This window comes from Bombina bombina, chromosome 1 (genome assembly GCF_027579735.1).
Source record: "Bombina bombina isolate aBomBom1 chromosome 1, aBomBom1.pri, whole genome shotgun sequence".
NCBI lineage: Eukaryota > Metazoa > Chordata > Amphibia > Anura > Bombinatoridae > Bombina > Bombina bombina.
In genome coordinates, this window is record NC_069499.1 from 1,055,026,053 (window position 1) to 1,055,098,141 (window position 72,089).

The window sequence follows — 72,089 nt, forward strand, 5'->3', positions numbered from 1 at the left end:
GAAACGTAATCAGTCCTATTAAGCACTACTATGTTCCTCCCTTATCTGATTTCCTTATTATTAGATTCTTATCTTCATGACGATATCTCAAAGCCATCCTCTCATCAGGTGTAAGATTATCTCTATTTTTATGTTTACTCAATATTTTCTCTTAATATCTCTCTTCTTTTTTTTTATCCAGTTGTCTACATTTTGTTTCAACAACTGACTGAAAGATCTTAAGTGATTTTCCCCTAAATTGTACAGGGTAAAAAATATTTTTGGTTTTAATTTTTGAGACATCAATCATTTTTTAGTGGGACCTATTCTTAAAATGTCCCTGCCCTCACTTTCACCTAAAAGAGATTTTAAATCACGAATGGCAGTAAAGTGTTTAAAATCCAAATGTACACTTTGTTCATTTTCAGACACTCTTTCTCTCATGTAAAAAAAAAATGTTTCTTTAAAGTGAGATTCCTCACAAATTTGTTGATATCCAGGACAGTAGAGAATAAATTAAATCCACACATTGGAGAAAAGCACAGACTTTTGCTGAGTACCTGATATTCTGCTTCTGTTAGTTCCCTACTTGACAAATTAACAACATTATTTAAAACTAATTCTGCTTGTTTGGAAATTTCTTCCTCTATGGGTAACAATTTTGTTTTGTTGCCCCCTCTCCTGCCCCTACATACTTTCTTTTGTTGGGACCCTTTATTTTTTTTTTTATTTTTTTTTTCAAACAAGCTTTATTGGGAAAAAAAAAAAAAGATATGATATCTATTTCAGAGATGTATAGAGAGAATCACAGTCTGCACAAAATTAAAAACAACAATAACATGGAGCTCATGAGGTCCGGGAATAGTTCTAGATAGGGACGTTTTTATCGTAGTTTCGTTATTAAAGAGTCCCAAGTTCATGTCCTCTGCAGTTGGATAAGTCTCTCCATCTGGTGAAAGCTTGTAGGAGTTTTCTTTTTTTTTTTTATTTTAAGAACAAAACATTCAACTTTTAAAAACAGTTAAACCATGCTGCTTGCTAGTCAATGCTACATTCGTTATTGTAAAACAAGATCTCTAAACCTTACTTCTACAAATGAGGCTGGGTGCGCGGGTGTTTCCTTTTCGAGTAGTGTCAAAATGTTGAAGTACATTATGTCAGTCTTGGCCAATGCTCTACGTGTTTCCCGGGAGCTGTGGGTTATATTGTTCTGTTTGTGATTGGGTGTCTGAGATACTAGTCATGTCAATATGTCAGTGTCCTGTTAGGGGTGTCAAGTCTAATATGGTGTTTGTAGTGGAGTAAGTATATGTTTCCCAGTATACGGTCAGCGCACAGTAAAAATCCATTCTATCGGTAATAGTATAGTAGTATCTTTCCAGGGACAGGAGGTATGTAACATTCTGGGACCAGTCCTGTTTGGACGGGGTTTTGCTCTGTTTCCATAGTCTTGGGATCAGTTGTTTTGCGCTGCTAAGCATGATGTATAGTAGGGTGGATTTATATTTACACTTGATCTTGGGGGGTTTATTTAATAACAACGTTAGGGGGTCAAAGGGGATCTTTTGTGAGAGGACTTTCTGTATTTCTTCATGTACGTCCCGCCAAAAGGGCTGGAGTATAGGGCATTCCCACCATATATGGTATAACGTGCCCCTCTGTTTGCAGTTTCTCCAGCAGAGGGGATCTGAATGTTGAAACATTCTTGCCAATCTGCTTGGGTATAAGTACCATCTCCCCAACAGTTCCATATTTGTTTCAGTGATCCCCATTGATGAGGGTGCTTTGCCTATTTGTTGAAAGATGGTGTTCCAGGTTTCTGTGGGGATTGTGGTGCCCATCTCTGCTTCCCATGTCTTAGTGTAAGAAGGCAAGTGTTTGGAATGCACTGCTGTTAAAATCTTATATGTCTTAGATAGTGTTCCTTTTATTACTGTTGGGGAGTGGTATAATTGTTCAATGGGGGAAAGACCTCTAGTCAGATTGGGCTTATCTTTGTGATGGGAGAGGAAGTGTGATAATTGGAGGTATTCAAACCATCTATTGAAATACGTTATATTTTTGTCCATTAAGGATGTTTTAGGCAGTATAACCCCCTTATCTATCACTGAGCATACCGGCAAGCCTGCATCGATGGAATAGGATCCTTCTGCCCACATGTGTCCTAGTGGTGGATAGTCGCCATTTTGGCAAAGGGGGGTCAATGGCGAGGGGATTGTAGATATGTGTCTTTGGGACCTGACTGTCCCATGTGCCTAACGTATCTGTCACCAACGAGGAGGCAAATATAGGACACTGTCTGTGTTGTTTATGTGTCCAGCATAAGGCCCCCAGACTCTGTGAGCCTGCTAGTTCGTGTTCTAGTTTCACCCATTCTTTATTTCCTACATTTTTGCACCAGTCTATTATTCTAGTCAACTGGGCTGCTTGGTGGCATAAAAGGAGATTCGGTACTCCAAGACCCCCTTTGTCTCTATCTCTATAGAGTATTGATTTTGCTATTCTGGGATGTTTGTGAGCCCAGATAAATGTATTAACTACCATTTGTGTGACGTTTATATATTGCGGTGGGGGCTGAACAGGCACCGTCTGAAATAGGTATAAGAATCTGGGCAATATACTCATCTTAAAAGCCTGTATCCTGCCCAACCATGAAAGGCATTTTCCCTGCCAAGTTTTTAAATCTGATCCAACAGATTCTAATAGGTGGTAGTAATTCAGTTGATACAGAGATTCTCTTGTGTTGGTTATATGTATCCCTAGGTATTTTATGGAGGTGCTTTTAAACGTAAAGTGGTATTGTGCCGTGATCCGGTTGATTTCTTGGTCTGTGATTCTTATGCCCAGGAATTCTGATTTTGACATATTTATTTTATAATTAGAGTGCATACTGTATGCCTCAATTTCCGGCAATAGCGCCGAAAGGGACTGGAGAGGGGTGGTGAGTGAGAAAAGGATGTCATCTGCGTATAATGTTTGCTTATATTGTGTATTATTTATTTGAATTCCCTGTATGCCTATATTTTCTCTAACTCTAGAGGTTAACACCTCCATGGCTAGGACAAACAACAAGGGGGAAAGAGGACATCCCTGCCTTGTTCCATTGGATATTGCAAAGGGTTCTGACAGAGAGTCATTTAATTTGATACTGGCTGTTGGTGCTTGATAGAGGGCGAAGATTTTCTCTATAAGTTTCTCACCTATCCCAAACCTAGCTAGAGTGAGTTTCAAAAACGTCCAATCCAGTCTGTCGAACGCCTTTTCGGCGTCAACAGCCAGAAAAATTGTAGGAATATTGTAGGTGTTGGAATATTCAAGTAAATTCAGCACTTTAATGGTGTTATCCCTCGCTTCTCTATAGGGTACAAAGCCCATCTGATTTAGGTGAATTAGTTGGGGTAAAAATCTATTGATTCTAGTGGCAATGAGTTTCGCATATAGCTTGATGTCTACGTTCAATAATGAGATGGGGCGAAAATTAGAAGGGGTATCTGCTGATTTTCCCGGTTTGGGTATAACTGTGACGTGGGCCTCTAGCATTGAAGAGAGAAATGAATGATTTTGATCTACGGCATTGAATATGGATGTCAGGTGTGGCAGTAAGATGGGTGCATACTTTTTGTAATACGAGACGGTGAACCCGTCTGGTCCTGGGCTTTTGCCGGTGGGTAGTTGCTTAAGGGCCATGAGGATCTCCGATGTTGAGAAGGGGACCTCAAGTTCAGCAGCTTGCGAGCTAGTTAGTTGGGGTAGTGAGGTGTCTGCTAAGTATGAAGTAATAGAGTTTGCTAAATCTACCGGGCAATTGTTTTTCGGGAGACCATAAAGTCTGGCGTAGTATGTTAGGAAGTGGGAGAGGATTTCTGGTGTAGTGTGTATTTTCTCATTCGTCGGGGTTCTTACTTCGTGAATAAAGGTTTTTAATTTTTTAAGTTTAAGCGAGCGTGCAAGTAGTTTCCCTGCTCTGTTGCTCTCGAAATAAAATTTTTGCTTGACTTTGAGAGCTAAGGTGTTAGCTTCTGTTATCTGTTGGTCGTGTACAACTTTCCTAGCTTGTACTAGCTCTGCTAAGATTTGTGAGGATGTGGGGTGTTTCTTGTGTTCATATTCTAGTTTAGCCAGGAGTTCTGTGGATGATCTATATAGTAACCGTGTTTGCTTTTTAACATATGCTTGGTGTTTTATGTATTCTCCTCTCATAAAGCATTTGTGGGCCTCCCATACTATCAGTGGGTCTGCTTCAGGAAGAGAATTAAGTTGAAAATATTCTGGGAGTAATTTCTCTATTTTACTATTGAGGTCCGCGCAATTTATTAAGTTTTCCTCTAATTTCCACTGAAATGTGCGTTTGGGTGCAGATGGCCAATCAAGTCTTGCGAGCACTGCAGAGTGATCTGACCAGACAGTGTGTGAGAGTTTCGCTGAGAGGACGTTAGTCCTTTTTGGTTAGTGAGTTGGTAATCTATTCTGCTATATATGCGGTGTGGGGAGGAAAAGAAGGTATAGTCCCTCTTCTCGGGATGTTTGAATCTCCATATGTCAAATAATGTCTGCTAATACATTATTTTCCAGATTTGTTTAATTGCGTATTGTGATATTGTGGGTTTAGGGTTTGTGGTGTCTAAGTGCGGCTGGATGGGCATATTGAAGTCCCCTCCCAGGTAAAGCGCTCCTATTGTGTGGTCCAGTATCTGTGAGAAAGCCCTTCTAAGGAACGGAAATTGCTTGGTGTTGGGTGCGTATAGGTTAACTAATGTCACGGGGTGCCAAATAGCAAGCCGGTTACGCACAGGTATCTACCCTCCACGTCCGTATATGTTTGGATAGGAGTGAAAGAGATATCCCTGCCTATCAGGATGCTTACTCCACTGCGCTTACGGTCAGATGAGCTATGAAAGTGTTGTGTATAATATCCCCCATGGTATTTAGGCTCCTTTGACTTTAAATAGTGTGTCTCCTGTAAAAAAAGGATATTACCTCCCTTCCGATGGAGGTCTCTCATAGCTAGTGAGCGTTTCTGCACTGAGTTCAGTCCCCTAGTATTCTGACTAATCAGGGTAATTATTCTATTGTTAGTGGCCATAGTTTGTCCGTGTGAATGAATCGGTCAGGTAATGTGTGAAAGTGTCAGTATAGGCTCGCAAGGAAGTCACTATTTGTGTATAGTATTTTGAATGTCTCACCGCACCCAGTCCTCTATTACATAGCATCAACTTTAAGAACATGAACCAAAACATAATAATGAGAAAAACAACATAAGAAAAAAACAAGTAGCATATATTATTTCTTAATGTACAACATCTTAGAATGTGTAAGGTCATATGACTTTGCTAAAACGAGGGGGGTTGTAGACCAGCTCCTTTTTTATATTACTTAACTTTTAATCTAACATTTGCCCACAACAGCCCAGCCCTAGAAACTATATTTTCGACGGAGCTTTTATCATTTTTAACATTCCCAACTAAGGGCTGGTATGGGAACAGGTGCAGCGCTTTTTTTTTTTTTTTTTATTATCAATGCACCGCTAAGAGCTGTTATGGGGAGGGCTTCGGTAGCGTAGGGTGTCAGTGGTAGCTCTTATACATACTAGTGACTATTTATTAGCATTGTATTGCAAGCAATAATGTTAAAACAATACCTATGTGTGTACAGAGAACTTAATACATTACCAAAGCACAGTTCGTTTGTTTTGGGTATTGTCTTTGTGGCGGCTCCCCAGAATGCTCATTGTTGTAATCTGGGTCAGGAAACAGTCCCTAAGTTACAGATTGGGGCGAAATGCCTCTAGGACGTGCCAGTGCCTGGTGCTTGGATCTAGGAATGATCTTTTGCCATTCTCCAGCAGCCGTTCTTAACGTTTTTTCTTGGGAGGTTCAGCCTGATCTTCAGTTGATAGGCTCTCCGGTGGATCTATTTCTAATGCTGAACAGAAATCGTTAACATCTTCTTGAGACTTGCAGTTCAGCTTCCTGTTGCCATGTAGGACGTAGAGGTGGAAAGGGAATCCCCATCTGTATAGAATTTTCTTTTGGCGGAGGAGTGCTGTCAGGGGGGCAAGATCCCTTCTCCTTTGAAGTGTTCGTTGCGACAGGTCTTGATAAAATTGGAGAACCGTTCCCCTAAACTTCACGGGCTGGTGCTTGCGTGAGAGGTTCAATAGCTCTTCTTTCACCCCAAAGTCTTTAAATTTCATAATTATATCTCTTGGAGGTGCCGTATCTGGGGGTTTTGGCCTGAGGACTCTGTGTGCCCTTACCCAGGGGATATCGGTGGAGGGAGGGATATTTTTGAGGTGGGCAAAGAGTGCTGGAAGATAAGTTGGAAAATCCTTAGGCAACATGGATTCAGGGATGCCTCGGATTCTGAGGTTTTCAAGATCCTCAATTTTATCGTGTAGGTCAGCTATAATTGTTGTGTGATGGTTCGTGGTGTCTTGGACCGCATTGATTTCTTCCTGTAAATGATCAGAGAATTCTTCTAACGCTTCCACTCTATTGCCCATAGAGTGCAGGTCTTGTTTGATTTCAGCTATCTCTTCACGTATGCATGAGCGAATAATGTCCGCTATGTCCTGTTTGGATGCCAACGTAGAGAGAATAGCGTTTGGTACTGAGGTGCTTTCTTCTGATCTATCCATATTTTTTTGCGGGGTGGTCATCTTTTGTGAAGGTGACCCTCTGGTCTCATCGCTTGCTGGGGTCCTGGAGCCTGAAGGGGAGAAAAACTGATCCACCAGATTATCTTTTCGGCTGGGTGTCTTTAGTATTTTATGAGGTTTTGCTGAATGCTTGGTGTTCATGACGCCTCTGTGTCCTGGGGCTGTGATTGTGTGACTGCTGTTTTTTGAGGCCAGTGGCTATAAAATAACTGGCGTAGCTGGTTAGTGAGTGAGACTGCTGGTGCTGTCTGGTACTCCAGTAGGAAAGTTCATTTAATGAATGCTTGGTGTTCCACAATAAAGTCTCTTGTGATGGATATGTTCTGCAAAATTACCCCTTATGAACTAGGAGCCTGCCTATATTAAATAGAGAGTGGATTACAGAGTCATCTGAGGGCTTTTAACAAGTATATCTCTGATCTTGATGTAATGAGACTTTGGGTTTAGGAGCCTCTCTCTGTTATTTACTATTTCAAGTAAAGTAATGCCCCACGTGGTGTCTCTGCTACAGGGTCAGTCACTTGTTACAAGTATTTTTATTATTAATGTTTGGGGCTTTGTAAATTCTGTGCTGATTTCGTTGCATCCAGTCTCTAGTTGTAAAGGTGTGTTAGGTACTGTATCTTGTGGGGCTTTGGGTCTGAAGATAGGGTATGCTTGCGGTCAGTTTCCAGAAACCCAGGCAGTTAACCCCTGAACAGCATGGGTGACAGGCCCGCATGGAAGCATTACAAACATTCAGCTAGATTACAAGTTTTGCGTTATGAGTGAAAAGGCATCATTATGCTTCATAACGATGCTTTTTCACTAACGCCGCTATTACAAGTCTTGTCAGAATAGTTGTACCACACACCTTTTTTGGCCGTCACGCAACGTCAGTACCGCACTTTAAGAAAAGTCCTTTTTCAATGGGTCTTCCATAGCGCCGGTAATTACAAGTTTTGCTGTGAGGCCAAAAAGTGAGCAGTACAGCCTAAAATGACAAGATCCGTACCGCCATCTAAAGTCAGTAGTTATGAGTTTTATGTTACAAAGCTGTACCATAAAACTCATAACTAAACTGTCACAAAGTACACTAACACCCATAAACTACCTATTAACCCCTAAACTGAGGCAATCCCGCATCACAAACACTAAAATAAAATTATTAACCCTAATCTGCTGCTCCGTACATCGCAGCCACTTAGAAAATGTATTAACCCCTATTCCGCCACTTTCCGACAGCGTCTCCACTATAATAAACATATTAACCCCTAAACCGCCACCCTCTCACATCGCAAACACTATTTAAAGGTTATTAACCCCTAAACCTCTGGCCTCCCACATTGCTACATAAATATATTAACCCCTAAACCTAACCCTAACCCTAACGTAACCCTAAGCATAACCTTAACGTAACCCTAAGCATAACCCTAACCCTAACACCCCTAACTTAAATATAATTAAAATAAATCTAAATAAAACTTACAATTATTACCTAAATAATTCCTATGTAAAACGAAATACTTACCTATAAAATAAAACCTAAGCTAGCTACAAAATAACTAATAGTTATAATATTGTAGCTATCTTAGGTTTTATTTCGCAAGTAAGTTTGTATTTATTTTAACTAGGTAGACTAGTTATTAAATAGTTATTAACTATTTACTAGCTACCTAATTAAAATAAATACAAAGTTACCTGTAAAATAAAACCTAACCTGTGTCACACTAAAACCTAACATTACAATAAAATGAAATTAATTAATTTTATCAAATACAATTATCTAAATTACAAAAAAATAAACACTAAATTACACAAAATAAAAAACAAAATTATCAAAAATAAAAATGAATTACTCCTAATCTAATAGCCCTATCAAAATAAAAAGCCCCCCCAAAATAAAAAACCCTAGTCTACACTAAACTGCCAATGACCCTTAAAAGGGCCTGTTGCTGGGCATTGCACCAAATAAATCAGCTCTTTTACCTGTAAAAAAAAAATACAAACACCCCCCAACAGTAAAACCCAACACCCACGCAACCAAACCCCCCAAATAAAAACCATTGCCCTAAAAAGGGCATTTGGATGGGCATTACCATTAAAAGGGCATTTAGCTCTTTTACATTGCCCAAACCCTAATCTAAAAATAAAATCCACCCAATAAACCCTTAAAAAAACCTAACACTAACCTCCGACAATCCGGTTTTCAGAGACCGGACATCCATCCTCATCCAAGCAGCAGAAGTCCTCATCCAAGTTGGCAGAAGTCCTCATTCAAGCCGGCAGAAGTCTTCATCAAAGCGGGCCGAAGTCCACATCAAAGCCCGCAGAAGTCTTCATCCAAGCAGGCAGAAGTCTTCATCTTGACGGCATCTTCTATCTTCATCCATCCGGCGTGGAGCGGGTCCATCTTTAAGACATCCGTGCGGAGCATCCTCTTCTTCCGATGGTCAGTGTAGAATGAAGCTTCCCTTTAAGGTACGTCATCCAAGATGGCGTCCCGTACATTCCGATTGGCTGATAGAATTTTATCAGCCAATAGGAATTAAAGGGGAAAAAATCATATTGACTGTTGCAATCAGCCAATAGGATTGAGCTTTCATCCTATTGGCTGATCCAATCAGCCAATAGGATTGAGCTCACATTCTATTGGCTGATTGGATTAGCCAAAAGGATTAAAGCTCAATCTTGTTGGCTGATTGCAACAGCCAATATGATTTTTCCCCTTTAATTCCTATTGGCTGATAGAATTCTATCAGCCAATTGGAATGTAAGGGATGCCATCTTGGATGACGGTATCTTAGAGGGAACTTTATTCTACGTTGACCGTCAGAAGAAGAGGATGCTCCATACCGAAGGTCTTGAAGATGGACCTGCTCCGCGCCGGATGGATGAAGATAGAAGATGCCGTCTGGATGAAGACTTTTGCCCGCTTGGATGAAGACTTCTGCTGGCTTTGATGAGAAATTTGGCCTGCTTGGATGAAGAATTCTGTCGGCTTCAATGAGGACTTCTGCCTGCTTGGATGAAGATTTTTGCCGCCTGGATGAGGATGGATGTCCGGTCTTCGAAAACTGTAAGTGGATCGTCAGGAGTTAGTGTTAGGTTTGTTTAAGGGTTTATTGGGTGGGTTTTATTTTTAGTTTAGGGTTTGGGCAGTAAAAAAACTAAATGCCCTTTTAAGGGCAATGCTCATCCAAATGCCCTTTTCAGGGCAATGGTTAGCTTAGGTTTATTTAGATAGGTTTTTATTTGAGGGATTTGGTTGTGTGGGTGGTGGGTTTTACTGTTGGGGGGTTGTTTGTATTTTTTTTTACAGGTAAAAGAGCTGATTTCTTTGGGGCAATGCACCGCAAAAGGCCCTTTTAAGGGTCATTGGCAGTTTAGTGTAGGCTAGGGTTTTTTTTATTTTGGGGGGGCTTTTTTATTTTGATAGGGCTATTAGATTAGGAGTAATTCGGGTTTTTTTTTTGATAATTTTGTTTTTTATTTTGTGCAATTTAGTGTTTATTTTTTTGGTAATTTAGATAATTGTATTTGATTACTTTTATTATTTTATTAATTTAATTTAATTTATTTTATTACTTTTAGTGTAAGGCAGGTTAGGTTTTATTTTACATGTAACTTTGTATTTATTTTAGCTAGGTAGTTATTAAATAGTTATTCGCTATTTACTAACTAGTCTACCTAGTTAAAATAAATAGAAACTTACCTGTAAAATAAAAATAAAACCTAAGATAGCTACAATACAACTATTAATTATTTTCTTGCTAGCTTAGGTTTTATTTTACAGGTATGTTTGTATTTGGTTTTAAATAGGTATTATTTAGTTAATAATTGAAAGTTTTATTTAGGTTGATTTTAATTATATTTAAGTTAGGGGGTGTTATGTTAGGGTTAGGGTTATGCTTAGGGTTAGGGTGTCGCTAAGGTTAGGGTTCGGTTTAGGGGTTAATATATTTATTTAGTGTTAGTGATGTTGGAGGCCAGAGATTTAGGGGTTAATAACTTTAGTATAGTGCCGGCGACATTCGAGGTGGAAGATTAGGGGTTAATAACTGTAATGTATGTGGCGGCGATGTTAAGGGCGGCAGATTAGGGGTTAATAACATTATGTAGGTGGCGGCGATGTTGGGGGAGGTAGATTGGGGTTAATAACATTATATAAGGGACTGAGGTTCCGAGTCAGGTTAGGCTTATCTTTGTGGTGGGCCTGGAAGTGTGATAGTTGGAGATATTCGAACCATCTTTTAAAGTATGTTATATTTTTTTCTGCTAAAGATATTTTGGTAGAATAGCCCCCTGGTCTATAACCGTGCATATAGGTAAGCCTGCTGAGATGGAGTATGAGCCCCTCGCCCACAGATGTCTAAGTGGGGGGTAGTTGCTATTGTGGCATAAGGGGGTCAATGGTGAGGGGATTGTAGATATGTTCCTCTGAGATCTGGTCAGGCTGTCCCATGTAGTTAGTGTATCTGTCACCAGTGGGAAAGTAAATGCAAGGCTATCTCTCTGTTGTCTATGTGTCTAACACATAGCCCCTAAGTCATAAGGTCTGTTTTCTTATTAGAATTAATAAATAGGTGGTGTTTTGTTGTTATCACTTTTTAGGGAGTCTCTGTTTATCGTCTATTTTGTTTCTGTGTATCCTCCATATTTTTATGATGTCACTTCCGGTAGCGGATTTTTCTTACGGGCTTGTATAATATATATTATTATATTAGTTTCAGTCAGTTGTCTTTGCTGTCTGTTATGCTGACTCATCCATAATAAATAGCTGCATATTGAATGAGGTTATGTCGGTTATTTCATATATGTTTCTTTTCCGTTTTTACAGTGTTCTGATTGGTCGTGACGTCAGAGCTGTAATCATTAGGCTGAGCGTAAAGTAAATTACTGACGTCTAGTTTCGTGTGTCCTTAGAATGATCTATATAGTAATTCAGTATGTGTCAATCATAGTGTGAGTATGAATATTGTACTTGGTGGATATTATACTGAATATGTCGCTAAAACGTTACAACGTCTTCTATCATCACTGTGTGATCAGTGTGGTATATAACTTGAAAGATTTATTTATGATCAGAGAGCTGGTGTGTAAATAGTGCACAGATTATCTCCAAAGAGAGTTGAAACAGAAGAATAATACAGATTGTTAGTGATCCTGTAGTGCTTTCAGTGTTGTGTACTGTGTGTAATTTCTGGACACTATTAGGGGTTGCTTATTGGTATTATTATCATTACACGTGCGATAATGATACGGTGCAATAATTTGATAGAGGATATAAATAATACGTAGAATATCTCCAGAGAGAGTTGGAGTAAAAGAGGAATACTACAGATTATTAATAATCCTGTAGTAATTACAATATTATGTACTGTGTATAATTTCTAAACACAGTTAAGGATTGTTTTTTATTTATATATATTTTAATATTATTCACTCTTATTGATATTTATGATTATCCTTGCGATAATAGTATGGTGCAATAATTTGATAAGAAATTGTATATGATCTTATAAAAATCATATTTGATAAACGAGAAGGAAATGTTTATTATTTGGATTATTGAAGTGTTCAGGTCGTTATATGTAGTTTGTTAATGTCATATAATGACATACTTAAAGTTAATTGCAAATTGAGACTGTAATAGACAAAAATAAAAGATAAAAAATATATAGTATATATGCTTATAGATCAGTTGCTCAGTTGTATTTTATACGGCTTGGGATCTAGTTTAAAGTGCAGTATTCTAAACATGGTAAATATCAATTGATCACCTTTAAGGGGATGTATTCAAGGGAGGAGTGTCCTATGTGTTTAATCTCAGAGATATGTTGAAATAGATGGATTGTTAGAATATCAGTTATCCTATTACACCGGTACTATACCATCTGCCAAAGATTCATAAATCCTTACAGAGACCACCAGGAAGGCCGATCATTTCAGGTATCGGTTCTTTGAGCAGTAACCTGTCTGAATACATCGACCTAAATCTCCAGAGATATGTAAAAGAGTTACCCTCATACCTCAAAGACTCCACTCAGATATTAAATCTCTTGCAGGGAATTACATGGGAAGAAGGCTATATTTTAGCAACATGTGATGTGATGTCACTATACACATGTATCCCCCATGAGGAAGGACTGGAAGCAGTGAAGTTCTTCCTTGATAAAGATCCAGAAGTCCCTGAGGTTCAGAAAGACTTAATTTTGGATGGAATCCAGTACATCTTGACCCATAATTACTTCCATGATGATGGAAATTACTACCAACAGATTTGCGGTACAGCGATGGGGACCAGGTTCGCGCCTAGTTACGCGAACCTATTTATGGGCAAGTGAGAAAACATCTTCTGGGAGTCATGCCCAGCAAGCACGGACCTGGTACTCTACCGCTGTTATATAGATGACATCATTATCATCTGGAAAGGGACTCAGGAGGATCTGAACTACACCATCGAAGTCATGAACAGAAGCACCAACAGTCTGAAATTTACTCACTCATGGAGCAATACTGAACTCATCTTTCTAGATTTAAAAATAGAGGTCATAGATGGCAAGATTGAAACTTCTTCTCATTTCAAAGCAGTAGACAGTAATACCTATATCCATAGCATGAGCTGCCATCACAAGAACTGGAAGGAGATCATCCCGAAGGGACAACTGGTAAGGATCAAAAAGAACTGTTCAACAGAAGAAAAATGGAATCAACAAGCTAACATCATTAAAGCTAAGTTCCTAGAGAGAGGATACCAGGAGAGCCTGTTGGAACAGAAAAATGAAGAAGTCAATAACATCAACAGAAATGATCTTTTAAAATATAAAGAAAAAACATTGTGAACAGAAGATGACTCTTTCAATATATTAATGATTACTGAATACAGTGAAAATAAGAGCATCATCGAGAAAATATTTCAGAAACACTGGTCAATTCTGAAAGAAGATGACCTGATTGGTGAAAAACTACCAGTAAGACCCAAATTTGTCTACAGGAAAACTAAGAACCTACAGAGTAGACTCGCTCCCAGTATAGAAAGAAAGAAAAACCTGGGTATCAAAGATACATTCGGAAAAGAGGTGAAAGGCTTCTTCCCCTGCGTGTCTTGTAAAGCATGTAAAAGCGGCATCAAATCCACCACATTTAACAGCTTCAATACGAAAGAAAAATATAAAGTAAATGAGTTGATTAGATGCCAAGATAGTGGAGTGATCTACATGTTGCAGTGTTCGTGTGGTCCACAATATGTGGGCCAGACGTCAAGGACCCTGAAAGAAAGGATACGTGAACACATACGACTCATCGAAAAATTAAACATAGATACCGCTTTATATAGACACTTTACAAGTAAACACAAGGGAAATATAAAGGATTTAACATACATGGGCATACAGAAGGTACGAAAGGACTGGAGAGGCGGCAATTATACGAAGAAACTGCTGACCGCCGAATCAAAGTGGATCTTCAACTTGGACTGTCTGCACCCTAAAGGGCTAAATAACAAGGAAGACCTCTCCCACTTATTCAACATGACATAATAATTTTATATCTTCACTAATGATCCTCTCCTCTCTAGGTATTTGTCCTCAATTTGGATCTTCTATTTTAGAAATACCTCTCCTCACACAGAAAGAAACAGATAAGTCCATATGACCAAAAAGTAGAAGAAACTACAAAAAACCTGCCATAATCTTTACATCCATACCTCCTCCTCTAAGGCACCGGTCTCTATCTAGAATCAATTAACAAAAGAGTTACATCACTCTTTTTTATTAAGATCCAGTACTGATATAAGAGACAAACTAACAACAAGTCCTATAGAATCGATATCCAACTCAATCTAACAAAGTTTTCCAACTAATTGAAGGCCAATGGGCCAAGCATTAGAAATTAGGCCTCCTTCCAGTTATCTCATTTTATCCTCAGTCCCTGAAAATAGGCTAGAAATATTTTAAATTTTTTTTAAAAAAAAAATAAAGAGAAAATTTGTATTCTTTATATCTAGCAAATACTTTAACACTTACCTATTATTCCATTACGCCAAGACGCAGGCATCTAACAATCCATCTATTTCAACATATCTCTGAGATTAAACACATAGGACACTCATCCCTTGAATACACCCCCTTAAAGGTGATCAATTGATATTTACCATGTTTAGAATACTGCACTTTAAACTAGATCCCAAGCCGTATAAAATACAACTGAGCAACTGATCTATAAGCATATATACTATATATTTTTTATCTTTTATTTTTGTCTATTACAGTCTCAATTTACAATTAACTTTAAGTATGTCATTATATGACATTAACCAACTACATATAATGACCTGAACACTTCAATAATCCAAATAATAAACATTCCCTTCTCGTTTATCAAATATGATTTTTATAAGATCATATACAATTTCTTATCAAATTATTGCACCATACTATTATCGCAAGGATAATCATAAATATCAATAAGAGTGAATAATATTAAAATATATATAAATAAAAAACAATCCTTAACTGTGTTTAGAAATTATACACAGTACATAATATTGTAATTACTACAGGATTATTAATAATCTGTAGTATTCCTCTTTTACTCCAATTCTCTCTGGAGATATTCTACGTATTATTTATATCCTCTATCAAATTATTGCACCGTATCATTATCGCACGTGTAATGATAATAATACCAATAAGCAACCCCTAATAGTGTCCAGAAATTACACACAGTACACAACACTGAAAGCACTACAGGATCACTAACAATCTGTATTATTCTTCTGTTTCAACTCTCTTTGGAGATAATCTGTGCACTATTTACACACCAGCTCTCTGATCATAAATAAATCTTTCAAGTTATATACCACACTGATCACACAGTGATGATAGAAGATGTTGTAACGTTTTAGCGACATATTCAGTATAATATCCACCAAGTACAATATTCATACTCACACTATGATTGACACATACTGAATTACTTTATAGATCATTCTAAGGACACACGAAACTAGACGTCAGTAATTTACTTTACGCTCAGCCTAATGATTACAGCTCTGACGTCACGACCAATCAGAACACTGTAAAAACGGAAAAGAAACATATATGAAATAACCGACATAACCTCATTCAATATGCAGCTATTTATTATGGATGAGTCAGCATAACAGACAGCAAAGACAAATGACTGAAACTAATATAATAATATATATTATACAAGCCCGTAAGAAAATGCGGCTACCGGAAGTGACATCATAAAAATATGGAGGAGACACAGAAACAAAATAGACGATAAACAGAGACTCCCTAAAAAGTGATAACAACAAAACACCACCTATTTATTAATTCTAATAAGAAAACAGACCTTATGACTCATTTTTTTAACAATTCAGACTATATAAAAATTTGCCAAACCGGAAATGGCTAAATCAAATCACTTCCGGTTGTAATCAAACAACCCCTATAAAAGGCCTTCAGTATGTAGCAAACACCAGTCTTGATAAAGGCCCAGAGAAGGCCGAAACGCGTAGACAACACTGGTAAGCCTTATTTTAATTGGAGGAACATATTGTGATTTTTCTACACATTGCATTTTTTCTTTCTCTTCACAGGTTTTGGTCCCTTATTTTTATTTTTATTTTTATTTTTATTTTTGGATCTATTTTTATTTTTATTTTTGGATTTGTCTCTACCATTGGAATTGTCTTTACTTTATTTTTTTGGAATTGTTTTTATTGTGCCTCTTCTTATTGTGCACCTTTCTTCACCGTACCAGCCTACCCAGGCTGGTAGCACCACCACCAATAACCATTGTTTTATTTTTTATTGGACATTATTGAACAAACACTTGCTTATTCACCAATACCTTTGGATAAATACCTATAGGAGCACCCCAGCGGATTCATTGTGGACTTCTGTTGTGATTCTTTCAACACTGACTTTTATTCAACATTGACTGTTTTTTCTTGACACACATTTCTTTCATGTAATTAGCAAGAGTCCATGAGCTAGTGACGTATGGGATATACATTCCTACCAGGAGGGGCAAAGTTTCCCAAACCTCAAAATGCCTATAAATACACCCCTCACCACACCCACAATTCAGTTTTACAAACTTTGCCTCCGATGGAGGTGGTGAAGTAAGTTTGTGCTAGATTCTACGTTGATATGCGCTCCGCAGCAAGTTGGAGCCCGGTTTTCCTCTCAGCGTGCAGTGAATGTCAGAGGGATGTGAGGAGAGTATTGCCTATTTGAATGCAGTGATCTCCTTCTAAGGGGTCTATTTCATAGGTTCTCTGTTATCGGTCGTAGAGATTCATCTCTTACCTCCCTTTTCAGATCGACGATATACTCTTATATATACCATTACCTCTGCTGATTCTCGTTTCAGTACTGGTTTGGCTATCTACTATATGTAGATGAGTGTCCTGGGGTAAGTAAGTCTTATTTTCTGTGACACTCCTAGCTATGGTTGGGCACTTTGTTTATAAAGTTCTAAATATATGTATTCAAACATTTATTTGCCTTGACTCAGAATGTTCAACTTTCCTTATTTTCAGACAGTCAGTTTCATATTTGGGATAATGCATTTTAACATTTTTCTTACCTTAAAATTTGACTTTTTCCCTGTGGGCTGTTAGGCTCGCGGGGGCTGAAAATGCTTAATTTTATTGCGTCATTCTTGGCGCGGACTTTTTTTGGCGCAAAAATTCTATTTCCGTTTCCGGCGTCATACGTGTCGCCGGAAGTTGCGTCATTTTTTGACGTTATTTTGCGCCAAAAATGTCGGCGTTCCGGATGTGGCGTCATTTTTGGCGCCAAAAAGCATTTAGGCGCCAAATAATGTGGGCGTCTTATTTGGCGCAAAAAAATATGGGCGTCACTTTTGTCTCCACATTATTTAAGTCTCATTTTTTATTGCTTCTGGTTGCTAGAAGCTTGTTCTTTGGCATTTTTTCCCATTCCTGAAACTGTCATTTAAGGAATTTGATCAATTTTGCTTTATATATATATGTTGTTTTTTCTCTTACATATTGCAAGATGTCTCACGTTGCATCTGAGTCAGAAGATACTACAGGAAAATCGCTGTCAAGTGCTGAATCTACCAAAGCTAAGTGTATCTGCTGTAAACTTTTGGTAGCTATTTCTCCAGCTGTTGTTTGTATTGATTGTCATGACAAACTTGTTAAAGCAGATAATATTTCCTTTAGTAAAGTACCATTGCCTGTTGCAGTTCCTTCAACATCTAAGGTGCAGAATGTTCCTGATAATATAAGAGATTTTGTTTCTGAATCCATAAAGAAGGCTATGTCTGTTATTTCTCCTTCTAGTAAACGTAAAAAATCTTTTAAAACTTCTCTCCCTACAGATGAATTTTTAACTGAACATCATCATTCTGATTCTGATGATTCCTCTGGTTCAGAGGATTCTGTCTCAGAGGTTGATGCTGATAAATCTTCATATTTATTTAAAATGGAATTTATTCGTTCTTTACTTAAAGAAGTCCAAATTGCTTTAGAAATAGAGGATTCTGGTCCTCTTGATACTAAATCTAAACGTTTAAATAAGGTTTTTAAATCTCCTGTAGTTATTCCAGAAGTTTTTCCTGTCCCTGATGCTATTTCTGCAGTAATTTCCAAAGAATGGGATAATTTGGGTAATTCATTTACTCCTTCTAAACGTTTTAAGCAATTATATCCTGTGCCGTCTGACAGATTAGAATTTTGGGACAAGATCCCTAAAGTTGATGGGGCTATTTCTACCCTTGCTAAACGTACTACTATTCCTACGTCAGATGGTACTTCGTTTAAGGATCCTCTAGATAGGAAAATTGAGTCCTTTCTAAGAAAAGCTTATCTGTGTTCAGGTAATCTTCTTAGACCTGCTATATCTTTGGCTGATGTTGCTGCAGCTTCAACTTTTTGGTTGGAAACTTTAGCGCAACAAGTAACACATCGTGATTCTCATGATATTATTATTCTTCTTCAACATGCTAATAATTTTATCTGTGATGCCATTTTTGATATTATCAGAGTTGATGTCAGGTTTATGTCTCTAGCTATTTTAGCTAGAAGAGCTTTATGGCTTAAAACTTGGAATGCTGATATGGCTTCTAAATCAACTTTACTTTCCATTTCTTTCCAGGGTAACAAATTATTTGGTTCTCAGTTGGATTCCATTATTTCAACTGTTACTGGTGGGAAAGGAACTTTTTTACCACAGGATAAAAAATCTAAAGGTAAAAACAGGGCTAATAATCGTTTTCGTTCCTTTCGTTTCAACAAAGAACAAAAGCCTGATCCTTCATCCTCAGGAGCAGTTTCAGTTTGGAGACCATCTCCAGTTTGGAATAAATCCAAGCCAGCTAGAAAGGCAAAGCCTGCTTCTAAGTCCACATGAAGGTGCGGCCCTCATTCCAGCTCAGCTGGTAGGGGGCAGGTTACGTTTTTTCAAGGAAATTTGGATCAATTCTGTTCACAATCTTTGGATTCAGAGCATTGTTTCAGAAGGGTACAGAATTGGTTTCAAGTTGAGACCTCCTGCAAAGAGATTTTTTCTTTCCCGTATCCCAGTAAATCCAGTAAAAGCTCAAGCATTTCTGAAATGTGTTTCAGATCTAGAGTTGACTGGAGTAATTATGCCAGTTCCAGTTCCGGAACAGGGGATGGGGTTTTATTCAAATCTCTTCATTGTACCAAAGAAAGAGAATTCTTTCAGACCAGTTCTGGATCTAAAAATATTGAATCGTTATGTAAGGATACCAACGTTCAAGATGGTAACTGTAAGGACTATCTTACCTTTTGTTCAGCAAGGGAATTATATGTCCACAATAGATTTACAGGATGCATATCTGCATATTCTGATTCATCCAGATCATTATCAGTTCCTGAGATTCTCGTTTCTGGACAAGCATTACCAGTTTGTGGCTCTGCCGTTTGGCCTAGCTACAGCTCCAAGAATTTTTACAAAGGTTCTCGGTGCCCTGCTGTCTGTAATCAGAGAACAGGGTATTGTGGTATTTCCTTATTTGGACGATATCTTGGTACTTGCTCAGTCTTTACATTTAGCAGAATCTCATACGAATCGACTTGTGTTGTTTCTTCAAGATCATAGTTGGAGGATCAATTTACCAAAAAGTTCTTTGATTCCTCAGACAAGGGTAACCTTTCTGGGTTTCCAGATGGATTCAGTGTCCATGACTCTGTCTTTAACAGACAAGAGACGTCTAAAGTTGATTACAGCTTGTCGAAACCTTCAGTCAAAATCATTCCCTTCGGTAGCCTTATGCATGGAAATTCTAGGTCTTATGACTGCTGCATCGGACGCGATCCCCTTTGCTCGTTTTCACATGCGACCTCTTCAGCTCTGTATGCTGAAGCAATGGTGCAAGGATTACACGAAGATATCTCAATTAATATCTTTAAAACCGATTGTTCGACACTCTCTAACATGGTGGACAGATCACCATCGTTTAATTCAGGGGGCTTCTTTTGTGCTTCCGACCTGGACTGTAATTTTAACAGATGCAAGTCTCACAGGTTGGGGAGCTGTGTGGGGATCTCTGACGGCACAAGGAGTTTGGGAATCTCAGGAGGTGAGATTACCGATCAATATTTTGGAACTCCGTGCAATTTTCAGAGCTCTTCAGTTTTGGCCTCTTCTGAAGAGAGAATCGTTCATTTGTTTTCAGACAGACAATGTCACAACTGTGGCATACATCAATCATCAAGGAGGGACTCACAGTCCTCTGGCTATGAAAGAAGTATCTCGAATTTTGGTTTGGGCGGAATCCAGCTCCTGTCTAATCTCTGCGGTTCATATCCCAGGTGTAGACAATTGGGAAGCGGATTATCTCAGTCGCCAAACGTTGCATCCGGGCGAATGGTCTCTTCACCCAGAGGTATTTCTTCAGATTGTTCAAATGTGGGAACTTCCAGAAATAGATCTGATGGTGTCCCATCTAAACAAGAAACTTCCCAGGTATCTGTCCAGATCCCGGGATCCTCAGGCGGAGGCAGTGGATGCATTATCACTTCCTTGGAAGTATCATCCTGCCTATATCTTTCTGCCTCTAGTTCTTCTTCCAAGAGTAATCTCCAAGATTCTGAAGGAATGCTCGTTTGTTCTGCTGGTAGCTCCAGCATGGCCTCACAGGTTTTGGTATGCGGATCTTGTCCGGATGGCCTCTTGCCAACCGTGGACTCTTCCGTTAAGACCAGACCTTCTGTCACAAGGTCCTTTTTTCCATCAGGATCTGAAATCCTTAAATTTAAAGGTATGGAGATTGAACGCTTGATTCTTGGTCAAAGAGGTTTCTCTGACTCTGTGATTAATACTATGTTACAGGCTCGTAAATCTGTATCTAGAGAGATATATTATAGAGTCTGGAAGACTTATATTTCTTGGTGTCTTTCTCATCATTTTTCCTGGCATTCTTTTAGAATACCGAGAATTTTACTGTTCCTTCAGGATGGTTTAGATAAAGGTTTGTCCGCAAGTTCTTTGAAAGGACAAATCTCTGCTCTTTCTGTTCTTTTTCACAGAAAGATTGCTATTCTTCCTGATATTCATTGTTTTGTACAAGCTTTGGCTCGTATAAAACCTGTCATTAAGTCAATTTCTCCTCCTTGGAGTTTGAATTTGGTTCTGGGAGCTCTTCAAGCTCCTCCGTTTGAACCTATGCATTCATTGGACATTAAATTACTTTCTTGGAAAGTTTTGTTCCTTTTGGCCATCTCTTCTGCCAGAAGAGTTTCTGAATTATCTGCTCTTTCTTGTGAGTCTCCTTTTCTGATTTTTCATCAGGATAAGGCGGTGTTGCGAACTTCTTTTGAATTTTTACCTAAAGTTGTGAATTCCAACAACATTAGTAGAGAAATTGTGGTTCCTTCATTATGTCCTAATCCTAAGAATTCTAAGGAGAAATCGTTGCATTCTTTGGATGTTGTTAGAGCTTTGAAGTATTATGTTGAAGCTACGAAATCTTTTCGTAAGACTTCTAGTCTATTTGTTATCTTTTCCGGTTCTAGAAAAGGCCAGAAAGCTTCTGCCATTTCTTTGGCATCTTGGTTGAAATCTTTAATTCATCTTGCCTATGTTGAGTCGGGTAAAACTCCGCCTCAGAGAATTACAGCTCATTCTACTAGGTCAGTTTCTACTTCCTGGGCGTTTAGGAATGAAGCTTCGGTTGACCAGATCTGCAAAGCAGCGACTTGGTCCTCTTTGCATACTTTTACTAAATTCTACCATTTTGATGTATTTTCTTCTTCTGAAGCAGTTTTTGGTAGAAAAGTACTTCAGGCAGCGGTTTCAGTTTGAATCTTCTGCTTATGTTTTTCGTTAAACTTTATTTTGGGTGTGGATTATTTTCAGCAGGAATTGGCTGTCTTTGTTTTATCCCTCCCTCTCTAGTGACTCTTGTGTGGAAAGATCCACTTCTTGGGTAGTCATTATCCCATACGTCACTAGCTCATGGACTCTTGCTAATTACATGAAAGAAAACATAATTTATGTAAGAACTTACCTGATAAATTCATTTCTTTCATATTAGCAAGAGTCCATGAGGCCCGCCCTTTTTTTGTGGTGGTTATGATTTTGTATAAAGCACAATTATTCCAATTCCTTATTTTATATGCTTTCGCACTTTTTTATCACCCCACTTCTTGGCTATTCGTTAAACTGAATTGTGGGTGTGGTGAGGGGTGTATTTATAGGCATTTTGAGGTTTGGGAAACTTTGCCCCTCCTGGTAGGAATGTATATCCCATACGTCACTAGCTCATGGACTCTTGCTAATATGAAAGAAATGAATTTATCAGGTAAGTTCTTACATAAATTATGTTTTTTTTCTTGAAACATTTTTATACACTGGACACATTTTTTTTAATTTTTTTTTAATTTTACTGATTGTAACCACCCCATTTTTTAGCACATTGGAGTATTGCACCAAGTCACTTTGCAGCACACCTGTGATATTGCTGTTTTTGCACAATTATCTTGTGTATATTGTTATAAGTGCCTATATATTTCACATACTTATCCTCATTGTAATTAGCGTGGATCCATGCCATTTTAAATTGCTTTTAAATTGTATTTACAATATTGTATTTTTAAACCTTGTACCCTGAGTTGTATTAAATATTTTACATACCTTAGCCACTTTTTGGTGTCGAGAAAAACTGTTCTACCAGATTATCTTTATGGCTAGTTGATTTCAACAATTTGTGGGGTTTTGTGGAGCGCTTGGCATACATGGTGCCTCAGTGTCCTTTGTTAGTAACTACTTAATTGCCTCTTTAATAGCCCCACTGTATGTGAGCAGTCAGTGCCCTTGTTTTGGGCTATAGATATATACAGACTGTCTGGCTCTGCTAAATAAAATGTCTTCTAAAAGGTGTACTGCAGGCCCTAGCCTGTCCTTCTGATATGGATAAACTGTAGCCCCCTATTGTCTAGGGTAAGCTTGTTACGCTGTGCCACTGTTTATAAAGTGAGAATCAGTCTTCCCCAGGATTATACAGAGGAGCTAACTGAGTGTGCCTGGCGGGGTTGCTCTTGAGCGCGGTGTGCTTATGCTGTCTGTTGCGGCCTTTTATTTTAATTAGGGAAGCCCTGTGTTTAAATCTACTATCAGCGTGTGTAGGCAGTTTACCTACGGTTACCAGGGCTGCTGTACCTGGACTATGTAGCCTGCTTGGGTTGTTACCGGGTCCGTCTGATCTGCTGGTAAAATGGCGGCTCGTTATCTGAGGCGTGGCTTGTACCGTTCCCACAGGCAGGTGTTGGGGTCAGAGTCTATGTATAAATTTAAGCGCTCAATCTCACCGCTCTCCGGTCTGTCCGGTTTCTGATGATGTGCTGTCTTCCGTTTTCTCCTGCTGTTCTCAGCGCCGGGTATGTGCAGCATGCATCTGAGGCCTCGGTGTTAGACGTAGTTAGTTGCTGTACCGGTCTTTATATGACCGTATCAGATCTGCTTAGGTCCCTCTGTTCCCTGTATTTAGGGCATCTTTTACCGCTATAATCACAGCATTTATCTGCAATTGGTAGGGTCTTTTCAGATAGGTTTTTGGAGCTGATTTGAAGAGCTATGGAGTTACGCAGCCATCTTTGCTGCGGCCAGCTCCGCCCCCCGTGTTAGTTTTTTTAAGGGGGGATCAGGTGGCTTTTAGAGTAGGGGTGTGTGGGTGGTGGGTTGTAATGTTGGGGGGGTATAGTATTTGTTTTTTTACAGGTAAAAGAGCTGATCACTTTGGGGCAATGCCCTGCAAGAAGCCCTTTTAAGGGCTGGTAAAAGAGCTGATTACTTTGTAATTTAGTTTAGGATAGGGAATTTTATTATTTTGGGGGGGCTTTATTATTTTATTAGGGGGCTTAGATTAGGTGTAATTAGATTAAACTTCTTGTAATATTTTTTTATTTTTTGTAATTTAGTGGGTTTTTTGTACTATAGTTTAGTTTATTTAATTGTATTTTAGTTTAGATAATTGTAGTTAATTTATTTAATTAATTTATTGATAGTGTAGTGTTAGGTGTATTTGTAACTTAGATTAGGATTTATTTTACAGGTAATTTTGTAATTATTTTGACTAGGTAGCTATTAAATAGTTATTAACTATTTAATAGCTATTGTACCTAGTTAAAATAAATACAAAGTTGACTGTAAAATAAATATAAATCATAAAATAGCTACAATGTAACTATTAGTCATATTGTAGCTATATTAGGGTTTATTTTATAGGTAAGTATTTAGTTTTATATAGGAATAATTTTTTAATTATAGAAATTTTATTTAGATTTATTAAAAATAGATTTAAGTTAGGGGGTGTTAGGGTTAGACTTAGGTTTAGGGGTTAATACATTTAATATAGTAGCAGCGACATTGGGGACGGCAGATTAGGGGTTAATAAATATATTATAGGTGTCGGCGATGTTAGGGGCAGCAGATTAGGGGTTCATAGGGATAATGTAGGTGCCGGCGGTGTCCGGAGCGGCAGATTAGGGGTTAATAGTATAATGCAGGTGGCGACGATGTTGGGGGTGGAAGATTAGAGGTTAATAAGTGTAAGGTTAGGGGTGTTTAGACTCGGGGTTCATGTTAGGGTGTTAGGTGTAGACTTAGAATGGGTTTTCCCATAGGAAACAATGGGGCTGCGTTAGGAGCTGAACGCTGCTTTTTTGCAGGTGTTAGGTTTCTTTTCAGCCAGCTCAGCCCCATTGTTTCCTATGGGGAAATCGTGCAAGAGCCAGCTTTTTGCCAGCTTACCACTACCGTAAGCAACGCTGGTATTAAAGGTAGAAGTGGCGCTAAATTTGCTTAACGCTCACTTTTCTGAGGCTAACGCAGCCATTCAGAAAACCTGTAATACCAGCGTTGTTTAAAGCTGGAAAAAAAAGGCTTGTTAGCACCGCAGGTTTTTACCAACAAAACTTGTAATCTAGGCGTAAGATAGCAACAATATAACTAATATTTTCATTGTATCTATCTTAGGGTTTATTTTTATTTTACAGGCAACTTTGTATTTATTTTAACTAGGTAGAATAGTTATTAAATAGTTATTAACTATTTAATAACTACCTAGTTAAAATAAAGACAAATTTACCTGTAAAATAAAACCTAACCTATGTTACAATTACACCTAACACTACACTATAATTAAATTAATTACCTAAACTAAATACAATTAATTACAATTTAAATAAATTATTTAAAGTACGACAAAAAACAAACACTAAATTACAGAAAATAATAAAATAATTACAAGAATTTTAAACTAATTACACCTACCCTAATCCCCCTAACAAAATAAAAAAGCTCCCCAAAATATAAAAAAGCCCTACCCTACACTAAATTACAAATAGCCCTTAAAAGGGCCTTTTGCGGGGCATTGCCCCAAAGTAATCAGCTGTTTTACCTGTAAAAAAATGTACAAATACCCCCCAACATTAAAACCCACCACCCACACAACCAAACCTACTCTAAAACCCACCCAATCCCCCCTTAAAAAACCTAACACTAACCTCTTGAAGATCACCCTACCTTGAGAAGTCTTCATCCAACCGGGCCGAAGTCCTCCACGAAGCCGGCAGAAGTGGTCCTCCAGACGGGCAGAAGTGATCCTCCAGATGGGCAGAAGAGGTCCTCCAGACGGGCAGAAGTCTTCATCCAGGCGGCATCTTCTATCTTTATCCATCCGGCAAGGAGCGGCTCCATCTTCAAGACATCCGACGTGGAGCATCCTCTTCAAACGACGGCAGACTGAAGAATGAAGGTTCCTTTAAATAACGTCATTCAAGATGGCGTCCCTTCAATTCTGATTGGCTGATAGAATTCTATCAGCCAATCGGAGTTAAGGTAGAAAAAATCCTATTGGCTGATGCAATCAGCCAATAGGATTGAAGTTCATTCCTATTGGATGATCCAATCAGCCAATCGGATTGAGCTGGCATTCTGTTGGCTGATTGGATCAGCCAATAGAATGCAAGCTCAATCTTATTGGATGACGTCATTTAAAGGAACCTTCATTCTTCAGTCGGCCGTCTTTTGAAGTGGATGCTCCGCGTCGAATGTCTTGAAGATGGAACCGCTCCACGCCAGATGTATGAAGATAGAAGATGCCGCCTGGATGAAGACCTGCCCGTCTGGAGGACCACTTCTGTCTGTCTGGAGGACCACTTCTGCCAGCTTTGTGGTGGACTTCGGCCCGGTTGGGTGAAGACTTCTCAAGGTAGGGTGATCTTCAAGGGGTTAGTTTTTTTTTAAGGGGGGATTGGGTTGGTTTTAGAATAGGGTTGGTTGCGTGGGTGGTGGGTTTTAATGTTGGGGGGGTATTTCTACATTTTTTTACAGGTAAAAGAGCTGATTGCTTTGGTTCAATGTCCCGCAAAAGGCACTTTTAAGAGCTATTTGTAATTTAGTGTATGGTAGAGCGTTTTTATTTTGAGGGGCTTTTTTATTTTGTTAGGGGGATTAGAGTAGGTGTAATTAGTTTAAAATTCTTGTAATTATTTTATTATTTTCTGTAATTTAGTGGGGGTTTTTTGTACTTTAGATAATTTATTTAAATTGTAATTAATTGCATTTAGTTTAGGTAATGAATTTTATTATAGTGTAGTGTTAGGTGTAATTGTAACATAGGTTAGGTTTTATTTTACAGGTAAATGTGTGTTTATTTTAACTAGGTAGTTATTAAATAGTTAATAACTATTTAATAACTATTGTACCTAGTTAAAATAAATACAAAGTTACCTGTAAAACAAAATAAACCCTAAGATAGATACCATGTAACTATTAGTTATATTGTAGCTATCTTAGGGTTTATTTTATAGGTAAGTATTTAGTTTTAAATAGGAATAATTTAGTTAATGATAGAAATTTTATTTAAATGTTTTAAAATTATATTTCAGTTAGGGGGGTTAGGTTTAAGGTTAGACTTAGGTTTAGGGGTTAATACATTTAATATAGTGGTGACGACGTTGTGGACGGCAGATTAGGGGTTAATAAATGTAGTTAGGTTGTGGCAACATTGGGGGCAGCAGATTAGGGGTTAATAAATATAATGTAGGGTTCAGCGATGTTGGGGGCATCAGATTAGGGGTTCATAAGTATAATGTAGGTGGCAGCGGTGTCCGGAGTGGCAGATTAGGGGTTAATAATAAAATGTAGTTGTCGGCGATGTCAGAGGCGGCAGATTAGGGGTTAATAAGTGTAAGATTAGGGGTGCTTAGACTTGGGGTTCATGTTAGGTTTTAGGTGTAGACATAAAGTATTTTCCCCATAGGAATCAATGGGGCTGCGTTAGAAGCTGAACGCTGCTTTTTTGTCAGGTGTTAGGTTTTTTTTCAGTCGGCTTTCTCCCTTTGATTCCTATGGGGAAATCGTGCACGAGCACGTTTTACCTGCTCACCGCTACCGTAAGCAGCGCTGGTATTGAGGTGAGATGTGGAGCTAAATTTTGCTCTTCAATCACTTTTTTGCCGTTAACGCCGGGTTTGTAAAAACCCGTAATACCAGCGCTGTCTGCAAGTGAGCGGTGAGGGAAAACTGCTCGTTAGCACCGCACCCCTGTTAACGCAAAACTCGTAATCTAGGTGAAAATTAAATAAAAGAGCAAAATACATTAAAATAACAAGAATGATGGATACAAGCAACAATCTGTTTTAGGACTTAACATAAAATAATAATTTTTTTAAAGAGGCATCTTCACTGTAAAGCAAAATTAGATACAAAAAAACACCTTTCAACAAAGGTTGTTCCAATACAACAAATATGATGATTATTTTACAACTGGTGGTAACTGTTCACAAGCTGTTTTGTTTAGAAGAATTGTGCAGAGGTTTAAGACATTTGAGGGCAACAGTGCTAAGATATATATTCCAGACTTGTTTTTCTTTGTTGATCAAAGTTCTTTTACAAGTTCTTTATTGATTTAAATTAGAATTATTTGATTCAAATCTATACAGTAAATCCATTACTTAAGACATATATGCTCTACAAAAGTTTATTGTTGTTAAAAATGTTATGTTTCTTGGGTACGGCTCACATTTGCAGAATGTTTTTTCAATATTTTTTCAAAAAGATATGAAACTCTCTCATCTTCTCTTCTCTCATAAAATGAAGCTGATATTTTCCTTTGCAAGCGTTGCGCATAAGCCTCCAAAAAAATCATGGCATACATCAGTGAGTAGATTAATCCAACTGTGATAATTATAGAATTATTTGGAGAACTTGCTTGTGTTTTACAGTTGGATGAAACAATGGTCATGTGCCATGGGTATTCCTTGTTATGTGAAATACTAGATTTCAGTACTCCACAAATCTTTAACGTACCCTGTGTACAAAAAATAAATGACACCAAGAGAATATTAGGTTAGTAGAGGCTCATGAAAATAACAGGCACTTATCTTGATTTAGGACCAAACAAAATCATGTTCAATCCTTGTAGTTATTACTGAGGTATTTTACACCTTAGCACACAATGGTTCTCTGTGGCATAGCATTCTGAAATGGAAATGTTGTTAGTTGCATTGTGGTCTAAACTATTATATTTGTAAAAACTTATGATGATATCTTGAAATACTATGCATAATATTCATTTTGCAAAGGGTCAGTTTAGGTATTAAAGCTATGTTTAGAAAAAAAATCAAAATAAGTTAGTAATTAAATTTGCAGTTGAGTAACAATACAAAGTAACATGGGTTTATTAAAAAAATGCATATGACAACAAACATTATACAAATAAAGGGGTGGAAAATATCATTTTAGTTAATCAGTCATAGAAAAAGTTCTGGTAAAGGGAATCTTAATAGTCCACTCAACCTCAAGTGCTGGATTACAAGTGAAGTGCATTTGAGAGCACATGGTGCGTTATCTCACGATGGGTCTCTCACTAATAATAAAGTACAATTTGCTATTAATAACCAGCATCTTAGCGAAGCTGAAACTTTCTTTGATGCACCTTATAATTTTAAAGGATAGTGCACATTGCGCTTATAATACAAGTGATGAGTTAAGTGTTGTACTTGAACTCAATCCAAAATCCTGACATAAAATGTAGCACTTTTTGAGTCTAGAAGTAAACCATTATAATTAATAGTATAGCACAGAATAATATGAAGAACTCCACTACTTGCTTAGTGCACCCTCAGCCTAGCGTTCAAAGTATATCCAGCATAAATGTTATAGTGCGCCCACAAAGAAGTCTATTATGCAAGGGATTAGCGCACAGACTGATTTTGGTAGACTATGCTGATTAGCAGGCAGGGTATGAAAGTTGTATATTTCAAGAAATATTTTTTTATATTTACTTAAGCAATAAATTAAGTTAAAAGTATGTGTGTCTAGGTTTTTAATTTTTTGGAAATAAGGGCAGTCGATTCCTCTTGTCCTGGAATGTTTAAAGCAGAAAAGAGGTTATTGCCAAAATTTCCTCACAGATAATCTTCCTTTTAATAGATAGTAATACCTTTCAATGGACCAACAAAATCAATACTTTCTATTGTATAAGCTTTAAAGACATCAAAGGTCTCTTAAAATTGCCTGAATAAAACTTAAGTAAATACGTTTCCATGATCTCCTGGCTAGTATTTGGGACTGGGAGGCTGGGGAAAACATCAGTGTACCTCATGGGAGTAGTCTGAGTGGTTTAAGGGTCAGGACAAATGAGTGTGGGTCACGGGTGAGGTTCAGATGTAATATAGGCGGAATCATGTTCTGATGTGGGTGTAGCTGAGCCACTTGCTAGTCAGACAGTCCCTAGTGGGCAAAAAGGACAGCAGGACAGAGCTCCCAAACTGGGACCATCCTGCAAACAGTGAGCTCTGCATTAATTCCTTGCATGAATAAATGGAGATGTTTTTAAATGAATAAATAACAATTATGCTCTGCAAAATAAATAAAACTGTGTTTATCAACAATTATAATCTGTCTTTAAGAAATATTTTTAAAATATTAAGCAAATTAAGTGAATTGCTAGGTTTTTTAAAACACCATCTACATTTACATTTTCTCATCTGTGTCTCCAGTACCATAATATGCCTTGTTATTAAAGCTACATACTTTATTAAGCTTATCTTAAAGGGACAGTAAACACCTTGAGATTTTAAATGAAATAACTTGTCATTCTTTATTTTGCCCCCTTTCATGTAATTTAGCTCTGACAATTGAGCAATTTCTACTTCTCAGAACTTGAAAAGCACTGTGTTGACTTTTCAAGGTTCACCCTACTACATGTCTTTTAACATTATGTCCATGGCTAGCCTTGTTGTCTGCAGACTTAAGCCCTGATTGGTTCCTCCAAGTATGGTAAATAGTGAGTGGGGTTTGGCAATTGAAAAAAAAATTGCAATAAAAATGATTTTAATCAGTTTTAAAACAGCAATATTTGTCTGATATTTTATTCTATAGCATCATAACATAAATGTCTTCTAATTATAAGATGTTTACTGTTCCTTTAATCTGAGTCTAGGTAAAAAAAAAGTCTCATACCACCAGGGAGTGTTTTAGTCAATCTTGACCTTAAAGCGTAAATATTGCATTCTTTGGTAATTATGTGCTGGTGATCAGTTCTGTGTTTATGTAAGTTATGGCAGACTGGAAACTGACGACTCAGATATACCATATGCTTACAGGTAAGTTATTTACTAATGGTTTCAGCTTTAAACCATAAAACACAACTATTTAAAAACCAGTAATCAGATTAAAAGAGAAAATCTAATCTGTCTGGTTTATTATTATAGCTATTGAGAACATATTTTCAACTTCCTAAAATTGTTTCTTCATTTATCTCAAAGCAAGCTGTGTTTTATTTCTACACTCTAAGCTGCATGACTAATCCTAGCAAACCTATGCTGTTTAAATTTAAAGCTTCATGTTTTAATATGCAAAGTAAAATGATCCATAACTTACTAAATCATATAGTTCCACCTAGTGCCAAAATAAGGACATTCTCGGGTCACAGAAATTGATTGTTTGGCAAAAGTTTTTGGCCACTGCTAAGCATTATAAACGTGCTACCTAAATGAATAATTATTTGTAGCAAATGTAGGGTTTGTCTGCTATGTTAGAGAGTTTTAAAGAAATGTTAGAAGGGAAGTTCGGCGTGCGGCTGCACTAATCCGGAACCGGAACTACGAGTAGACCACAGGGTCACAGGATCCTCCAATAATGGATCAGCTAGTCCGGAGTGCCGTAGCCAGGGAGATCAGGCCCAAGGTATGTAATCCAAAGTGAAAAAATGGCAGGCACTACTCGGGGGTGAAATTCAAACAGCAGTTTATTAATTTAAGCCACACATAAACAAGAACAGGCTTAAAATAACTCCAGCAACATACGGACAGAAGGGTAGACACAGAGGGACAGACTGCCTGACGCGTTTCGCGCCCCCTAGTGGCGCTTAATCATAGGCTAAGTTAGTAACAGCAAGACACCCCTTATATACACACAAGGGAATTAACCCTGCCCCCACCAACAATTAGTTTTAAAACATAATGATGTATTCTATAATGTATTTAAAGCTGAGGCAATTGAGTTATAAAAGAGAGACATAATATATCACCCTGCAGTATTGTTATAAATCCATTACTAGTATAAATGTTAAAGTAATAGATAGATACTCCAATCAGGCTCACAATGAGACAGAAAAGCGCAAAAAGGGATACAGAAAAGGCACAAGAAGAGAAGGGGAAAATTAAAAGACTAACTAAATAAGTTAATATCCAAAATGTTATCAACCTAGTCAAAAAAGCCAATACTCCTATATTAAAACACATATACTGAATAAACAAAAAAGTACAAATTCAATAAGTAAATTATTCTAATGGTCTTCCAATTCATAATAAAAATAATAAATGTATATATAATACACAAATTAAATTAGAAAGGAGTCCGTGTATCAATGTATATGTGTAAATAGAGTATATAGAAAAAACCTAAGTATCAATAAAGAAATTGATGTCACATTCCTTATTCATGCCATTAGGTATCCTAGTGTGTAATTTTAGGATCCAGTAAAGTTCTTTTCTATCTAGGATTTTATTTTTGTTACCACCCCTTGGGGGGAGGGTGACTCTATCAATGACTTGTATTGACATGTCTGCAATGTGACTAAAGTGATGATAATTGAAATGGTTAGCTACTGCAGAGTCTACAAAATAATTTTTAGCATCCCTAATATGTTCACCATGTCTTGTTCTTATCTCACGTGACGTTTTCCCTACGTATTGGCTTTTACATAAGTTACAGGTAAGTAGGTAGACCACGTAAGAGGTTCTACAATTAGCATAAAAGTCTATTTGGTAAGTTTTATCGTCATAAGAGGAACTAAAACTATTACCTACTATTATATTCATGCAAGTCGTGCATTGTCTACCACCACATTTAAAATTACCCTTCTTTGAAAGCCAGCAAGTGGGATTTCGGTGGTTTTTGGTTGTAACCATACTGGGAGATAGAAATCTAGATAGAGTTTTAGGCTTTCTTGAAACAAAACGGCAGTTGCCAATCAGGGGTTTTAAGATTGGATCACCCATTAGTAAATGGAGATGTTTTTTAAGTATACCAACTATTCTCATGTATTGTGGTGAATACTCAGTAGAGAATACCACAGAGTCCCCTGACACATGTTTTTCAGAGCCATGTCTCTTATTTAGCCTATAATTATAAGTTTTAACATGCTGTCTGCATATTTCTAGGTCATCGGGGTTGTATCCTCTGTTGATGAGTCTGTTTTTTAACTCCAAAGATTGTTCATCATAAATATTATCAGACTTCGTATTCCTACACAGTCTGATAAATTGACCCTTTGGAATAGCTTTAATTAAATGAGATGGATGTTGAGAAGCGGCATGCAGGATTGTATTTCCAGCAGTGCTCTTCCTATATGTTTTTGTCATGATCATGTCCCCAGCGGTGTACAGTGTAAGATCAAGAAAATGTATCTCTTTAGTATTCATTTCGCCAGTAAATTTCAAACCCAATTCATTAGTGCTGAAATAGAGTAGCATACTATTTAAAAGATCTGGATCCCTATCACTGCGCACCACTAGGAGCAGGTCATCTATATATCTGACGAAGAGCTCTATCTGTCCAGACCAGGGGTTGGTGGGGGAGTAAACGTACATTAGCTCCCACCAGGCAACAAAAATATTGGCAAATGCCGGGGCAAATTTTGCCCCCATGGCCGTCCCCCTTATCTGCAGGTAGAACTCTCCGTCAAAAGAAAAAAAGTTGTGTGTTAATAGAAATCTCAGAACATCACCTATATATAGTCTTACTGTATCATCTAACTTGCCCTGTCGTTCCAAGAAAAAATCAACTGCCTGGTATAAAGAGACATGATGTCTGCAGTTATCCAACAAAAATCCTCCTCCCACCTGATAGTATCCAATGTTGCAAGGAGATGGGAAGTATCCTTCAAATAGCTTGATTGTGTCATAGCAATAGGCTGAAGGATACTATCCATCCATTCTCCAAGTGGCTCAAAAAGAGAACCAATCCCTGCCACAATCGGCCTACCAGGTGGACATGTGGCATTCTTATGTATCTTTGGTACATGATGGAATATAGGAGTAATAGGATGATTAGGTATTAGTGACTCCAGATCTTTAGCAGAGAAAACTCCCAAAATAACACCATCCTCAATCAGTCTAGTTAGTTCCTTTTTGAACATGGAGGTTGGATTGCCAGGAAGCCTGCGATAAACAGTAGGGTCTGACAGTTGCCTGTCAGCTTCTTGAAGGTAAAAAACCTTGTCCATCACAACTATGCTGCCACCCTTATCCGAATTCCTTATAACAATATCTTTATTTTCTCTTAGATGCTTAAGTGCTAAACGCTCTGCTCGATTCAGATTAGGGGTGGCAGCATTAGAAGTGGCAGCATTTCCAAAATTCCCGGTATACACATCCTGTTCAAGTTTAAATATGTCCTCTTGGACTGCCTTTTGGTATGCATTTACTATAGGGCCCCTAAAATTAATAGGGTAGAAGGATGAACTATTCTTCACAGGGTGTTTCAGGGCATTTTTTGGTTCATCACCATTATGATCAACACCAGGATTATAAAGGGATTCAAGTGTAGCAACAGCACAAGCATCTTGAAAAGGTAAGTGTACAGGACATACAACATGAGCACTGCCAGACTCAGTAGTCTCAGCCACTTCACATTCATTACCCACATCTCCATTAGTTAAAGCAAAAAAGCGTTTCAAAGCTAATTTGCGGACAAATTTATTAATATCAAGTAGGGTACTGAAACTAGAAAACTTGTTGGTGGGGGCAAAGCCTAAACCCTTTGATAGAATAGCATGTTCCTCTTTTGATAAACTATATTGTGATATGTTAAAAATGCTTATATCATTAGAGGATACATGCTCCATTTAATTTACTAGTGTCTCTTTTTCTGTTTCTTGTTTCGTTTTCCCCCTTCCTTTTCTCCATCTTCTTCGCCTTCTTTTCCTTTTTCCTTTAAGCTCCTTGTCTTTGGGCGCACTTCCAGGTTCGCAGCCTCCTTCAGGGGTTTCTGTAAAAAAACACAGGAGGGAGGAGAAGAGGAGGGAGAAGAAGAGGGTGAGGAAGAGCAAAGAGATGAAACTGAAGAGAATGAACTGGCAGTAGTGTTTGCTTCAGAATCAGAGGATTCACCCTCTGAAGTACTAAAGGCAACCCTTTTAGTGTCCTTCTTTTTAAGAATTGACTTTGGTTCTATATTGGAGGCACTTTGTTGTATGGGTTGTTGTTTCTTTTTTCCAAACTTGTTTTTATTTCTATTTGAAGGATGTTGTTTGCGAATAATCATCCAGTTATAAACTTTATTCTTATCTCTGTTAAATTTGTTTCCCTTTCTGGTGGCTTGATCCTGGTCACATTTTCTTAATACCTCATCCATTTTCTTTTTATGAGTCAAATATCTAGGACTACCTTGCAATGGTTGGATGTCATCATTAATGGTGTTAACAGATTCTTTGATTTTCATTCTTTTTTTCTCTTTTACGCTTATAAGGATGTTGATAAGTTTAAATGAGCACTCTGTGAGGGCTGTGTTCCAATCATCCTGATCTATTTGTTCATCAAATTCAAAGGATGGATATTTCTTTATCCTTAAACCCCGTGGGATCCTTTGTGCTCCTAGATATCTATTAAAGGCAACTATGTCCCACATTAGTCGCAAATCTGTTGTAAGGTACTGTTGTAGCAGCCTGAAGTTCTTTTTTAACTCATTTTAACTCATTATTGTAAGGTTCAATATCCTCTTTTGTGAAAACTTTATCAAAGAATTCACTTCTTGTGCCCATATCAAACATATATTGTGTATCATGTACGGTGGCATCGATGTTCTCGTTAAACTCATTGTCCTCAGACAAAATACTAACTCCCTCTGTGTCTATATTTTTCTCTGCCATGCTGGATAAAGTAATTTAGTTCTCAACCCCCTAATACGGTATAGCTGATTATAATACTGTCCGGTTTTTATTAAAGTCACGGTAAATCTGCTGAGTTAATTGTATACGCTATGCAAGCTATTTTCAAAACTGTACGTGAGCATAGAAACAGTTCAATGCGTGATATAACAACAGAAAGATCCAGATCTTTTAAATAGTATGCTACTCTATTTCAGCACTAATGAATTGGGTTTGAAATTTACTGGCGAAATGAATACTAAAGAGATACATTTTCTTGATCTTACACTGTACACCGCTGGGGACATGATCATGACAAAAACATATAGGAAGAGCACTGCTGGAAATACAATCCTGCATGCCGCTTCTCAACATCCATCTCATTTAATTAAAGCTATTCCAAAGGTCAATTTATCAGACCGCGTAGGAATACGAAGTCTGATAATATTTATGATGAACAATCTTTGGAGTTAAAAAACAGACTCATCAACAGAGGATACAACACCGATGACCTAGAAATATGCAGACAGCATGTTAAAACTAATAATTATAGGCTAAATAAGAGACATGGCTCTGAAAAACATGTGTCAGGGGACTCTGTGGTATTCTCTACTGAGTATTCACCACAATACATGAGTATAGTTGGTATACTTAAAAAACATCTCCATTTACTAATGGGTGATCCAATCTTAAAACCCCTGATTGGCAACTGCCGTTTTGTTTCAAGAAAGCCTAAAACTCTATCTAGATTTCTATCTCCCAGTATGGTTACAACCAAAAACCACCGAAATCCCACTTGCTGGCTTTCAAAGAAGGGTAATTTTAAATGTGGTGGTAGACAATGCACGACTTGCATGAATATAATAGTAGGTAATAGTTTTAGTTCCTCTTATGACAATAAAACTTACCAAATAGACTTTTATGCTAATTGTAGAACCTCTTACGTGGTCTACCTACTTACCTGTAACTTATGTAAAAGCCAATACGTAGGGAAAACGTCACGTGAGATAAGAACAAGACATGGTGAACATATTAGGGATGCTAAAAATTATTTTGTAGACTCTGCAGTAGCTAACCATTTCAATTATTATCACTTTAGTCATATTGCAGACATGTCAATACAAGTCATTGATAGAGTCACCCTCCCCCCAAGGGGTGGTAACAAAAATAAAATCCTAGATAGAAAAGAACTTTACTGGATCCTAAAATTACACACTAGGATACCTAATGGCATGAATAAGGAATGTGACATCAATTTCTTTATTGATACTTAGGTTTTTTCTATATACTCTATTTACACATATACATTGATACACGGACTCCTTTCTAATTTAATTTGTGTATTATATATACATTTATTATTTTTATTATGAATTGGAAGACCATTAGAATAATTTACTTATTGAATTTGTACTTTTTTGTTTATTCAGTATATGTGTTTTAATATAGGAGTATTGGCTTTTTTGACTAGGTTGATAAAATTTTGGATATTAACTTATTTATTTAGTCTTTTAATTTTCCCCTTCTCTTCTTGTGCCTTTTCTGTATCCCTTTTTGCGCTTTTCTGTCTCATTGTAAGCCTGATTGGAGTATCTATCTATTACTTTAACATTTATACTAGTAATGGATTTATAACAATACTGCAGGGTGGTATATTATGTCTCTCTTTTATAACTCAATTGCCTCAGCTTTAAATACATTATAGAATACATCAGTATGTTTTAAAACTAATTGTTGGTGGGGGCAGGGTTAATTCCCTTGTGTGTATATAAGGGGTGTCTTGCTGTTACTAACTTAGCCTATGATTAAGCGCCACTAGGGGGCGTGAAACGCGTCAGGCAGTCTGTCCCTCTGTGTCTACCCTTCTGTCCGTATGTTGCTGGAGTTATTTTAAGCCTGTTCTTGTTTATGTGTGGCTTAAATTAATAAACTGCTGTATGAATTTCACCCCCGAGTAGTGCCTGCCATTTTTTCACTTTAGTTTTAAAGAAATGTTTAGAATTGATGAGTCTCATTCCACTAATGAGTCGTCAGGTAGCAGTTATTTAAATCTGATGGTAGATGGGAATATTTAAAAACTTTGAATTTTTCAGCCAGAAAACTGATGATCAGTTGTTACCATAATTAAGAATATATAAAGTCTACTTTTATATTATTGTGATTATTTCAGGTTGTTTAATATTTTAAATAGTTATCGGCCTAGACGTAATAAAGTCCGCAATGCCTGCAAGAATGAAGCTACCAGTCCTTATTGGGCTAACACTTACTCCTTTTTTTCAACAGGGAAATCACCTATATTTTAAAAAATATGTTATTTAATTAAGCCAACTTCTTCAGCTTTTTGACGGTGAGGTAAAGACTCCCTGTTTTTTCTCAGACTGCATTCTGATCAAAATCGTAAACATTCTCAAGCTAACAAAAAATCTTGATGAAAAATACATGTTTTAACTATCCTCAGGTAACCTGAAAACTAAAAAAGATTTAGATCATTTAGATGAGGGTTTTTTTCTCCCTTGGTTCAGGTATCATCAAGTTGGCCATTATATAAGCACAAATAAAGAAATATATAAGCTCATTAGACCATTAACTACTTTGGAAAAATTGTGCCAGACGACGACCAACACTCCCAGAAGTCTTATCTTGTCTATAAATACAATGCTGAAGTCTGCTACGTCAACAGACCCACCTAACTATGTGTTGGCTTAGGTAAAGGAACTACAAAGCAGCTTTCCACAACAAACTTGGAAATAAATATTCCAGAAAATGAGCAGCTATACACACTGCGCAAGAAACAAACACAAAGCTACTGGTTAGGTGGTATCGGACATCACGTAGAATTTAATATTTTTTTTCCAGCAGCATCTGATATATATTACAGGGGATAATTAGAAAAAATATTACAGGGATAATTAGAAAAAGGGGCTATGTTACATATATGGGGACAAGTTTTATCTAACATAAATAAGATTCTTTCCTGATACCTACAATTTGTACCTCAGGTCTTCTTCTACAATTTGTTAGTAAGGATATATTGTTGTATAAAGTGTGAACTTTGCCAAATTATTAGCGATGTGGCTAAACAGCGATTAGCATCAAATTGAAAGACTAGTATGATCCACACTATTGACAACTAAGATATATACATCCCTTGTATTGGAGAGATACTACTATTGTATTATAAAACTGGGAAATTAGAGATGTGTCAAGCTATGATGTCTTATTGGAAAACATACATGAGAAATTAAAGGCGATCATACTTAATAGTTATAATGGAAGTTAGAAATGTAATCAGTGATACCATATAGATGTACTGATCCATATAACACACACAGAGTAATAATTTCTATTGCAAAATATGGAGCTCTTATATATTAATGACTCAGCATAGATTTATTCCAGTTTATTTCAGTTGATTGTATTTTACCTTGTTTAGTTATGAGATAATTTACACATTTTGTAAACTAGATAGATAATATAACAAACAGCATCTTGAATTTGTGGACTTTTCAATGAAAATGGGCATTTAAACTTTTTTTATGTATTAATTTATTTTGCATATCAACTCAGATATTTCATAAAAATAATAAAGAAAATAAAAAGAAAATACATGTTTTAAACCATTTTATCTGCAAAAATTCCCTTCTGGACTCATTATTGGAGGACAGCCATTATGGTTTGCATACATAGATGGACTGTGGCTTTTTCATCATTAGTCTCTGAAGATAAGGGACTGTGCTAAAAATGTTAAAAATATTGACAATACAAATAGCATCCCTCATCAGTCATACACACCCAGATATGGGGGAGGAGTAATGTGTGCTCCAACTTTATAACAGAAGATTCCTTTTCTATTTATAATATCGGGTGACGTTTAGTATGGTGAAGCAGCATGACCCTCTACAATATGATTACAATATGATTCTATCATACTCCATTTGTATAATATATAATATGCACATTATGAGAGAATAAGGATGCAAATAATATAGTATGTAAATATTTGAATGTAGGATCAGTATTAGCTTTGTTTTTAAACCACGGTGTTATGATACTGCCTCTAGCCTTTAGAGCCTTGTGTGCCTAATAATATCCTGTTATTTTTTAACATGTCCGTATGATTGAATTTGCATAACTGCATAAACTTAAAAGTCACATTGTATATAGAGGCGATCTTTTGCTTTGATGTAATGATACGATTGCAGATCCCTCTCCTTTGTTTTGACAATAAGCTGTTTTGACTGACACCTCCCACACCAGTGTAATCGGATGAATCGGGACGTGGCGTGTCTTGATGATGTCACAATTGCGTGACAGTGATGTGGAGGTAAGCGGTAGCAAGCAGCTGTATTAGCTATGGATAAGTATTGTTAAGATTAATGTGCTATGGGGTACATAAGGGATAAGGATATGGTGTTGGGATATACTGGGTGTTCTTTCAGTGCCATTTGACAAAGGGACCCGACCTGTAGCCGAAACTTTATAGAATTTTAAAGGCTGAAATAAAAGCTATATTTTATTGGAACAAAGTCCAGTGAGTGCTCTCCTTCTTTTGGATGTATATATATATATATATATATATATATATACATATATATATATATATATATATATAAATATGTAGTTATGAATAAATAGAACATATTCTTCTATGTAAAGAATATTGGAATGAGAAATATTAATAGTTCATGTGGGGTTAGCGCATTTCCTTAAATGCGGCTGGGTTTGTGCAACTTGTTGGGTGTTTCTCCACTGTTCCCACTACATTGAAGTCTATGGGCCATATTTAAAAAGCAGCTGTCTCCGCCTGAAATTTCCATCTCGACAGAAACTTACATTAAGAAGCAGCGGTCGTAAGACATGGCGGATAATTGACACCCCCTGCTAGCGGCCAATTGGCCACAAATGTGCAGGGTGGCATTGTCAGGTTTTTTTTTCCTGCTTTGTTTGCCGTGTGCTGCTGGCAGCCATTTTGCTTACCTTTTCTTGCTGAATCTGGAGCAGAGTGTGTGATGCTACTCATTTCCTGCACGCCCTTTTATGGCCAGACTGTTGTACATCATTCGTGTGAGACAGGTTGCAGTCTCAGAATTGTGATGTCATCTCTTATTATTTAAAGGGCCTCTGTTCAGTATGCTTTGCCCTTGCATTGTCTCAGACCTGTTTGTGAGTTTCTGTGTTTTCCTGGCTGTCTGACGGCCCTCCTGGTTCCTGACTCGTCTCGTCTGACTACTCGCTTTGGCTCCTGACACGGCTCGTCTGACACAGCAGACTACCAGCTCTGGCTTTGACTCCTGGCCTGTTATTTGACTTGTGGACTTTTTATTATTTATTTGTTATTAATAAAGGTGTGATTATTTTTGCACTTCTCGTCTCAGTCTGATTCCTGGCACCCTGACATTATGCAAGTGCCATGAATCCTGATGGTGCTAATAATCCACCTTTATCTACCATCATTTCCAGGATGGATGAACAGGATCACCGCTTGGATCAATTTTCACTAGCCCTACAAACCCTGATGACTCGCACTGCACATTTGGACCAGAGTGTCCCACAAGTTATTACTGCTCCTGTTTTCGCTGCTGCACCTAGTCCTGCCAGGAGCATGTTCGGTTCTGCACCTCTACCTCAGTGATATGGAGGTGATCCTATTCAGTGTAGAGGTTTTTTGAACCAGGTTGGCATTTACTTTGAAATGTTACCTCAGGTGTTTCCCTCTGACAGAGCTAAGGTGGGATTTCTCATTTCGTTACTCTCTGACACAGCTCTTGCCTAGGCTAATCCCTTGTGGGAGACTAATAAACCTGTGATTTCAAATTACCCTGAATTTGTGGCCTCCTTTCGAAGGGTTTTGATGTTCCGGCTCACTCCTCCTCTGCTGCTAAATGACTCATGTCCATTCAGCAAGGTACGAGATCTGTTGCTCAGAATGCCATTGAGTTCCATACGCTTACCGCAGAGGTAGGTTGGAACAATGAAGCCTTTGTTGGGCTCTCTGATGTGATTAAAGACAAAGTTGCTGCCAGAGATTTACCAGAGGATCTCAAGACATTGGTGTCTTTTTTAATCCTAATTGACATCAGACTAAGTGAGAGGCCCTCTTTCAAGGAGCACTTGCGCAGAAGCCTCCTGTTACATTGTCTCCTACGTGTTCATTCCCACCCATGCCTCCTGGTCCCGAGTCAACAGGTACTGCTGAGCCGATGCAGTTGGGATTCATGCATTTCTTGGCAGAGAGGGCCTTTTGGAGGAGGGAGGGGCTCTGCCTCTATTGTGGGTTACAGGGCCACCTTTTAAAGTCTTGTCCTACACGGCTGGGAAACGCTCGCACCTAAGGTCCTGTCTGGGGCAGACCTTGGGTGGTTTATTCTCATCCCTGGAACCGGTTGTCCTTTCCTGTATGGACTCCTCCATAGTAACCCAGGCTCTTGTTGACTCCAGTGCTGCAGGCGTTTTTCATTGACAGTGCTTTTGTATCAAAGCACTCCATTCCTGTATTGCCTCGGTACATTCTGCTTGCTATTGAGGCCATTGATGGCAGGCCCCTTCAGCCAGCACACGTTACTCACAAAACCGCTCCGTTATACATGGCTGTTGGGGCTCTCCATTTTGAAACCCTCCAGTTCCAGGTGATAAACTCTCTGCATTTTCCGGTTGTTCTGGGTTATCCCTGGCTCCAAAAGCAAAATCCCAGTCTCGACTGGCAGAGGTCCGAAATTTTGTCATGGTCCCTGCAACTTGTCTTTGGAAACCAGTCAAAGTCTTGTGTACTTCTTCGGTATTTCAATTGCCAGCGGAGTACTGAGAGTTCCTAGATGTTTTTGACAAGGTGTATGCTGGTACATTGCCTCCTCAACAGTCTTATGATTGTGCCATAGACCTTGAACCCAGAACCATTCCTCCTCGCGGCCGGGTTTACCCTCTGTCTGTGACGGAGAATTGTGCTATGGAGTAGTATGTTGCCGATGCTCCATCGCAGGGGATCATCTACAAATCCTGCTCACCTGCAGGGTCTGGCCTCTTTTTTGTGAAGAAAAAGGGTGGCGAGTTAACACCATGCATCGATTATAGGGGTCTTAATCGTCATACCATTAAGAATGCTTACCCTATTCAGCTCATTACGGAACTCTTTGACCTCCTCAAGGGAGCTACAGTCTTTTCTAAACTTGATTTGAGAGGAGCATATAATCTCATTAGGATTAAGGAGGGCCACGAATGGAAAACAACACTTAACACCAGGAGCGGGGATTATGAGTATCTTGTAATGCCCTTTGGTCTATGTAATGCTCCTGCTGTTTTCCAGGAATTTATTAATGATATTCTACGAGATATGTTGCAACAGTGTGTTGTGGTGCACTTAGATGATATCCTCATACACTCACTCACTCTTGAGGGTCATAATTCTGAGGTTACACAGGTACTTCAGAGATTACATGAGAACGGCATGTTTTGTAAACTCGAGAAATGTGAGTTCCATCAGACTCAAGTAACCTTCCTAAGTTATGTGATCTCCGTTGCAGGGTTCTCTATGGATCCTGACAAGTTGTCTGCAGTTCTGCAGTGGCCTCACCCATTTGGTCTTCACTCTATTCAACGTTTTTTGGGCTTTGCCAATTACTATAGGAAGTTTATTAAAAACTTTTCTTACTTGGTCAAACCTATCACTGACATGACCCGTAAGGAGAATGATCCACTCCATTGGTCACCTACTGCTTAAAAGGCTTTTGAGAGTCTTAAGACTGCCTTTGCTGCCGCTCAACTTCTGGCTTATCCTAACCCTGTCCTGCCTTTCATTCTTGAGGTTGATGCATCTGAGACTGGAGTAGGTGCCCTCTTGTCTCAACATCCTACACCTGATGGTTCCTTGCATACATGCAGTTTCTTCTCTAATAAATTGTCTCCGGCGGTATGCAATTATGAAATTGGTGACAGGGAATTACTAGCCATCATTTTTGGCACTTAAGGAATGGAGGCACCGTCTCGAGGGCACTAGCGTACCAGTGCTCATTCTTACTGACCACAAGAATTTGACTTATCTATCCGAAGCAAAAAGTTTGTCGCCCCGACAGGCCAGATGGGCGCTATTTTTGTCTCTGTTTAATTATGTGGTCTCCTTCCTGTCTGGTAGTAAGAATGTTAGGGCTGATACCTTCTCTCGACAATTTTCACCTCTATTCAAGGAGGAGTCTGTACCTATTCTAGTTATACCTCCTGATCATATTTTGGCTATCATACGTACTAATTTGACTTCTCCCTTGGGGGAGGAGATCCTGCCTGCACAAACCAATGCACCTCCTGAGAAACCTAGTGGTAAGTGCTTTGTTCCTGAGAATCTTCAAACTAAACTCATGCACACTTACCACTATCCTAAAGCCGCAGGTCACCTGGGCAAAAAACAAATGATTTGGTCTGTCACTCAACAATTCTGGTGGCCAGGTCTTTGTTCTGATGTTGCTGCGTATGTTGCCTCCTGCTCAGTTTGTGCATATAATAAGACTTCTCAATGTCTTCCTGTGGGTCTTCAACCTATTGCTAATAGTGAGTGTCCTACAACACACCTTTCCATGGACTTCATTATTGAGCTCCATGTTTCCAATGGCAATACTGTTATCCTAATGGTGGTTGACCGTTTTTCTAAAATGTCACATTGCATTACCTTGAAGAAGCTGCCTACCGCTCAGGAGCTTGCTTCAATTTTTGCCTGGGAGGTTTTCCATTTACATGGGTTACCCAGAGAGATAGTCTCGGACCGGGGTATTGAGTTTGTCTCCAGATTTTGGCGTTTCTTTTGTGCTCAAATGGGGATCCAGCTTTCCTTCTCCTCGGCATATCCCCCTCAAACCAATGGGGCTGTGGAACCGTCTAATCAAGCTCTTGAACAGTTTCTCCATTGCTATGTCTCAGATCACCACAATAATTGGTCTAAACTGTTACCTTGGGCAGAGTTCGCTCATAATAGTGCTATTAATGCTTCCTCCCTGTTATCCCCGTTCATGGCGAATTATGGGTTTCAACCATTCTTGTTGCCCGATTCATTCATGTCTCAGGGTATTCTGGCTTTGGAGGAACATCTCCAGGCAACTCCGTTCCACGTGGGTGCAGATTCAGGATTGTCTTCATCGTTCTATGCAGCGCCAAAAGTTTCAGGCTGATCGTAGGCGTCTGCCTGCACCTTCCTACCAGGTTGGTGAGAGTGTTTGGCTGTCCTCTCGAAACTTGAACCTTAATGTGCCTTCCAATAAACTTGCTCCTCATTATGTTGGTCCTTTTCAAATACTCCAATAGGTCAATCCTGTGGCACTCTTGACCTTCCTCCTGCAATGCGCATCTCCAATGTTTTTCATGTCTCCCTCTTGAAACCATTGGTTTGTAATCGGTTTACCACTGTGTTGCCTCATCCCCATCCTATCTCTGTTGACAACCATGAAGAATATGAGGTCAGCATCATTATTGACTCTCGTATGTCCAGGGGCTCTGTACAGTATTTGGTTCACTGGAGGGGCTACAGTCCTGAGTAGCGTTCATGGGTTCCCACCTCTGATGTTCATGCTCCCGCCTTCCTCCTTGCCTTTCATGACCGTTTCCCCAATAAGCCTTTTGTCCTCCCGTGGGGAGGGGTTGTTGAGGGGAGGGTACTGTCAGGGTTTTTTCCCTGCTTTGTTTGCCATGTGCTGCTGGCAGCCATTTTGCTTACCTTTTCTTGCTGAATCTGGTGCAGAGTGTGTGCCCTCTTATGGCTAGACTGTTGTACATCATCCATGTGAGACAGGTTGCAGTTTCAGAATTGTAAAGTCATCTCTTATGATTTAAAGGGCCTCTGTTATGTATGCTTTGCCTTTGCATTGTATCAGACCTGTTTGTGAGATCCTGTGTTTTCCTGGCTGTCTGACGTCCCTCCTGGTTCCTGATTTGGCTTGTCTGACTACTTGCTTTGGCTCCTGACTCGGCTCGTCTGACTACCAGCTCTGGCTTTGACTCCTGGCTTGTTATTTGACTTGTGGACTTTTTATTATTTATTTGTTATTACTAAAGGTGTGATTACTTTTGCACTTCTTGTTTCAGTCTTATTCCTGGCACCCTGACAGGCATTGCACAAGCATTTCACCAGAAATGCTTGTGCAATGTTAAATGCTGACAGAGTATGCTAGCAGCATTTAGCGAGGTTGAGCAGACATGATTCGCTTCAGCGAATTATGTCTGCTAACCCTTTATTAAGTCTACCCCCATGAGAGAATATTAACATGATCATGATATTGTACCATTCAAATGTACCAGTTTCGGGATGCATTGTGGTCAAAGTTCAAGCATACTGGCTCTATGAACGATCACTGTGTATATAGACAATGGCGAAATATATGCACTAAACAAACAAAATTGGCCAAGACCCAATATTTCTGTGAAAATCTGAACAATAACATATCAAACCCTAGAAAGTTTTGGAAAGTCATAAATAACTTACAAACTCCACCAATCCACTCCCAACCCTCCACTGTGAAAGTGGAAAACCAAGCATTGCAACTTCCCTTAGAAGTAGCAAATGCTTTTAACAATTATTTTGTCAGATGCTCCACCATCCTGATTGACAAACTAATAAATGAAACACATCCTGAAACTACAAATTTGGATCAGGCCTCACTAAATCTGCAAAGACTCAATATAGAGAAGCTCAATTTTAGACCTGTACCCATCAATGTCATTAAGAAACATCTTAATAATCTAAAAATGAAAAACCAGTCTGGACCTGATCAAATCCCAGCAATGCTGTTGAAGGTCAGTGCGCCGGCAATTGCTGAACTTGTCACAACCATAATTAACAAATCCTTGGTGTCTGGATACATACCCAAACTTTGGAAAACTGCAAGAGTAGTGCCTATCCATAAAAGTGGTGAGATAACTTTGGTTTCTAACTATCGCCCAATATCATTGCTCCCAGTATTGTAAAAAATCTTATAAAAATGTGTCCATACGCAATTATGTGAGTATTACCAACAATCTAACTATCTGACCCCTGTTCAATCAGGTTTTCGCCCGAATCACTCCACTACAACTGCCCTCCTAAAAGTGTGCAATGATATCCAAACTGGCATGGAACAACTAGACCTAACTGAAGCTATTTTCCTTGATTTTGCAAAGGCCTTTGACACAGTAGACCACAACATTCTGCTGCTCAAACTAAAAAGCTAAGGTATGGTGATAGTCCACTAACCTGGTTTCGATCATATGTATCGGATCGATCACAATATGTCTCCATTTCTGACAGTGACTCCCTCTTTCTCCCAGTCGCATGTGGTGTTCCCCAAGGTTCCATTCTCGGCCCCCTACTATTCAGATTATTTATAAATGATCTGCCTAATGTCTGCAAATCCTCAACTGTACACATGTACGCAGATGACACAGTAATCTATGCAAGCAAACCCGATCTACCGCAGCTTGAAGCAGTGCTCCAAGACCAGTTCACAGAGGTAGAAAAGTGGATCTCAAAAAACAAACTCTTCCTAAACACTGACAAAACTGTCACAATGATCTTTGGAATAGGACCTAAATTACACAAAATACAAAATTCCCATCTATGCATCAAAACAAAATCAAATTGCACACTGACCCAAATCTATCTTTTGGCCTCCACATAGAAAAACTTGCATCTAAACTTTATCCAAAACTAGGTGCCCTGTACAGAAATAAATCCCGCCTCAGCCCTACAGTAAAGGAAAAGATTGTACAGCAAATGCTGATGCCAATCATTGATTATGGGGATGTAGTATATGCACCTGCACCGCAAACTCACCTTAATAAACTTAATACATTGTATAACTTATTCTGCCACTTTGTGCTACAATGTAATTACAGGACCCACCATTGTGACATGCTAAAATAACTAAACTGACTGTCGCTGGAATCCAGACGCACCCTCCATCTTTCCTGCCTTGTGTTTGTGTTTAAGAGCCTTTCTGGGAAGCTCCCACCCTACCTGAGCAGACTGCTCTCCCCGGCTATTCCTACCTCCTATAACCTCCGATCCAGTACCAGCACATTATTTAGCTTGCCTCATACAAAAAGAAAGCAGCTCAATCCTCCTTTTCCTGCAGAGCACCACAGTTATGGAACGACCTCCCGTACACTTTCAAACCTTCCCCAAGCCTAAAATCCTTTAAGAGATTCCTCTCTACATATCTCAAAACAGAATGCACCTGTCATGGTTGATTATATATTTCCTACCTGATATATGTTAAATTTTGCATACATTGTATATTATTATTATTTTTTTTTTGTATTTTATTGTACCCTATTGTATAAATTCAATGTTTTGTGGACCCAGGACATACTTGAAAATGAGAGAAATCTCAATGTATCCTTCCTTGTAAAATATTTTATAAATAAATAAATATTGTAACTTTGAAATGCAATTAATTGGGTAGCTACAATATGTGTAGTAGTATTATTATGGACTATATTTTGACATTCATCCAAATTACAAATGCCCAATTTCTGTAATGCTTATACTAATATATCTATTACTGGCATCAACTTTAACAGTAAGGGGCATATTTATCAAGCTCTGTATGGAGCTTGATGCCCCGTGTTTCTGGCGAGCCTTCAGGCTCGCTGGAAACAGAAGTTATGAAGCAGCGGTCTAAAGACCGCTGCTCCATAACCTGTCCGCCTGCTTTGAGGCGGCGGACAGAAATCAACCCGATCTAATTTGATTGGGTTGATTGACACCCAGCTAGCAGCCGCTTGGCCACAAATCTGCAGGGACAGTATTGCACCAGCAGTTCACCAGAACTGCTGGTGAAATGATAAATGCAGAGAGCGTATGCTGTAGGCATTTTTCAATGTGCAGTGGACATGATCTGCAATATCGGATCATTTCCGCTCGCACATTAATAAATAGGCCCCTAAATGGCAAATTTCCCCAAAGATCTCAACTACTCTTTTTCTAATCAAATCTTAACTGGAGAAAATGGATTGCACAAAAAAAAAAGATTTCCTGTACTTACTCGATAATTTATTTGCAATGTTAAAGGTATGTCTGGTAGAGTATCAATCCAGTTTCCTACAGCCATTGCAAACTGAAAGGTGATGTGGTCTGATGCTATTATCAATGCCGTAGGTAACAAGAACAAAGAAAGGATCACAATGCGAAACAGGCATATCCAGAGTTCTCTTTTGGAGAGTTTGAGTCCAGTTGATCTTATTAGATATTTGGTAGAAAAAGTTAATATATCAGAAGCTTTTTTTTCTAGAACCACTTTCTCTAGCTTATTTGTGATATATGAGTTGTCAAACTTAATGTCAGTTAAATACTTTTTTAAATACCAGGATCCATTAAAAAGTAGAAATGCAATAAAGAAAATAGCCAAAACCCTATTAGTTGTCAATATTCCATCCTTAAGTAGTAACTCAATGGATAAAAACTCATGTTTGATCTTCTCAGTAGTTTTTAATAATTGTCTCTCTACTAAAGAGGTTTCACTTTGAGCAAAAATATTCACCTTCCCAAAGTTAATTTCCCTCGCTGAATTTATAACTTGTGTGATAAACACTTTGCTTACATCTTCGGTAACCACTTCAAAATAATATGTTGAATTTATAATCCTATTGGCTGAGTGCCTTGAAATGCATCTGATCATTTGAAAAATAGTTCTTGTATTTGTGACAATATTTGGAATAATGTTAAATGCCACAGCCATAAAGCAAGATGATAAAAGTAGTTTTCGGCCTTGTTTGGTCCCTATTGTCGGGATAATTATGGTTAGTATGCAACGAATTGGATGCAATAAGACCAGGGTAATCAATGTAACAATGGCAGAGGCTGTGGATAATATGGCTGATGGATAAAAAGTATACTGTAAAGAGTTGTATAGCCATATGAAAAATAAAAAAGCACCGGATAAGGAGAGTAGGGTACACAAAGAAATTAAAGTTACTAATTGTTTAAGGTTTTTGGGGACAGGACTGGAGTATGCAGACCAGACTTGAAGGAGCAGATTACTTGCCAGAGGGAAGAGGACCTTCTGAAAATAATTCCAAAATGTCAATCTGAAAAAAACCCAAATCATATAAAAGCATTAAAACACTTTCATAAATCATATAACTTCACATTTACATTAACATGTTAGTTCTACATAGATGAATATCTGTATGAACAAAATGGGAAAATGTTCCCGCTTTCATTTTCATTATAATTTTTTTTTTAGTGACATTTTATAATATTGGGTTCTGTTTTGCACTAACTGCTTATTTGATTGTCTAGTAGTATTCTTATTCACACACAGTGCTAATAGGGATCTTTGCCAAACAACTAAAACTTTATTCATAGAAGATGGGTTTTCAGTATATTAACAAATTCTTTTTTTATCCTGACATTTAAAACTCAAGGGGCAATTCAAGGACTTGGCAGCCAAAAAGTTATACTAAAGATGATGGCCTGTGGCACTGCTAGGACTAGCAATCTCCTCCTGTTCTAACTTTTCTGATTGAAATGCCAATTCTACTCATTTCCATCATTCCATATCTTTCCCATATGATCTCTTTGGCTCCATGCATTAATTTAACTTATTGGGGCTGAATTATCAAGCTCCCAATAGAGCTTGATGCCCCTGTTTCCGAGCGAGCCTTCAGGCTCACTGGAAACAGCAGTTATGAAGCAGCGGTCTAACCGCTGCTCCATAACTGATCTGTCTGCTCTGAGGCTGTGGTCTTCAATCCACCCGATCCTATATGATCTGGCTGATTGACACCCCCTGCTAGCGGCCGTTTGGTTGCAAATCTGCAGGGGGCGGCATTGCACAAGCAGTTCACCAGACAGCGTATGCTACATCGTATCATGTCCGCTCGCACTTTAATAAATCGGCCCCTTAGTCTCTATTTGGGATTTTTTGTTGGGAATACTGCTCTAACAATAATATTGACAAAATATTCCAGCCAAGCCAGGAATTTCACAGATGACATTGTATTGGTGATATACTGATGTGAACTATTTAAATACTACAAGGGTTGCAACGCATTGCTTTCAATCCAAGAGATCAACCCATCTCTAGCTCTAACCTAAAAAGGCTAAATAGCTAACTGGAAAATAAAATGACGTTGCTTTTAAGAATGATACTGGATAGCTACATATTTGTATATACACACAGAGAGAAGCGTACTCACAGGAACAAACAACCGTCTCAATAACATTGTTAGCCTGTTCTATGGTGATTTACCACCTTAGTGCAGCTTCTTTTTAGCCCAGTAATGCTTTTCACAGAGTAGAACGTTTCTGTAGTATATCAGTCTGATCCCGCCTATTATGGTGAGTCCAGCACCAAAATACCAGGCAATTCCTCTCTGAACAAGGAACACAGCAGCCCCATTTGATCGTTTTAGCCTTCATTGGGCCTCGTCACTGAGGTATAGCCATATTGCTCTAAGCACACTGAGCAAGGAGTCCACATTTGGTTGCCCCTTTTTCCCTTAGGGAGACTAAATACACACAGAGAGAAGAGCACTCACAGGACCAAACAAACAGCTCAATAACATTTTTAGCCTGTTCTATGGTGGTTTACCACCTGGGTGCAGCTTCTTTTTAGCCCAGTAATGCTTTTCACAAAGTAGAACTTTCTTGTGGTATATCAGTCTGTCCCCGCCTATTATAGTCAGTCCAGCACCAAAATACTAGGCAATTGCTCTCTGAACAAGGAACACAGCAACCCCAGCTGATCATTTTGCCTTCATTAGGCCTTGTCAGTGAGGTGAAGCCGTATTCCTCTATGCACACTGAGCAAGGAGTCCACGTTTGTTTCTCTTTTTTTCCCTTAGGTAGACTAAATACACACAGAGAGTGCAATCTCAGGAATTAACATCCAGCTCAATAACATTGTTAGCCTGTTCTATGGTGATTTAGCATCTGGGTGCAGCTTCTTTTTAGCTCAGTATTGCTATTACATATTTGTTAATATTGTATGTGCCTAGTGTTAGTCTCTCTCTTTCCAACTACTGGTTAATATCTATTATGCATTGTGATACTTCTTATTTTTTGACTATGCAAATAAAGGGCACAAACATAGAAATAAATGCTTGAGGTCACTTTTGAGGAAATTCATCAAACATAAATATAATCACTAGAACAGTTCAGTTTTTTCACCAGTTCACTAGTTGCTCCACCACTGTTTTAAATCTAAATCTAAATGTGTGTGTGTATATATATATATATATATATATATATATATATATATATATATATATATATATATATATATATATATCCAAGCAGTTTCCAGGTCAGCCCACCAAGAGGCAACAGCCTGGGTGCAAATATAAATAGCATATAAGGACAAAAGTAGATGCACTCTCAGGTCTTCCACGATTTTACTTTATTGTAACGTTTTCGGGGTTCACAACCCCTTCATCAGCATAAAACAACAAGCCAAACTCAAACAATTTATAGTGCTTTAACAAACCACTCACCAAACAGGTGTTGCTCCAAAGTGCGCCAAACATCGAGTGTGGAACGCATCTTGCGTTCCACTGTGCTAAAGCCTACCGGAAGTGCTATAATCCCACTTCCGGTATCGCGGCTACATGTTATTTAAATGTAAATATTACAATTCCACATTTATTTAATCAACTTAGTGTGTATTAAATCAAAAAGTGACACGAACTAAGGACTACTTATAAAAGTAGTTAGAATATTCCATTAGATGGCCAAAAGTGCTATTAACGATCAGCTATTCTTAGTGCTATTGTGTACATACATCACCATAGTTACTGTAGGCATGGTGATAGTAAACAGGCATTGATTGTATCACCATACTACGATCTGTTATAACGTGCAACCCACTGACAACTTATATGGTGACACAGTGTGTTAACTATACTTAATCACACTGAAGTGTTGTTTAAAATAGCATTATATGTGTGCAAGGATATATACAAGGATTAACAAAAATTGGGATTTTTTTTTTTTTTTTTGCTGTACTTGTTATCACATGTTGTAATGTTAAATGACTTTTAAATAACTTATAAATAACTAGTAAAGTAAATTTGGCACTTCTCCTGATTGTGTGTCTACAATCTCCCCATATTGGAACTAATAGTGTAAAGAAATAAATTAGTTCACTTCACATAAATGTTATATATGTGTATCCAGACAATTATATGCTACATTTATAGTTATATACTACTAAGCCCGCTAAGGATCGGCTCCCAGTTTGACAATAAGATGTCTAGCAGATTAGCTAGCTTCTATGGAAAGGAATGTATGTGTGTCCGTCTGCAATCACTTATAAAGCTCTAAAGGGTGATGTATAAGTATAGACATTGTATACATTCATCTTAATCATGTTTGCAGATTAAATACAACTTGGTCTATTAAAGATAGCCAAGTATAGACACATAAAGATTGTCCATCCTGTTACTTCCTTGATTTTAGAGGTAATTCGATGGCTTCCTCCTCCAAGGTTAAGGGTGCATGGGTAGGTAATTATACCTCAGGGCCCAGGCTTCCACTACCCCGTTGAGGGCAATTACCCCCATTAGGGAGTGTCGTGAGCGACCAGCCAACAAACCTCATTTGAGCAATGTGGCCGGAAGCTAAACGTAGCCACAATGACCCTGGGTTATACCCCAGGTATGTAGCACTGCCTTGTAGGGTCAAACCAGATTTTTAAAATCTGGAGTAGTGTTTAGTCCCCCTGGATGGATAGTTCCCAGTTTGTAAATCCACTGAGCTTCGCGTTTAAGCAGTACCTTGCTCCTGTCTCCTCCCCGGTCCAATGGGGGGATGTGATCAATAAGGATGTACCGTATCGAAGAAACTGAGTGACCTTGTTTAGCACAGTGACGTGCTACTGGTTGTTCCGAATCCCCTTGTTTCAGTGCAGATCTTATTGCATGCCTGTGGTTTGCCATTCGTTCACGTAACGTGCCTGTGGTTTTACCCACATAGAAGCACGAGCATGGGCAAAAGAGGAGGTAGACTACATGTGTAGTAGTACACGTGATGGAGTGTTTAATCACATATCTCCTATTGGTGTGAGGATGATGGAAGGTTTTGGTGTTAAGCAGACCATTACAGGTTGTGCAGCCTAAACACCTATATGAGCCTTTGATGTTGATTGTGGCCCCAGTGGTGTAATTAGACTTGTTATCCGTTCGCATAAGGAGGTCCTTGAGATTGGTACCCCTCCTAAATCCCACCATAGGTTGTAGCTGTTGAGTGAATGTTAATTTTGGATCAGATGCCACTATGGGCCAATGCCGATGTAAAATGCGCCCCGTATTCTTAGTGGCTGGGGTAAATGTTGTAGACATGATCAACTTGTTGCTTGTGTCTCTCTTCTGTGTAGGTTTAATCAGGTCATTCTGGGTAAGTGTGGATACTGTGGTCATGGTATTTTGGATGGTAGATGGTTTATATCCCCTTTGACGAAATCTCTCACCCACTCCTGACAGTTGGGAGACCCCAGTGTGTACGTCTGAATTGTTCCTCATTGTTCTTATAAACTGAGACTTAACTATGCCCTCGAGAAGGGCAGGAGGATGGCAACTGTCTGCTCTCAATATGGAGTTACGATCAGTTTGTTTCTGATATAGTGTAGTGCCCAGTTGATGTGCATCTTTAAAGACCGTTAGGTCCAAAAAGTTGATAGTCTGTCTATCAACAGTCATCTTGAATTTTACATTGCTGGTAGCCGTGTTGTAGTTTTCAAACCAAACTTGGAGGTCCTCTATGGTCCCCGCCATACCATGAAAATGTCGTCAATGAATCTATAATAGCAGATCACTGCTGGATTAATGGAATTCCATAGATATAGATTTTCAAATTGAGACATGTATATGTTGGCATAAGCGGGGGCCATGGAGGACCCCATGGCCGTGCCAGCTGTTTGTAGATAAAACCTACTCTCAAATCTGAAGTAGTTTTTATACAAACAGTATTCAATGAGAGAGAAGAAATATTCAACTGGGGGACCCTCATACAAAGGGTTATTAGTGATGTGTTCCTGTACTGCTTTAAGTCCCTCAGTGTGCGGAATAATAGTATACAGACTGTTGACGTCCAGACAGACCAAAAGGTCATCTTGCTGGACGTCAACAGTCCGTATTTTACGGATAAAGTCCCCTGTGTCCATAATGTATGACTTAATATCTTTTACTACAGGTTGTAGTAGTATATCGACCAGTTGGGCTACCGGTTGTGTCAGCGAATCCCTCGCCGACACAATGGGCCTGCCTGGTGGATGATCCAATGTTTTATGTATCTTAGGAATGGAATATAAGATAGGTATTTTTGGATACGCAGTGGAACAAAAGTCATAGATATGTTCCGACAACCAACCCTGTTCAAAGCCCATCCGGATCAAAGTATCCAGTTGTGTTTTAAATCTCACGGTAGGGTCATTGGGCAACTCAGTGTAAGTTTGTGTATCAGTCAACTGAGTCAAGATGTCAGCTTGATAATCTCTATAGTTCAATATCACAATGGCCCCGCCCTTGTCGGCGGGCCTGATGACTATAGAGGGGTCATCTTGGAGGGTCTTTATCGCTAGACGTTCACTTCACTTCACTTCAACTCAGGACAAAAAACCTTACTGTTGTTTAATCTCATTAACTTTGCTTTATATCTGTGATACAACAATTAAGTTAATCCAGGAATTATTGGCTTTACATATATATTCACCAATTTTCTGAGTTCAACATGTCTACAGCACAGATACCTGAAGAGGATATTTCTATCGATCTAGATGCCCAGAGTGGAGACTTGACCTGTCAAGCGGTGGAAGCCCAGACTGGCACTGCATCATATACCCCAGACGATGCCATCCGAATCTTATTTGCACCCATCTCCAAGACTATTGGTGAGACCCCAATTAATTTATATCACACATTATTGAAGCTGAAAAAGAGAGAGGTTGATCTCACCTTACATGGCAGCTACTTATCTGATTATTATAGAACAGGGCATATCCCTCGTGGTTTCAGGGTTCACAATGTACCCACAATTGGGCGTGACAACCCAGAGTTTAGAAAAAAGTGGTGTTTTATCCTAAACAAGTGTTCTTTAGATTTAATCTTGCTAGTTATAGAGGAAGTTACTACTATTTTAAACAAAGTCAAGATTGAAATACAGACATTTGAAAATACATATAAGGTTACACTCACTAATGATACACAGGAAAATTGGATTTCTAAAATCAAATCCCAAATTGATAAATATCAGACAGACCTAATAACTTTTAAAAATAGAAAGTTAGAAACAGTAAATCAGGATTACAAACTAGGAAGAGTGTACAAATGGCTGACCTCTACACCTGATACAAGACCCAGAAGGAGACAGAGAAATAGACGGGTTCACTTTGAGACGGTTGACACCAGTGGGGGTGACTCCACTGATACCGATGGGAACCCTGCCAATATTCCTCTGACCCCTCCTGGTACTTACAGACATCAAAACCAATTCACTGGCCATGACTCTAGAGCACATTCTACACCCAATCAACAACATTTTTTAGGGGTAACTACCCGCTCCCGAGGTGGGGGCGGCACAACAGACCCCATATTCGGCGGGCGGGGTATAAGACACCGACCTCCCAGACGCCCACGACAGAGGACATAGTGATCAACTTAAGTACACACATCCTCTCTGACAGCGAACGCCAAGTTGTAAATAAAGGGCTATCCTATGTGCCTAGCACAACCCTTACTGAATTTGACCTTAAATTAGACTTATATAAGTTGAACAAGTCCCTGAAGATTAAGGAATTTTTTTCAAAACACAACACCCAGCGCTACTAGAACACAGTTAGAGCTCAAATGTAAAGTCCCTAGTAAATTTGAACCGACTAATTGTAGTCCAAGTACCAAAACATTTGTCAGACTGGTTACTCAGGATCTAGAAGCAGCTAGACACGAATCACTATGGACACATAATTTATCCAGAAGTGAACGTCTAGCGATAAAGACCCTCCAAGATGACCCCTCTATAGTCATCAGGCCCGCCGACAAGGGCGGGGCCATTGTGATATTGAACTATAGAGATTATCAAGCTGACATCTTGACTCAGTTGACTGATACACAAACTTACACTGAGTTGCCCAATGACCCTACCGTGAGATTTAAAACACAACTGGATACTTTGATCCGGATGGGCTTTGAACAGGGTTGGTTGTCGGAACATATCTATGACTTTTGTTCCACTGCGTATACAAAAATACCTATCTTATATTCCATTCCTAAGATACATAAAACATTGGATCATCCACCAGGCAGGCCCATTGTGTCGGCGAGGGATTCGCTGACACAACCGGTAGCCCAACTGGTCGATATACTACTACAACCTGTAGTAAAAGATATTAAGTCATACATTATGGACACAGGGGACTTTATCCGTAAAATACGGACTGTTGACGTCCAGCAAGATGACCTTTTGGTCTGTCTGCACGTCAACAGTCTGTATACTATTATTCCGCACACTGAGGGACTTAAAGCAGTACAGGAACACATCACTAATAACCCTTTGTATGAGGGTCCCCCAGTTGAATATTTCCTCTCTCTCATTGAATACTGTTTGTATAAAAACTACTTCAGATTTGAGAGTAGGTTTTATCTACAAACAGCTGGCACGGCCATGGGGTCCTCCATGGCCCCCGCTTATGCCAACATATACATGTCTCAATTTGAAAATCTATATCTATGGAATTCCATTAATCCAGCAGTGATCTGCTATTATAGATTCATTGACGACATTTTCATGGTATGGCGGGGGACCATGGAGGACCTCCAAGTTTGGTTTGAAAACTACAACACGGCTCACGACACTCCCTAATGGGGGTAATTGCCCTCAACGGGGTAGTGGAAGCCTGGGCCCTGAGGTATAATTACCTACCCATGCACCCTTAACCTTGGAGGAGGAAGCCATCGAATTACCTCTAAAATCAAGGAAGTAACAGGATGGACAATCTTTATGTGTCTATACTTGGCTATCTTTAATAGACCAAGTTGTATTTAATCTGCAAACATGATTAAGATGAATGTATACAATGTCTATACTTATACATCACCCTTTAGAGCTTTATAAGTGATTGCAGACGGACACACATACATTCCTTTCCATAGAAGCTAGCTAATCTGCTAGACATCTTATTGTCAAACTGGGAGCCGATCCTTAGCGGGCTTAGTAGTATATAACTATAAATGTAGCATATAATTGTCTGGATACACATATATAACATTTATGTGAAGTGAACTAATTTATTTCTTTACACTATTAGTTCCAATATGGGGAGATTGTAGACACACAATCAGGAGAAGTGCCAAATTTACTTTACTAGTTATTTATAAGTTATTTAAAAGTCATTTAACATTACAACATGTGATAACAAGTACAGCAAAAAAAACCCAAAAAATCCCAATTTTTGTTAATCCTTGTATATATCCTTGCACACATATAATGCTATTTTAAACAGCACTTCAGTGTGATTAAGTATAGTTAACACACTGTGTCACCATATAAGTTGTCAGTGGGTTGCACGTTATAACAGATCGTAGTATGGTGATACAATCAATGCCTGTTTACTATCACCATGCCTACAGTAACTATGGTGATGTATGTACACAATAGCACTAAGAATAGCTGATCGTTAATAGCACTTTTGGCCATCTAATGGAATATTCTAACTACTTTTATAAGTAGTCCTTAGTTCGTGTCACTTTTTGATTTAATACACACTAAGTTGATTAAATAAATGTGGAATTGTAATATTTACATTTAAATAACATGTAGCCGCGATACCGGAAGTGGGATTATAGCACTTCCGGTAGGCTTTAGCACAGTGGAACGCAAGATGCGTTCCACACTCGATGTTTGGCGCACTTTGGAGCAACACCTGTTTGGTGAGTGGTTTGTTAAAGCACTATAAATTGTTTGAGTTTGGCTTGTTGTTTTATGCTGATGAAGGGGTTGTGAACCCCGAAAACGTTACAATAAAGTAAAATCGTGGAAGACCTGAGAGTGCATCTACTTTTGTCCTTATATATATATATATATATATATATATATATATATATATATATATATATATATATATATATATATATATATACACACACATAAAGTAAATGTGTGTGTGTATATGTATATTTATACACTCACCGGCCAATTTATTAATTACACCTTGCTAGTACTGGGTTGGACCCCGTTTTGCCTTCAGAACTGCCTTAATTCTTCATGGCAGAGATTCAACAAGGTGTTGCAAACATTCCTCAGAGATTTTGGTCCATTTTGACATGATAGCATCACACAGTTGCTGCAGATTTGTCGGCTGCATATCCATGATGCGAATATCCCATTCCACCACATCCCAAAGGTGCTCTATTGGATTGAGATCTGGTGACTGTGGAGGTCATTGCAGTACAGTGAACTCATTTTCATTTTGAGCTTTGTGACATGGTGCATTATCCTGCTGGAAGTAGCTATTAGAAGATGGGTACACTGTAGTCATAAAAGGGATGGACATGGTAAACAACAATAATCAGGTAGGCTGTTTAAACAATGCTCAATTAGTACTAAGGGGCCCAAAGTGTGCCAAGAAAAAATTCCCCACACCATTACACCACCACTACCATCCTGAACCATTGATGCAAGGCAGGATGGATCCATGTTTTCATGTTGTTTACGCCAAATTCTGACTCTACCATCTGAATGTAGCAGCTGAAATAGAGACTCATCAGACCAGGCAACGTTTTTCCAATCATGTATTGTCCAATTTTGGTGAGCCTGTGCGAATTGTAGCCTCAGTTTCCTGTTCTTAGCTGACAGGAGTGGCACCCAGTGTGGTCTTCTGCTGCTGTAGCCCATCTGCTTCCAGGTTCGACGTAATGTGCATTCAGAGATGGTATTCTGCATACTTCTGTTGTAACGAGTAGTTATTTGAGTTACTGTTGCCTTTCTATCATCTCAAACCAGTCTCTGACCTCTGACATCAACAAGGCATTTTCATCCACACAACTGCCGCTCACTGGTTATTTTCTCTTTTTTGGACCATTCTCTGTAAACCCTAGATATGGTTGTGCATGAAAATCCCAGTAAATCAGCAGTTTTTTATATACTCAAACCAGCCCGCCTGGCACCAAAAACCATGCCATGTTCAACGTCACTTAAATCCCCTTCCTTCCACATTCTGATGCTTGGTATGAACTTCAGCAAGTCGTCTTTACCACGTCTAGATGCCTAAATGCATTGAGTTGCTGCGATGTGATTATCTGATTAGCAATTTGTGTTACCACACATATATATGAATAGATTTGCAGGTATAAGTATGTACAGATTTATATAGAAATATGTATTTTAAGAACATATACATTTGTGTTACCAAGCAATTAATCAGGTGTATCTAATAAAATATATATATATGTGTATATGTGTATATATATATGTATATTTATATAATGTATATATATATATGTGTGTGTGTGTGTGTGTGTATGTATATACCTGAGGAAGGTACACCTAAGTAAGGGGCACGCATGGCCCTGAAACTTATACACCAGTCTGGCCAGGCAAGTGTTTGCAGTCTTTCGCTCTTAACCTGCAGAATTTTTATTTTACTTTGTTTTAGTTTGTATACAACATATGTTTACATTGTCTATATTGTACACAACGTCCGTTGCGGGCTATTGATTAGATGCCGCTATTTGCTTATATTTTAAAGCGGTAATTGAAGCACGCCATTGTGCGTTTGCTGAAAACTGTTGTATATTTTCAAAAAAAATACAACAATCTGATATATAGAAAATATTATATCAAATTTGTTATATATCAATGTGAGATATTGTGCAATAATTTTACATTGATCTGTGTTTGTAAAACCACTTTTTAAGTATTTTTATAAAAAAAATGATATGAGATTAGAAAATAAAGCAATATTGATTTTTTTACATTGTGTATTTCAAATTTTTCTTTAGCTGTATACAGTGCTGTTTACGTATCTTTTTTACAATTGTTTTTCTTTAAAAAACAGTTGCAGTTCAGCATTTAAGAGTAAAATCTTAGACATATATATATATATATCAGCTATATTTAAAGCCGATATATGGTATGGTATATATATATATATATATATATATATATATATATATATATATATATATATATATGCAAACAGGGATTGAGATACTTTATTAGTTACCTTGTTGCTTGAAACAAAGGAACGCTGTCGCCCTACAGCATGAAGGAAGGTATACACCTGGGGATCCGCAATTGCACGGTGGATCCACAGGGAGGGAAAATTCCGTGTTTAGAAAAAGACAAAGAACAACTTTCTCCTTGCATGCATTTACAAGATAATAGTCTTTATCCAAGAGCACAAGACTCTTATGCACCAAGCCTTATTAAAAAGTAGAAATATTTATTGGATATACCTTAAAACAGTGGTAACTCACATGAAATCACAGGGAGACAACAGCGAGATACGTCATGTCTTGTGCTCTTGGATAAAGACTATTATCTTGTAAACGCATGCAAGGAGAAAGTTGTTCTTTGTCTATATATATATATATATATATATATATATATATATATATATATATATGTGTGTGTGTATATATATGTATATGCATGTGTGTGTGTGTGTTTATATGCTTATTTTTAAATGTAGAGCTGCTTTATTTGTTGTACATTGGGTGCATTGGCTTTTAGAAGGAGATATCCAGAAAATCAAACCTGTTGATGACACTCTCTTGTCCAACCCTAGGGGGCGCTCAAATGCCCAATATAACTGTTGGCATATATACTGATATATTATTGATGTGGACTATAGCTATAAGTGCACATATGCAGTACATGTAGATTCAAAATATAAACCATTGGGCACAATATATCGAATGGTACAAAATCTTATCTGAGTCCTTAATGTAGATCACTAGACAGTTCAGAAATATCCGAATAGGTTGGCACACCTGGGCCTCTACATTCTGTTTAAGGATCAGTTTGCTGGCACACTGTGAGATCACTGTTTGCGTCACTTAGCACATTTGGTGCTGCTCCCTTTGTGAGTATAATTACAATACAAGACCCTCTACTGTTTGTTACAATCACAGTATTAAACTAGGAGGCGCCCTCTTGTTTGTGATTCCTCTTCACAGATTTCTGGATATTCAGAAAATACTGTAGCTATTATAATCCAGATGCTCAAATTGGAAATAATAGCATTTTTGATAATGAAGACCTGAGAGTACCTATCTATGGACTGATGTTTTATATATATATATATATATATATATATACATACACACACACACAGTATGTATCAGCCTTCTAATTCTTTTAATGGTTTCCAGTTAACTCCTCTGCAATCCACCCTCCTTCATGAACCTCTACAAAAATTTACTGAATTCCCCCAAAAATAACATTCCCCACCTAAAAACAACTAACATGAATACAAGGGAAATTTTTTTTAAGAGATGGAACCTTGTCTGAGGTTTGCATTCCAAGGGGGTGGGTGCTGGGGGAGCTGTGTAAGATGCCATTGGTTTGTGTATCCATTTTAGTTGGGAATATTTTACTTAAGGGGGTTCCCTTTGCAGCTGATTGTCAAGCAGTATGCAAAAAGCATTGCCGTTTAAGAAAAAATTAGAGAGAATTCTGAAAGAGCCACTCAAAGTAACAAGTAACATAATTTAGATCAAGCAAAATTAGTTTTAGATATTTTGAAGCATAGGGCTTTGTGTACTAAGCATCATGAGCTGCTTTGCTTTCTCTTACGCAATTGGTCACGCGAGGGAAGAGGGCAGCATTACTCATTTGCTTGAGTATGTAATGGAACATACAAAGCAAAGCTGTTCGGATAGGTGGAGAACCTTGTCCACACAGCATTTAGTACATGGGGCCCTTTATATTTCTATGGACACTATTGGGCCGAATTATCAAGCTCAGAATGGAGTTTGATGCCCCCTGCTTCCGTACGAGTCTTCAGGCTCGCCGGAAACAGCAGTTATGAAGCAGCGGTCTAAAGATCGCTGCTTCATAACTGGTCCGCCTGCTCTGAGGCTGCGGACATCAATCCGCCTGATCCTATATGATGGGGCTTATTGACAACCCCTGCTAGCGGCCGATTGACCGCAAATCTGTAGGGGCGGCATTGCACAAGCAGTTCACAAGAACTGCTTGTGCAATGATAAATGCAGACAGCATATGCATTTATCGATGCGCGGTGGACATGATACGCTACATCGTATCATGTCCATCTGCACTTTTAGAAATCGGCTCCCTTGCTTTGAATTTATTTCCTACAAATAACAGTGTCAAGTCAAATATTAGCTACATTCCATTAAACATTGGTCACGCGAGGGAAGAGGGCAGCATTACTCATTTGCTTGAGTATGTAATGGTACATACGGGCAGCATACAAACAGGATCTGCTGCCCATACACCACAAAACTGTGCGGATAGGTGGAGAACTTTGTCCACACAGTATTTAGTACATGGGGCCCTTTATATTTCTATGGACACCATTGGGCCGAATTATCAAGTTCCGAATGGAGCTTGATGCCCCCTGCATCCGCTCGAGTCTTCAGGCTGATCCAATCAGCCAATAGGATTGAGCTTGCATTCTATTGGCTGATTGGAATAGCCAATATGATGAAAGCTCAATCCTATTGGCTGATTGCAACAGCCAATAGGATTTTTTCCCCTTTAGAATTCTATCAGCCAATCAGAATGTAAGGGACACCATCTTGGATGACGTACCTTAAAGGGAAACTTTATTCTATGTTGACCATCAGAAGAAGAGGATGCTCCACGACGGATTTCTTGAAGATGGACCCGATCCACGCCGGATGGATGAAGATAGAAGATGCCGTCTGGATGAAGACTTCTGCCGGCTTCGATGAGGACTTCGGCCCGCTTGGATGAAGACTTCTGCCGGCTTGGATGAGGATGGATATCCGGTCTTCGAAAAACTGTAAGTGGATCGTCGGGGGTTAGTGTTAGGTTTTTTTAAGGGTTTTTTGGGTGGGTTTTAGTTTTAGAGTAGGGTCTGGGCAGTAAAAGAGCTAAATGCCCTTTTAAGGGCAATGCCTATACAAATGCACTTTTCATGGCAATAGGGAGCTTAGGTTTTTTAGATAGGGTTTTTATTTGGGGGGTTTGATTGTGTGGGTGGTGGGTTTTACTGTTGGGGGGGTGTTTGTATTTTTTTCAGGTAAAAGAGCTGATTTCTTTGGGGCAATGCCCGTCAAAAGGCCCTTTTAAGGGCCATTGGTAGTTTATTGTAGGCTAGGGTTTTTTTATTTTGTGGGGGATTTTTTTTTTTGATAGGGCTATTAGATTAGGTGTAATTCTTTTTTATTTTTGATACCGTGGTTTTTTTTTTTTTGTAACTTAGTGTTTTTTATTTTTTGTAACTTAGTGTTTATTTTTTTGTCATTTATTAATTTTTAATTGTAGATTTCAATAATTTGAGTAGGGTTAGGTTTTTAAATATGTAATATAGTTAATTTAATTGGTAGTTTAATATAATGTTAGTATAATAGTTAGGGTAGGTTAATTAATAGTTTAATATAGTTTAATGTAATTTTAGTATAATAGTTAGGGTAGGTTAATTCATAGTTTAATATAGTTTAATGTCATTTTAGTATAATAGTTAGGGTAGGTTAATTAATAGTTGAATATAGTTTAATGTCATTTTAGTATACTAGTTAGGGTAGGTTAATTAATAGTTTAATATAGTTTTTTTTTTAATTCTAAAGGTAAGTTTTAATTTATTATAAGATAGGGATGTTGTAATTTTAATATAAAGTTAGCGGGTTGTTAGGTTAGGGGGTTAATAGCTTAATTTAGTTTATGACAATGTGGGGGGCTGGTGGTTTAGGGGTTAATAGGTTTAGTTAATGGTAGTGATGTGGGATGCCAGGGGTTAATAATTTTATTACCGTTGCAGCTGTGTCGGGGAGCGGCGGCATAGGGGTTAATAATATTATGTAGGCAATGTCGGGGGCGACAGATTAGGGGTGTTTAGACTCTGGGCTTATGTTAGGGTGTTAGGTGTAAACGTAATTTGTTTTCAACCATAGAAATCAATGGGATATCTGGCAGAATCGAACATAAGTTTTCACTGCTTTCAGACTCCCATTGATTTCTATGGCATCCGAGGCCTCCAGGGTGGCGGATTGAAAACCAGGTACGCTGGGCCGGAATATCCGCGAGCGTACCTGTTAGAAATTTGATAAATGGGAAAATGTGTCAAATAGTGCCAAATTTGTATTTGGAACATCTGTAATGACGTAAGCATCGATCTGTGTCGGATTGAGACCATCGGATCATATGTTATGCCACAAATTTCAACTTTTGCCGATCTGTAGAGTTTGATAAATAGGTCGAATCAAGCTTGCCACAATTACGCTGCGGAATTCCAGCGTATTTGTGATTGACAGCTTGATAAACAGGCCTCATAGGATTATCTAACACGGTTTCTACACAGACTTTTTTGCACAAACTCTATTTTATTGCCTGATTTATATCTGTCCCTAATGGTTCTCAGCAGAAGACAGATAAATTAAAATTAATTTAAACATAGCAGTGCCTATTACTTTACTTTTTTTGGGTAGGGCTGTGTCAGGAGGAGTGGGTCACAAGTAGATAGTGGATGGGATCATGAGAATATCTAGACAGTCAGTGGGTGTGTCTTTCTGGTCTTTGGGTGAGGCAATTTGAAATTTTTAAATACTGAGATATATAGCTGTCTAAGAGTTACAAATCATAGAATTAGGAACTGTCAGATAGAGACAGTTGGAAGGTCTTAAAAAATAAAGTACTTTATAGAAACTAAACCTTTACACTTATACATTCAATATTTAAACAACTAATATAACTGTAAAAATACAGCTACATATTATAAGCATAATGTTTGCTTTGGACCCCTTCAGGACAGAGGCAATTGTCAAAGTTCTGAACTTAAGTAAAACCTAGAATTTGAACTATAGTTTAGTATAGTTTGTTCAAACATAATTTACCTCTTTCACACTAAGTGCAACCACACTTATTATATATAATTTTTAGAGGACAAATAGGGCTTTCTTTCATGTAATTAGCAAGAGTCCATGAGCTAGTGACGTATGGGATATACATTCCTACCAGGAGGGGCAAAGTTTCCCAAACCTTAAAATGCCTACAAATACACCCCTCACCACACCCACAATTCAGTTTTACAAACTTTGCCTCCTATGGAGGTGGTGAAGTAAGTTTGTGCTAGATTCTACGTTGATATGCGCTCCGCAGCAAGTTGGAGCCCGGTTTTCCTCTCAGCGTGCAGTGAATGTCAGAGGGATGTGAGGAGAGTATTGCCTATTTGAATGCAGTGATCTCCTTCTACGGGGTCTATTTCATAGGTTCTCTGTTATCGGTCGTAGAGATTCATCTCTTACCTCCCTTTTCAGATCGACGATATACTCTTATTTATATACCATTACCTCTGCTGATTCTCCTTTCAGTACTGGTTTGGCTTTCTACAAACATGTAGATGAGTGTCCTGGGGTAAGTAAATCTTATTTTCTGTGACACTCTAAGCTATGGTTGGGCACTTTGTTTTTAAAGTTCTAAATATATGTATTCAAACATTTATTTGCCTTGACTCAGAATGTTCAACATTCCTTATTTTTCAGACAGTCAGTTTCATATTTGGGATAATGCATTTGAATCAATCATTTTTTTCTTAACTTAAAAAAATTTGACTTTTTTTCCCTGTGGGCTGTTAGGCTCGCGGGGGCTGAAAATGCTTCATTTTATTGCGTCATTCTTGGCGCAGACTTTTTTGGCGCAAAAAAATATTTTCTGTTTCCGGCGTCATACGTGTCGCCGGAAGTTGCGTCATTTTTTACGTCCTTTTGCGCCAAAAATGTCGGCGTTCCGGATGTGGCGTCATTTTTGGCGCCAAAAGCATTTAGGCGCCAAATAATGTGGGCGTCTTGTTTGGCGCTAAAAAAATATGGGCGTCGCTTTTGTCTCCACATTATTTAAGTCTCATTATTTATTGCTTCTGGTTGCTAGAAGCTTGTTCACTGGCATTTTTTTCCCATTCCTGAAACTGTCATTTAAGGAATTTGATCAATTTTGCTTTATATGTTGTTTTTTCTATTACATATTGCAAGATGTTCCACGTTGCAACTGAGTCAGAAGATACTTCAGGAAAATCACTGCCCAGTGCTGGAGCTACCAAGCTAAGTGTATCTGCTATAAATTTTTGGTATCTGTTTCTCCAGCTGTTGTTTGTATTGCATGTCATGACAAACTTATTAATGCAGATAAAATTTCCTTTAGTACTGTTACATTACCTGTTGCTGTTCCGTCAACATCTAATTTTCAGAGAGTTCCTGATAAATATAAGAGATTTTATTTTTTAAATCCATTTAGAAGGCTATGTCTGTTATTTCTCCTTCTAGTTTACATAAAAGTCTTTTAAAACTTCTCTTTTTTTCAGATGAATTTTTAAATGAACATCATCATTCTGATACTGATAATGGTTCTTCTGGTTCAGAGGTTTCTGTCTCAGAGGTTGATGCTGATAAATCTTTGTATTTGTTCAAGATGGAATTTATTCGTTCTTTATTTAAAGAAGTATTAATTGCTTTAGAAATAGAGGATTCTGGTCCTCTTGATACTAAATCTAAACGTTTAAATAAGGTTTTTAAATCTCCTGTAGTTATTCCAAAAGTGTTTAATCTCCCTGATGCTATTTCTGAAGTAATTTCCAGGGAATGGAACAATTTGGGTAATTCTTTTACTCCTTCTAAACGTTTAAGCAATTATATCCTGTGCCATCTGTCAGATTAGAGTTTTTTTGGGACAAAATCCCTAAGGTTATGGGGCTGTCTCTACTCCTGCTAAATGTACTACTATTCCTACGGCAGATAGTACTTCATTTAAGGATCCTTTAGATAGGAAAATTGAATCCTTTCTAAGAAAAGCTTACTTATGTTCAGGTAATCTTCTTAGACCTGCTATATTTTTAGCGGATGTTGCTGCAGCTTTAATTTTTTTGGTTAGAAGTTTTAGCGCAACAAGTAACAGATCATAATTTTATAGCATTATTATTATTCTATAAACATGCTAATAATTTTATTGGTGATACCATCTTTTGATATCATTAGAGTTGATGTCAGGTATATGTCTCTAGCTATTTTAGCTAGAAAAGCTTTATGGATTAAACTTGGAATGCTGATATGTCTTCTAAGTCAACTTTGCTTTCCTTTTCTTTCCAGGGTAATAAATTATTATCTCAACTGTTTCTGGAAGGAAGGGAACTTTTTTACCAAAGGATAAAAAATCCAAGGTAAATTTAGGTTTAATTATCATTTTTTTCGTTCTTTTCCTCACAACAAGGAACAAAAGCCTGATCCTTCATCCTCAGGAGCGGTATCAGTTTGGAAACTATTTCTAGTTTTGAATATATTCAAGCCTTATAGAAACCTATAGCCAGCTCCTAAGTACCCATGAAGGTGCGGCCCTTATTCCAGTTCAGCTGGTATGGGGCAGATTACGTTTTCTTCAAAGAAATTTGGATCAATTCCGTTCTCAATCTCTGGTTTCAGAACATTGTTTCAGAAAGGTACAGAATTGGCTTCAAGTTAAGGCTTCCTGCTAAGAGATTTTTTTCTTTCCCGTGTCCCAGTTAACACAGCAAAGGCTCAGCATTTCTGAAATGTGTTTCAGATCTAGAGTTGGCTGGAGTAATTATGTTCCAGTTCTGGAACAGGGGCTGGGGTTTTATTTTATCTCTTCATTGTACCAAGAAGGTCAATTCCTTCAGACCAGTTCCGGATCTATCAATATTGAATCGTTATGTAAGGATACCAACATTCAAGATGGTTCTGTAGGACTATCCTGCCTTTTGTTTAGCAAGGGCATTATATGTCTACAATAGATTTACAGGATGTGTATCTGCATATTCCGATTCATCCAGATCACTTTTAGTGTCTGAGATTCTCTTTTTAGACAAGCATTACCAGTTTTGTGGCTCTACCGTTTGGCCTAGCCTCAGTTCCAAAAGGTTCTCGGTGCCCTTCTTTCTGTAATCAGAGAACAGGGTTTTGGTATTTCCTTATTTGGACGATATCTTGGTATTTGCTCAGTCTTCTCATTTTCGAAGAATTTCATACGAATCGACTTGTGTTGTTTCTTCAAGTTCATGGTTGGAGGATCAATTTACCAATCAGTTCATTGATTCCTCAGACAAGGGTAACCTTTTTAGGTTTCTAGATAGATTAAGTGTCTATGACTCTGTCCTTGTCAAACAAGAGAAGTTTAACATTGATATCAGCTTGTCAAAACCTTCAGTCACAATCATTCCCTTTGGTAAGCCTAATGCATGGAAATTTTAGGTCTTAGGACTGCGATCTCCTTTGCTCCTTTTCACATGCGACCTCTTCAGCTCTGTATGCTGAACCAATGGTGCAGGGATTACTCAAAGATATCTCAATTAATATCTTTAAACCAATTATACGACACTCTCTGACATGGTGGACAGATCACCATTGTTTAGTTCAGGGGGCTTCTTTGTTCTTCTGACCTGGACTATAATCTCAACAGATGCAAGTCTTACAGGTTGGGGAGCTGTGTGGGGGTATCTGACGGCACAAGGGGTTTGGGAATCTCAGGAGGTGAGATTTCCGATCAATATTTTGGAACTCCGTGCAATTTTCAGAGCTCTTCAGTCTTGGCCTTTTCTGAAGAGAGAGTTGTTCATTTGTTTTCAGATAGACAATGTCACAACTGTGGCATACATCAATCATCAAGGAGGGACTCACAGTCCTCTGGCTATGAAAGAAGTATCTCGAATTTTGGTTTGGGCGGAATCCAGCTCCTGTCTAATCTCTGCGGTTCATATCCCAGGTATGGACAATTGGAAAGCGGATTATCTCAGTCGCCAAACGTTGCACCTGGGCGAATGGTCTTCACCCAGAGGTATTTCCTCAGATTGTTCAAATGTGGGAATTCCCAGAAATAGATCTGATGGCTTCTCATCTAAACAAGAAACTTACCTGGTATCTGTCCGGATCCCGGGATCCTCGGGCGGAGGCAGTGGATGCATTATCTCTTCCTTACAAGTGTCATCCTGCCTATATCTTTCCGCCTCTAGTTTCTCCTTCCAAGGGTATTCTCCAATATTCTAAAGGAATGCTCATTTGTCCTGCTGGTAGCTCCAGCATGGCCTCACAGGTTTTGGTATGCGGATCTTGTCCGGATGGCCTCTTGCCAGCTGTGGACTCTTCCGTTAAGACCAGTCTTTCTGTCTCAAGGTTCTTTTTTCCATCAGGATCTCAAAACCTTAATTTTAAGGTATGGAGTTTGAACGCTTGATTCTTGGTCAAAGAGGTTTCTCTGACTCTGTGATTGATACCATGTGACAGGCTCGTAAATCTGTATCTAGAGAGATATATTATAGAGTCTGGAAGACTTATTTTTCTTCAGGATGATTTAGATAAAGGTTTGTCCGCAAGTTCCTTGAAAGACAAATCTCTGCTCTTTCTGTTCTTTTTCACAGAAGGATTGCTAATCTTCCTGATATTCATTGTTTTGTACAACCTTTGGTTCGTATAAAACCTGTCATTCAGTCAATTTCTCCTCCTTGGAGTTTGAATTTGGTTCTGGGGGCTCTTCAAGCTCCTCCGTTTGAACCTATGCATTCATTGGACATTAAATTACTTTCTTGGAAAGTTTTGTTCCTTTTGGCAATCTCTTCTGCCAGAAGAGTTTCTGAATTATCTGCTCTTTCTTGTGAGTCTCCTATTCTGATTTTTCATCAGGATAAGGCGGTGTTGCGAACTTCTTTTGAATTTTTACCTAAAGTTGTGAATTCCAACAACATTAGTAGAGACATTGTGGTTCCTTCATTATGTCCTAATCCTAAGAATTCTAAGGAGAAATCGTTGCATTCTTTGGATGTTGTTAGAGCTTTGAAATATTATGTTGAAGCTACTAAGTCTTTCCGAAAGACTTCTAGTTTATTTGTTATCTTTTCCGGTTCTAGAAAGGCCAGAAAGCTTCTGCCATTTCTTTGGCATCTTGGTTGAAATCTTTAATTCATCTTGCCTATGTTGAGTCGGGTAAAACTCCGCCTCAGAGGATTACTGCTCATTCTACTAGGTCAGTTTCTACTTCCTGGGCATTTAGGAATGAAGCTTCGATTGATCAGATTTGCAAAGCAGCAACTTGGTCCTCTTTGCATACTTTTACTAAATTCTACCATTTTGATGTATTTTCTTCTTCTGAAGCAGTTTTTGGTAGAAAAGTGCTTCAGGCAGCGGTTTCAGTTTGAATCTTCTGCTTATGTTTTTCATTAAACTTTATTTTGGGTGTGGATTATTTTCAGCAGGAATTGGCTGTCTTTATTTTATCCCTCCCTCTCTAGTGACTCTTGTGTGGAAAGATCCACATCTTGGGTAATCATTATCCCATACGTCACTAGCTCATGGACTCTTGCTAATTACATGAAAGAAAACATAATTTATGTAAGAACTTACCTGATAAATTCATTTCTTTCATATTAGCAAGAGTCCATGAGGCCCGCCCTTTTTTTGTGGTGGTTATGATTTTTGTATAAAGCACAATTATTCCAATTCCTTATTTTTTATGCTTTCGCACTTTCTTATCACCCCACTTCTTGGCTATTCATTAAACTGAATTGTGGGTGTGGTGAGGGGTGTATTTGTAGGCATTTTAAGGTTTGGGAAACTTTGCCCCTCCTGGTAGGAATGTATATCCCATACGTCACTAGCTCATGGACTCTTCTAATATGAAAGAAATGAATTTATCAGGTAAGTTCTTACATAAATTATGTTTTCTTTTGGCATCAAATATTTATATATGAACTATAATTTAATTTGAATATGATCTAAGTAAGTGTGAGAAATCAAGAAATTATATTTAGTTTTCTAAGCACACGCACATCATTTTTTTGTGAATATCATAATTCTGATTGGTTTTTCTGCAAACAAACACTTATATTTATGTTCAGCAATGTCCCACAAGTACAAGAATACCTAGGTTTTCTGGGATTTGGGGTTGTTACAGGCCAAAATATGGGGCAAGCCCATTTACATGGAAATTTGGCAGATTGATTTTCTGGGCCAGGAATGAAAATGACCTCTATCATCATGACATGCCATTTGCAAAAGAAGTCAACCCAAGGTATTCCAAAAGCGGTAGGTCCAGCCTTTTTTTTAAAGCCACAACACCTGACAAAATTTAGAGGTAATAATTTTTGTTTGCGTTTTTCACACAATATTTTATCATCATTATATGTTTTACTGCTATAAAACATCCATATTTATGTTCAATAATGTCAGAAAAGATGGACAGTATTTGGTATATAGAAGCGCTCACAGCTATAGGGCGTGGGAATAATATATTGTAAATATGAATAATACACTTTGTGGAAAATACACTTATTTAAAGCAATTTAGGATAATAATATTAGTCAGTAATGATAATACTCAATGATATATAGCAATAAATATATTATCTAAAAAGGTCACTTTGCAATAATGTTAAAAAAACTACGTGGTCAATGCCAAAATGATCATGTGCAAAACACTTAAGGTTTTTGTA

General features: G+C 38.2%; 1 protein-coding gene across 1 annotated transcript; it reads right to left on the reverse strand.

The window, feature by feature from the left end:
• Window positions 1-28,118: 28,118 nt before the first annotated feature.
• OCSTAMP (osteoclast stimulatory transmembrane protein) lies at window positions 28,119-56,929 on the reverse strand (the record flags this gene model as incomplete). The annotated part of the gene is made up of 3 exons (XM_053716875.1): window positions 28,119-28,444; window positions 48,505-49,498; window positions 56,871-56,929. Coding segments are annotated over 3 exons (1,365 nt in total), but the record flags the coding sequence as incomplete, so codon positions are not given.
• Between the last annotated feature and the right edge of the window lie 15,160 nt (window positions 56,930-72,089).